At 36.4% G+C, this 72,089-nt stretch overlaps 4 protein-coding genes, 1 long non-coding RNA gene and 3 other non-coding genes across 9 annotated transcripts; 5 read left to right on the forward strand and 3 right to left on the reverse strand.

The window, feature by feature from the left end:
* Positions 1-2,543: 2,543 nt before the first annotated feature.
* On the forward strand, positions 2,544-12,041 carry LOC107843195 (polyadenylation and cleavage factor homolog 4). 2 transcript variants are annotated; one of them, XM_016687414.2, is made up of 8 exons: positions 2,544-3,293; positions 6,368-6,469; positions 6,848-7,102; positions 7,339-7,443; positions 7,547-7,930; positions 8,603-10,468; positions 11,146-11,189; positions 11,366-12,041. In XM_016687414.2, exons 1-6 carry the CDS (start codon positions 2,976-2,978, stop codon positions 10,466-10,468), a joined length of 3,030 nt encoding a protein of 1,009 aa, XP_016542900.2. In that variant the 5' UTR covers positions 2,544-2,975; the 3' UTR covers positions 11,146-11,189; positions 11,366-12,041. The 2 variants fall into 2 exon arrangements, with proteins under 2 accessions (XP_016542900.2, XP_016542899.2); XM_016687413.2 differs by having other exon boundaries at positions 11,146-12,041.
* A 2,686-nt stretch (positions 12,042-14,727) lies between these two features.
* LOC124886979 lies at positions 14,728-15,720 on the reverse strand. The gene is made up of 2 exons (XR_007044374.1): positions 15,512-15,720; positions 14,728-14,972 (listed from the first exon to the last, which is right to left on the reverse strand). It is a non-coding gene; the product is annotated as an uncharacterized LOC124886979 (long non-coding RNA).
* Positions 15,721-16,166: 446 nt separating this feature from the next.
* LOC107843196 (putative phytosulfokines 6) lies at positions 16,167-17,763 on the reverse strand. Its single transcript, XM_016687416.2, has 3 exons — positions 17,517-17,763; positions 16,947-17,014; positions 16,167-16,544 (listed from the first exon to the last, which is right to left on the reverse strand). The coding sequence occupies exons 1-3, from the start codon at positions 17,611-17,613 to the stop codon at positions 16,434-16,436; spliced, it is 276 nt and encodes a 91-aa protein (XP_016542902.1). The 5' UTR covers positions 17,614-17,763; the 3' UTR covers positions 16,167-16,433.
* A 14,826-nt stretch (positions 17,764-32,589) lies between these two features.
* TRNAL-AAG lies at positions 32,590-32,670 on the forward strand. Its single transcript has one exon. It is a non-coding gene; the product is annotated as a tRNA-Leu (tRNA).
* Positions 32,671-35,461: 2,791 nt separating this feature from the next.
* LOC107841732 (gamma-tubulin complex component 3) lies at positions 35,462-39,034 on the forward strand. Its single transcript, XM_016685572.2, has 2 exons — positions 35,462-38,160; positions 38,259-39,034. Exons 1-2 carry the CDS (start codon positions 35,540-35,542, stop codon positions 38,542-38,544), a joined length of 2,907 nt encoding a protein of 968 aa, XP_016541058.2. The 5' UTR covers positions 35,462-35,539; the 3' UTR covers positions 38,545-39,034.
* A 260-nt stretch (positions 39,035-39,294) lies between these two features.
* TRNAL-AAG lies at positions 39,295-39,375 on the forward strand. The gene has a single exon. It is a non-coding gene; the product is annotated as a tRNA-Leu (tRNA).
* Positions 39,376-45,376: 6,001 nt separating this feature from the next.
* TRNAL-UAA lies at positions 45,377-45,459 on the forward strand. The gene has a single exon. It is a non-coding gene; the product is annotated as a tRNA-Leu (tRNA).
* Positions 45,460-47,826: 2,367 nt separating this feature from the next.
* LOC107843197 (enolase) lies at positions 47,827-52,833 on the reverse strand. The gene is made up of 17 exons (XM_016687417.2): positions 52,670-52,833; positions 51,368-51,431; positions 50,943-51,007; positions 50,798-50,845; positions 50,588-50,674; positions 50,413-50,493; positions 50,001-50,102; positions 49,844-49,924; positions 49,577-49,651; positions 49,428-49,490; positions 49,252-49,329; positions 48,912-49,106; positions 48,719-48,769; positions 48,543-48,631; positions 48,383-48,434; positions 48,243-48,299; positions 47,827-48,151 (listed from the first exon to the last, which is right to left on the reverse strand). The coding sequence occupies exons 1-17, from the start codon at positions 52,733-52,735 to the stop codon at positions 48,071-48,073; spliced, it is 1,335 nt and encodes a 444-aa protein (XP_016542903.1). The 5' UTR covers positions 52,736-52,833; the 3' UTR covers positions 47,827-48,070.
* Between the last annotated feature and the right edge of the window lie 19,256 nt (positions 52,834-72,089).

Genomic DNA, 72,089 nt, shown 5'->3' on the forward strand with positions numbered 1-72,089 from the left:
AAAGTATAAAAATAGTATAATTTTCTGTCGAAAAAAATTCGGATAAACCCCTGAAACTAAAGTGGCTCTGCCACTGTATATATACATCAGATTCTCCAGACCCTTAATAGGAAGATGTGAAGAATCTGAATTAAGATAAAGAGCTAGTGGGTAGGAGTTCGATCGTGATGGTAAGGATGAGTGCTTGATTTGTATCTGCGCCTGAAGTTTCTTCATCATGGTGTATCGGTGATGTTTATTATTTTGAATAGATAGTTTATAGTATTACCTTGTGGGGTGTCTTATTTCCTTTATTATCTAACAGTGTGTTATAACTTATTATGTGCATTTATATTTTTTACTTGTTATATTATTACTTGTCATAAGCTCGGGAGCTATAAAAAATTATCTCTCTAATTCATATGAGGTAGTGGTATAAATTGTATACACTTGACCCTCTCTAGTCCTGCTCTGTGGAAATACACTGAATATATTATTGTTGTTGTTATTCTCTAGATTTCTCGTGTGAGCTAGCATTGAATTTATTACTGTTCATCAAAGGATCATTTGCTATGCAGACTAAATTATTCTGAAATATTTTGATTAATTTATTCCACCTAAGAGATGAATAAAACAATCTCAAATCGGATGGAACAAAATGAGACATCCTATGAAATAAAATTTATACAATATTTAATTAATGATATGAATTTATTTTCATCGATTAAATATAATATAAATCTTATATTAGGCTTAATTCTGAAATATTTTACTTTTCTATACATATCAAACGACCCCTAACTTTGATGCACGTGCACTTGGTTACATTAGCTGCAAATTATGGCTTTATATTATTGGTAGAACCAAAGATTCTTTCTTATTTTTTTCTAGTCCATTCTAGAAAAATACAACTTGTTGCATTTTCTTTTTTACACATAAATGTTACTAGCAATTTTTATCACTTTTGATTTATATTGAAAGTGAAAAAATACTGTCAAATAATATCATTCTACACATAAAATATTCGATTTGCAATTTAAATTTTAAGATTCTTCATGTTCCGACGTCTATTTAGACTGTATCTTCTTCTTGCTGTGAAGATAGAAATGTTCGATATTTGACTTCTACAAGGTTACACTTCATACTTAGATGTGAATTTTCAACTTCAATGCCCTACATTTGAAGTTAGTTCCAATTTTTTTATATTGCAAGTAAAAAAACACTATCAAATAGTATCATTCTACAGATAAAATGTTTGATTTGCAATCCAAATTTTAAGATCCTTTATGTTCATTCTTTATATTCTAACGTCTACTTAGGCTATACTATCACTGCAAATATAAAAATATTTGATGTATGACCTCCACAAGGTTACACTTCATACTCAGACATGAATTTTCAAACTTCAATAGCATATATTTGAAGTTAATTTCAAATTTTAACTTCAATGACTTACATCTGAAAACAGATGAACTTAACATACACAAGTTAAATAATGATTGCAAAAAGGGGTACTCGTTCACTTCGAGCTTCACAAACAACCCAAAAAAAAAAAAAAAAAACACTCAACTCTTGACTCCAACAAAATAGCCCATTTTAGGCCCATGTATCTCACTCCATCTTCATCCACCAATCTCTCTATCCTACCTTTAAGTCTTTAACCAACTTACCAAACACCCCCTACCCCCTGCCCCTCACCCCCACCCACCTCTTACCCTCTCTCACCCACTACTACCCCTCACCTCTACCCCACCCACCCCCTACCGCTCACCCTCACCCACCCACCCCTTCGCTGCCCAACCCATATATATACCTTTAAAATGTCACTCTTCAAAAATACGAATTTTCAACTTCAGGCGTGTACATCTAAAGTAATTTCCAAAGAAAAGAAACTCAAATATTTTTTTAAAATACGTATCCATTTTATTTAGTTCACTTATACTGGACCTCAAAAACAAGTATTTATTCACATCGGCCTTAACAAACAACTAAGAAAAAGCCCAACTAAAACTCTTGGACTCCACCAAAAAAGCCCATCTAAGGCCCACATATCTTACTTATTGCCCAACTCAACTCTTGGGCTCCAACAAAGAAGGCCCATCTAAGGCCCATCTATACTACACTCCCTCTTCATCCACTAATCTTCTCTATCCTCCCTTTAACCAATTTACCAAACACCCCCTACCCCTCACTCCCACCCTCGCTGCCCCGACCCATATATATACCTTTAAAATGTCACGCTTCAAGAATACGAATTTTCAACTTCAGGCGTGTACATCTAAAGTAGTTTCCAAAGAGAAGAAACTCATAAAATTCTTTTAAAACACGTATCTATTTTATCTAGTTCACTTATACTAGACCTCAAAAACGAATATTCATTCACTTCGGTCTTCACAAACAACTAAGAAAAAGCCCAACTAAAACTCTTGGACTCCACCAAAAAAGCCCATCTAAGGCCCACATATCTTACTTATAGCCCAAATCAACTCTTGGGCTCCAACAAAGAAAGCCCATCTAAGGCCCATATATACTACACTCCCTCTTCAACCACTAATCTTCACTATCCTCTCCCTTCAACCAATTTACCAAACACCCCCTACCCCTACGCCTACCCCCCCCCCCACGCCCTCACTGCCCCGACCCATATATACATACCATCTACACTTCTCCCCAAAATAAATCAAAAACCCTATCTCCCCCTCTCAATTACACCTCCAAAATCCCCCAAAATAAAAAATCCAGCTCAATTTTTGTGTGTATGTGTGTATATATTTTTTACTTCATACATGTAAAAGATCAGATTTGTTTCTATTATTCGCACATTTATTCTTGAAATCTACATGAAATTAGCAATAACTAGTGATTTTTATTTTTATTTTTTTACTTTTTTTTTTTAAAGCAATTTTGAATGTAACCCATGTAAAATAGTTCAAATTTAGGGTTAGGGTTAGGGTTACGGTTCTAGTTTGTTTTATCGAAGATTTTTGATCAAAGTGATGGAAATGGAAGGTTCTAGAAGACCATTTGATAGATCAAGATTGGAACCGGGACCTAAAAAACCACGATTAATCGAAACCCCCCAAATTGGAAATGAACGCGAGCGCGGTTCTAATGGGCGTAATAGTTTTATTCCTCAACGAACAGTAGCAACAGCAGCTCAACAACACGAGGAGTTAGTGAATCAGTATAAGACGGCGTTAACTGAATTGACATTTAATTCGAAGCCAATAATAACGAATTTGACTATTATTGCTGGTGAGAATTTGCAAGCTGCTAAGGCAATTGCTGCTACTATCTGCAACAATATTATTGAGGTGATGATTCCGGTTTTAAATGTTGAATTTTTTTCCGTTTAATTTAGTGTTTTGTTACTAATTGATTGTATGTATAGAAGAGAAATGTGATAAAGAAAGGTAAAGTTTTTAGAGAAATGGTGTCGATGTTGTTTATTTTTATTTAATTTAGTGTTTATTGTTACTTGGTTGTACAAAAGAGAAATGTGATAAAGAAGTATTTAGATTTATGATTCATTAGACTAGTGTAGCTGTATATATAGCTGAATTAGTGTAAAGATTTTGTAATGATTACATGGTTTGTGAGAAATTTGGTCTCTTTATGGATATGTAGTTGCTTTGCAGTGGTAATGTTATTGAGATATGGTGTCGATGTTGTTGATTTTTGTTTAATTTAGTGTTTATTATTAATTGATTGTATAAAAGAGAAATGTGATAAAGAAAGGTAAAGTTTCTAGATTTTATGATTCATTAGATTAGTGCAACTGCTGTGTTGTTATAGCTGAAAATAGTGTAAAGATTTTGCAAACGATGTCTTGTTTAGTGAGAAATTTGGAAGAAATTGCTACGGTAACATTATTGAGCTATTGCGTCGATGTTGTTGATTTTTGTATAATTTAGTGTTCTATTAATTGATTGTATGTATAGAAGAGAAATGCGACAAAGAAAGGTAAAGTCTTTCGATTTTATGATTCATTAGATTAGTGTAGCTGTGTTGTTATAGCTGAAAATAGAGTAAAGATTTTTTAAATGAATTCTTGGTTAGTGAGAAATTTCGAAGAAATTGCTATGGGAACATTATTGAGCTATGGTGTCGATGTTGTTAATTTTTGTTTGATTTAGAGTTTATTGTTACTTGGTTGTACAGAAGAGAAATGTGATAAAGAAGGTAAAGTTTTTAGATTTATGATTCGTTAGATTAGTGTAGCTGTGTTGTTATAGCTGAAAACAGTATAAAGGTTTTGTAATGATTACATGGTTTGTGAGAAATTTGATGGATTCGGAAGAAATGTGGTCTCTTTATTAAATTCTGTAGATGTCATGATTATAACTTTGCTTCCAATTCTATATGCTACGTTGTCAATGACTCAATGTTGTTGATTTTGTTTAATTTAGTGTTTATTATTACTTGGTTGTATAGAAGAAAAATGTGATAAAGAAGGTAAAGTTAGATTTATGATTCATCAGATTAGTGTAGCTGTGTTGTTATAGCTGAAAATAGTGTAAAGGTTTTGTAAAAGATTTCTTATTAGGTGAGAAATTTCTCTTGGTATGAAATTATGTTGTTGCTTTCTTATGGTGATGGAGATGTCATGATTATAACTTTGCTTCCGGTTTTAAATGCTACGTTCTCAATGTTATGGATTTTTCGTTTAGTTTAATGTTTTATTACTGCTTGGTTGTACTGAAGTGAAATTTGATAAAGAAGGTAAAGTTTTTAGATTTATGATTCATTAGATTAGTGCAGCTGCGTTATAGCTGAAATAGTGCAAAAGATTTCTTGGTTAGTGCGAAATTTTCTCTTTATTAAATTTTGTAGTTGCTTTGCTATGGCGATGGAGATGTCATGATTATATCTTTAGCTGTTAGAATTTTCCATTCAAAGTTCTTCGAATAGTATTATGAAGCAATTCCAAAGTGCAGTCACAGTTTCTCCACAGCGTTGATGAGAATGATTTTGTGAGTGATTGGGGAAAAAAGTACTTGTTTATCCAATTTCGAGATTTCTTCTTGATGTATCTCAAAAGCATCATATTTGTTCAATTAAAAAAATGATTCGAACAGTTGCATTCAGTGGCTGGTTAATGTCAGGCCAATGCAGACTCATTTCACTTTTCCTTTTTGGTTTCCAAAAGGCTAACTCCTATTTTGCTATAGTTTGAATGGTGAAGAGAAGATCTAATTCCTTTATTGCTAGGCAGTTTATTTTTAACACGCACCTTAATTTGTGGCGATTGACTTTGTCGGGCTTACGTCTACGGCATAATTCGGATACTCAGCATTGTAGAGGTTCACTATTTCCATTTGTTGTCATATAAAGGATGCGTCCTCTTATCTTATTGTATTCTCTGCAAATTCTAGTATTCAAGACATGTCAAGTTCAAGACATACTGTTACACTGAATCTTGTTACGCGTAGTTACGCAATTTTTGATAGTTATGATATACTGATCTTGAGCATTTGCTTTTGGAATAATCAGACATCAAAGGTCTGGCAACCACTTGATTCAAACAACTTATCCATATTCTGCTTCTTTAAATAGTGGATACCTGTTGATTCACTTAAAACAAATTGCAATTAATTCCACACTGATAGTGAAATAATCATCCAGACACCACTTGTGGGATTACACTGGTTATATTGTTGTTGTTGATAGAGAAAGAATCACTTTCACACTGTGTTGTCTGAATTGTGAATCTCATATCGGAGACCTTTTACATCATTTAAATCCAAATTAAAATCTGAATGAAGTTGCAGATGCTTTTTTTTAAATGGACAAAGGAAAGACCTCTCTTCACTTCTCGTTGAAAGTTTTCCGTCCTTTAAACTGAGTGGTTTTGCTATCTGTACGATATATAATTTTGCTGTGCTAAAAGGAAGGACGTCCGTGGTTATACTTGTTTTTTGATATCAGTTGATGCGATATAGGTGTAACTGATTTTCTGTCTAGATTTTGTCAAAGAAATTTTACTTGTATAAAGAGGTGGTGAAATGAATGAGTGCAGTGCAGGCAGATTCGATCTTCCCATGTTAATAGCTCCCTTCCTTTTACTGGTTTATTCTATTTTGAAATTGTTCACTAGCTTTGCAAAGATGATTTCTATGTTGATACTTCCACAGCCCAGTTTATTATTCAGTTTGTCTGCTGAATATTTAAGTAAGTACAGCAGAGCAGTATTGCTTGTGTTATGATGGTTTGCAAAGATGTCAGACATAATGGTGCTTATAGTCTTTGCTTTGCTGCTTTGAGTAATGTTTCTGTCTCTATTTCTTTTCCCACTTGGAACTTTGGTTTTTTCGCTTTGTTCCCTTGGATCAATCAGTGTCAATGGATTTTACATGCTCATTTTAATATAGGTGGAAATCATTTGCAGGTTCCTATCGAGCAAAAACTGCCATCTCTATATCTTTTGGACAGCATTGTGAAGAACATTGGGCGGGATTATATTAAGTATTTTGCCACCAGGCTACCTGAGGTCAGATTTGCATCTATATGTAGTTTCTTGTGATCATGATTCTTACAACCTTCACATTTTCTCATGTGTTTACTTTTTCTAGAGGAAAAAGAAACTCCGTAACATACTTTGCAGCTGTTGTTACCCTTGACATTCATGTTGATAATCTTCTCATTTTACTTGAAAAAGGAGATTCTGTCACAAACTCTTCTCAGTTTTTTTAATCCTGTGGATGTGACATCCTTCTGAGTGGATGATGATGTCGAACACTGAGAAATCATATGTTACCTTGAGTAATCTATTGTAGTTGGGTTGATGTTTCTAGTTTAGGAAGATGCCTGCATCATTACTAGCTTCTACGTTCTTGACCATTTTTAGTTTTTTTTCCACGTGTTGTAGGTTTTCTGCAAAGCATATAGACAGGTTGAACCTTCAGTACATCCAGGGATGCGGCATCTTTTTGGAACCTGGAAAGGAGTATTTCCCCCTCAACAACTCCAATTAATTGAGAAGGAGCTCGGATTTGCGACTGGTGTCAATGGCTCTTCATCAGGGACATCTAGGCCTGATCCACAGGCTCAACGACCTGCACATAGCATTCATGTAAATCCGAAATATCTGGAGGCGCGGCAACGCCTACAGCAGTCAACCAGGGTAAGTGAGAGTAGCCATTATGGTGCTTTATTTTGAATCTATTTTCTTGAGCACCTCATGTGATGCTGCTACTAAGTCACATTTCCTGAACTTTTCATCATCACCTGTATTTGATTATGTGAATCACCTCATCTAAAACTTGAACTGTTAGGAAGGAACACTATTTTATTCATTGTAAATCATATTTTTCCTGCAAACAGTCTGATCTTTTTTCAATGTTCTTTGTTATGATGAAGCCAAAAGGAGCAGTCAGTGACATCAATGTAAATGAGGATGTAGAGAGACCAGAGAGAACAACCAGTGTTAGTTCTGGAAGATCATGGATTGATCCTTCTATTAAGGTAGTGATATGGAATATGTTTTAACAATTAAACATCTGCAGATATGCATGCTTGAACTTTTATCAATAATGAATCTGACCTATTTAATATTGAAATATGGCAGCGTGCTCAGAAAGATAAGTTGAATGAGCATGTTCCTGAGAAAGCTATCACTGCAGCGTATGGAGATTCAGATTATGTTTCTGATCTGCCGAGACGTTCTGCCTTTGGAGTAGGAAGAGGAGGTGAAAGATTTAAAGAACAGGGGTTTGATAAACCTTGGTATGATTCTGGAACTGGTAAAATATTGAGCCAAAGAAGTGGCTTGGACATTAAGCATGGTTTCCAAAGTATAGCCCAAAAATCTTCAACCTCTGATGCACATCCACAACTGATGCAGTCCTTACCAAATAGGAGCTGGAAGAATTCTGAGGAAGAGGAGTACATGTGGGATGATGTAAATAGTGCAGCTAAAGACCGGTGGGCATCTGAGGATTCAGATAAATCTGTAAGAGAATGCTTAACCAATATTTATTCCAAGTATTAGTGCTGGATTCTTTTCTAGCAGCCACTGTAGCTCTAGTTCTGAACAGGAAAAATCTCCTTAAAGTTAATAGGGTCTAGCCCATTATCTTTTCGTCCAATCTTTTTTTCTTTATTTATTTTTTCTTCCATTTGAATTTTTTTGTTTATAACACTTGTAAAAGTTCTCATAAAACCAGCAGGCTTACTGCTCATCAAGGTCATTTTTTGCTCTTGATAGAAATCACTATTTGTGCACCAACTTCTGGCCCTTCTACATGGATTAACATATTCTCCTGTTCCTAGCTGCTACTCTCTCAAAAACCTATTTCTTGACATCTGAATAGCCCCTTTGGCAACTTTGTTTACTGTACCAATCTATTCTATGTATCATTGTAACTACTACTAGCTTGCTTTATTGATATCTCAAGTACTGCAAAAGTAATTACTTAGAAAGAATAGGTTTCTTCTAATATGCTTAATCTAGTTGAAGGTGGTTCTTTTGATAAAATGATGAGTTCCAAATACTTTTGGGTCTTGTTAATTGCGCTATTTCCGTATTTTCTTCTAGAAGCTACTTTTCAGTTGTTTTTGTAAATGTAAAATGTTCCTATGCTGTTTTTGATAGAATAACGTTGTTATTTTCCTGATTCGACAGGACTTAGAGAATCAACTAAGGAGACCACAAAGCACAAGGGAGGTTGGGTTAAGGGCTGATAGTGAAGCCTCAGCTGATTCTCTCTCTGCTGAAGAGAGAGGGCCAGCTTCTTTTGTGAATCAAATGTCAGCAATGTGGTCCAGAGAATCACCTTCTTTAGATGGAGCTAGGCATTCTGCTTCTGTTCAAGGTGCTCCAGTTCATCCAGAAGGCTATCAAACTTCTTTCGGTGGGTTGCCAAAAGCTACAAATTCAATAGGTAGGGCATCTTACAAGTTACAGACAGGTTCAGTCCATGTTGGTGCGCCAAATTTTGTGCCGGTGAATGCTACTCTGGAATCCAGGGATTCCATAGTGCAACAGGGAGAGACACTCAGAGCTGCCTCTCCCTCTGCTCAGTCACCAATGCATCAGCGTCCTCCATCCCCGTCACTCATTACAAGCAACACTAATCAAATAGTTAACAGTCTTGGTGAGCAGTACCAGACGCAAATCAGTTCTCGTTCTGATCCAAGACTATCCCAATTCTCAAGGAGGTCAAATTTAGATCCCCGTAATCAGTTTGTCCAGGAATCTCTGGCAATGCCATCTCGGAATACGGTGTCAGTTAATTCACAAAGACAACAGCCTCCAGGTTTGCAGAATTCGTCTGCCTTGGCTTCTTCTCATCAGTTGAGACATAGTGTAAAGCAGGAAAGCCTGGAATCTGAATATTCTGGTCAAACCCAGACAACAGTTCCTCAGATTTCAGGTTTTCCTGATTCCTCTAGCACTAGCAGTTTGTTGGCTGCTGTTTTAAAGAGCGGAGTCATTGGTAGTAAATCAAGTTCTGGTACTACACTGAGTTCTCTTGATAAGGGTGCTCTGTCATCCCTAGCCAGTGCACAGCCTCTTCTCACCCAGTTCTCCCCATCTGGACCCAGGATCCCACCAGCCTCTAATTCTAGTCTATCGTTGGACAGAAATGCCTCAAAGCCTCCAAATTATTCCCAGAGAAATGTAGAACATCCACCATTGCCACCTGGGCCACCTCCAACTCTTGGAGGGAGTGCATTGTTGCTTCCTTCAAATGCGCCAAATACTGCTTCCAGCCCTCTATCAAGTATTTTGAGTACATTGGTGGCGAAGGGATTGATATCTGCATCAAAGGAGGAGCCACCTACTTATGCTCCTTCAGATACACCTCCTCAAATTCAGAACCTTATTCCACCTGCAAGATCCATTTCAACTCCTGCTTCATCTGCTCCAATATCCTCATCTGCTCCTTCCTCAGCTTCCAAGGATGAGCTTTCTCTCTCAAAACCACTCGCTGAAGCTCCTAAGGCCTTACTTCAGTCCGCGAAGGAAGAGATAAAAAGTCTCATTGGGCTTGCATTTAAGCCAGATGTGATTCGGAAGTCCCATCCTGCTATGATCAGTGAACTGCTTGATGACATTCCACATCAGTGTGGCATATGCGGTTTTGGACTTAAACTCCAAGAGAAACTTGATAGACACTTGGAGTGGCATTCATCAAGAAATCCAGACGTCAAACTGTTGAATAATTCAAGGAAGTGGTATTTGAATTCTGGGGAGTGGATTGCTGGATTTGGTGGCGTCCCTTGTGGTGATAAGTGCAAAGGACCAGATGGAGATTCTAGTGAAGCATCAGAATGTACTGAGGCAATGGTTCTTGCAGATGAAAGTCAATGTGTGTGTGTTTTGTGTGGTGAGTTTTTTGAAGACTTTTACAGCGAAGAAAGTGATGAATGGATGTTCAAAGATGCTGTTTACATGAGTATTCCAAGTGAGAGTGATTGTCAGGGTCCGATAGTCCACAAGAACTGTATTTCAGAAACTTCCTGTCAAGAGTTGGGGCTTGCCTAGGTAAGTTATATGGTGTTAAACTTTATTTTAGATGTTTTAAATGCTACACTAGATACTAATGATCAAAGAAACTTTTTCATGTGGGCATGCTGGTGCTACTGTTGAATGGGTGGCATCTGTTTTTCATATATAAGAATCTGACATCGATTCTTAATGAAAAACAAATATGTGATGTTTACCGTTTTAAATTATTCCCCCAACTATATTCTTACCCGTCCTTGATCTGTGGATGTGTCTGGAAACTGACCACAAGTTACTTGTTGGCGCCTCAAGTAAAATATGGATTTATTTGTCCGACAGCCCGTTTCAAGAGTGCATTGCACTTGAGAATTAAATTCTTTCCGTAAGAGCACTTTCTAAAGTTTTTAAATATTTGAAGTGCTTTTAGTTCAAATTGATTTGGGCTGGCAATAAAATGGTTAGACAAGTTATGCTGCCCGTGAAAGTTGAAACTTTTGGACTGGCGATAAATAGAGGAAGCTGAAGTTCTGAAATGCGATCTAGAGATGCATTATTCTTTTTGATTTTCCTTGGGAGCCTACATGCTCGAATATTTCAACTTGCCATCCTTGATCATTTGTATGTTGGTACTTATACATTCCTTTCAGTTCCTTTATTTTATTAGTAGCCATTGCTGACTTGTTTTGTACGGTGTTGTCCATGGTTTTATTTCTCAGGTGTTGGATGCTTGATGTTTGTTCTGTTAATCGAAGATAACCAGGTTCATTTTGAATTACTTGTAATGCTTATACATCATCTTGTTAAAGCCTCTCTCCCATACTTTTGTTTGTAATGACGATGAAATGGAAATTGTAGATGCTAGAACAGTTTGCGCGTCACATGTTCCACACTTTGATATTTTCTGTCCACTTACATTATCCTCAGCGACGTTTTCAGTTTCAGTTACTGATGCTGTTGAACAAAAATCATCCAGCAAGCTATACTGAGTGTGCATCAGTTTGTTATCTTGAGGCTCTTTTAGGTTTGGTTAAAGTACATTAAAGGATAGAACTTTTACCAATTATCTAGCGTCAGCAGTGTTGTCCCTTTTCAGCTCTCGGACAGTAGGGCTAATCTTAGATGATAGGTATTTCCAGATTTTGATGGAAGTTCTTGGTTTATCGGGATGTGTAATTCATAGCCTGTATGTTTTCATAAGTCCTTAGTTTTTACTTTCTAGTATAAAGTAGGTGTTTCTTGAAGCTGTCGACTGAGCACATTTGCGCTTGTTGCTGCTCAAGCTGATGAGGATCTTTACAGACAACCAACTTCTGTGGAATTTGTCATTGTGAAATTTTATGCTCAACACTATAATCCTCAGTTTACTTTCTCTTGCTGCATATTAAATGGCCGCGAATTTGGAATCGTGGCATTAGGAAGAGAAAAAGGGGATCAAACTTGTATTGATCGTGCATCGCTCCGCCTCATTGTCATCCCTCTTCTTATGAGCAAACTTCTTGTGTCAACAAGATTTGTTTCAAAGCGATTGTAAAGGGTTGACACTATAAACCTTTAGTTTGAACTTTGAATTTTGTTCTTAGTGAATTTTAATGTTGTCTTAAGTTGGGGGCTCTATCGGAAACTGTCTCCTCTCTACTTTATCTGAGGTAGTGGTATGGATTGCATTGCGTACACTTTACCTTCTCTAGACCTACTTTGTGGGAATACACTGGGTATGTTGTTGAAAATTGACATTCGATACAGGGTAAATCAGTTACACTGTGTTTGAGGCGCTCTACCATGCGCTATGTCGGGTAAACCAGCTCAATATTCGAGGCACTATCAGCCATGGGGTAAACTATTGCTGCTCAAGTATCGCGTTTGATTCTACCATAGAAGTCGACGATCCTATAGTTGTCGTCTTTGTTCGAAAAGTGCAGGTGGAAAGGGATGCTAGTTGGCTTGACAAAGTTGTAGCCCGAAAAAAGATCAGATTGAGACTCCCTCCAATACATAACTAATACATTGAATTAAGTTAATACATAAATTTTCTCAAAACTAATCTGTACATTACTAATTCATGCGTAACTCTAATCATCTGTCAAACGGCCACTCAGTTATTAAGTGTTTATATATCATTAAGTACGATTAACTTAGTGTCTTGATGGTCTGTTCAATCAGTTGATTATGTCAAAGCAAAGAATAGAAGACTTGTTTTTGTTTCAGTTTCTGATTCAAGAATGTTCCTATCATTTTTGAACGTTAACGTTTAAGCGAGCCACACCTCCAGAATATCTAGAATCGGTTGGGATTGGTTCACTAAATTTTCGGAGAAAGGCAAAAATCATCTATTCTTTTTCATGATATTCCTTGCTTTACTACCAGGTAGTCGAAAATAAATTCATTCGGAATTCCACTGTCCTTTCAAGAATGGCATGAAGCTTTGGTTTGGCTGTGCCTGCTACCCAGCCGTACTTTATCCACGATGTTTTCTCAAGCTAGGTTACATGAAAAAGATGTATTTTCCTAAGAAGAGAATCAAGCGACTTCTGGACTTTCTGTGGCTAGCCCCTCTATCGATTGTGAGTTCCCAACATGGGGAGTTCTCTTTCTCCAGTTTGAGATCCAGCTGGCTAGTTTGAGAGTGTTTATTTTACAGAGGGTAATCTAGTAGCTGTATCGGTCTCGATGGTGATCTCTTATTTTGGGGTCCAGGCCGGTACTTTTGCCATCCCTTCCAAAGAACAAGGCTTTTTTCGAATAAGCCAATTCATTTGTGACCCTGCAGATCCACTCTTTTTCCTATTCAAATATTAGCCCCCTGGCTCTGTGTTTTCACATCGAGAATTATTTGTAGATGAAGAGATGTCAAAGGGGCTTTTTACTTCCCAAACAAATCCTTCTAAACGCTACCTTGCCTGAAGACATGGGATTGCCGTAGAAGTTTCATGCCAAGCAAGTTCTTGCCTCCTCTTTCTCTGCCTATCTCGGGTAAGCTACAGAGGCCAACAAGGCAAGACCCTGAAAAATGAGCAAAAAAAGATGTGCTCTGTCCGATCAAGGGACTTCTCTAAGCGCAAAGTTCCTATCTTCTCCCTCAGAGAGCGTATCGATTGATTTCGTTCCCCAAATCTCATTTCTGGCTGTCACCCCTACCGCGTTAACAAGTTAACAAACCTATTATTTCAATTATACAAACTCTTAATTTATCCTAACAACATTTAGTTCAAACTTAAAGATTTTTGTTAATTAAAACACATTATGTAGGATTTTTGGTTGCAATTAAAATTCAATTTTTTCGTATTAATTACTACTATTTCTATTTTATGAGTATTTTCTTATCGGTTAAATAAAAAATTGAGCAGTTAAGGATTAAAAACCGACAAATCGAAAATCAATAAAAATATCTTATTAGTTTGGTTATTGATTTAGCATATTTAAAAACGAAAATCGATAAACCGAATGATAATATGTAAAATCGAACTGAATCGATCGATGCATACCCCTACTCTCTCCGTCTCAAATTACTTGGCATGTTCGTTTTTTGTATAACTTTTAAGGAGAAATTAATAAGGAGTGACAAATTGACTAATGTGATCTTATTTAATCTTGACTAGATGAATCTTTTTCAGTTAAGGCCCGTTTGGCTATGAAAATAATATTTTTTTGGAGTTGGAGTTGGTGTCTTGGTGTTATGTTTGATCATGAATATAAATTGAAGGTGTTTCTGAAATTTTGTGAGAGAAATAGGTCAAAAATAATTTTCAGTAAAGTGAAATAATTTTTATGGTCAAACATCATTATTATTACTTTTCTTATTAAAGTGAAATAATTTTTTAAAAAAAGGTGAAAAAAATTTCATGGCTAAATGCCTACTAATATGAATATAATTGATAAAAGTGATTAATTATCTCTTGACTTTTTAAACATAATTATTTCGAGATAATTTTTTTACAATAAATATGGAGAAAATGCACTATTTTCATCCTGAACTATAAACAAAATTGTTGAAATACACTCCAACTTAAAAGGGGTCCTATTACCCCTGGACTGATTAAAATCGTATTTTTGACAATCTTAAGGTCTACGTAGTGTATACGTGCCACACTGCGTGAATCAATATACTGAAGGTCCACGTAGGCACTGGTATGTGTCACGTAGGTACTTAAAATTGTCAAAAATATAATTTTAATTAGTTTAGAGAAAACAAGATATCCTTTAAGTTGGGGTGTGTTTCAGTAATTTCGTTTATAGTTCGGATAAAAATAATATATTTACTCATAAATATCTGAAGTAATTTGAGACGGAAAAAGTATTAATAAGCATGGTTCAATCATACAGCTGTGTTAAAAGACAAGACACTAACATCAATGCTAACTTTGTTTGATTCATTTTTAGTCTTTAAAGTAAAGTAAAGAGAAGTGAAAAAAGGTGAAATTATTGAAGGAATCTACTAAAGGTCAACTGTGGGTCTACCAATTTTCTCTTAATTTTGGAATTTGAAAATTGACCCCTTTTCTCATGCTCCTGTCCCCTTGTCAACAATTCTCTTCTTTCTTTTCACCTAAAAAATTAGAAAAAAAAAATTAAAAAAAATTAATTAATCCACACTAAATAAGGACATTGGGAATTGAGCCTTTGTGGTTACTTAAAATACTTTCTTCATTCCATTCTATTCGTCCCAAATTTTTTAATTTAATATTTTATTTTACTTGTCCTTTTTTATTTATCAAGACAAGATAATTTTTTTTTATTATACCCTTAGTGTAATTGATTACTCCTTGTTACTCCCTCCGTCCCAAATTAGAATGGCACAGCTATTAAGAAAAATAATAAATAATATGACTAGTTTACCATAATACCCCAATTAAATAATGTTTACATTTTAATTTTTTAAAAAGGTAATTAATGCAAAGGGTAAATATGAAAGAAAAAAAAAACTTTTCTTATCTTAATAAGTAAAAAAAGGACAAGTAAACTGAGACACCAGATTAGGAAATTTGGGACGGGTAAAATAAGACGGAAGGAGTATTAGTCATCCATCAATGTTGGAACTAATACCAAGACACAATTAAGAGGGGCAAAATGATAAAGTTACATCACCAATCATTGTTTTCTTAATAACTGTGTCATCCCAATGCAGGACCCATTTTGAGGGTGTCGCTCCCAACAAGATTTTCTCCATACCTAGGGCTCGAACGAGAGATCTTTGTTTAAGGATGAATAGTTTCACTGTTAAGCCACAACCCATGTTGGCAGTTAAAGTGTTTTTAATCCACAACAAAGGTCAATCTCTATCTTAATTTTTTTTACTTTTTAATTAAGTAGCGATGATCTTAACAATTTTTAAAAATAATTTAAAAGTTGTGATCTTAAACATGATATGAAATTGCACGTCATTAAGCAAACAACAACAATATTCCGATGTAATTTCATAAGTGCAATCTGAGAAGAGTAGAATGTACGAAAATTTTATTGCCACCTAATAGAAATATAGAGGTTGTTTCCGATAGATGTTGTGTTACACATCATTAAGAATAAAATTAAGAAAATCAAGTTAAATTATTTTTAACTATTAAAAAATGCCTTTTATAATATGAAACATAGAAGGTAGAATTTTTCTATTTGGACTTGAGATTATAAGGTCAAAGTAAATAGTGTAATATATTTAGTTTAGTGACAATAAGTCATAAGATGAACCATTGTATAATTAAATAAAATAACTAATTAAGACAAAGTATCCTTAAAAAAACAAGTGTGCAAATACAAAGTATTGCTCCTAGGGAGCATATATTAATTAATTAATTAAACTTTGACTAGCTTTATATAGTTCACATAAACAAAGTACTACTCTACAATCTTGTGAAACTTTTTTTATTATTTTGTGGTCTGATCAATTTGTTCACACTCCGACTAATTTCATAACATTATGATACATGGAAGAAGAAAAAAAAGGAGTACTAGCTTTTTAATTTAATTTTTCTTTTTGTGAAGTTACAAATTAAATAAATTAATTTAAATTTCTTCATGGCTTTGGCTTGTGTTGTGTATAAATATAATCCAAATGAGCCTCAGCAACCATTCTTCTCTTTAAACATTTTTCATCATTTTCTTTACATTCTTCTGCTCCCATAAGCTGTTAAAAAAAAAAAAAGAGAGAGAGAATTAATACAAATATAATAATTCATGAGAACTTAAAGCTAAATTCATAAACAAATATAACTAAGCATCAATTCTGAATAAGTTGAGGTCAGGTATATAAACAATTCAATAATTTATATAAATAAATAAATAATGTTTATTCTTTTGTAATTTAATCAAGGATATTCAAATAACTTATATATAAACAAATAAAATTTGTTTTTTTACCATACTTATATAATATAGTTATTAAACTAAAGAAATTCAGTTGAACCTCATTATTAAACTTTGAACTTTATTACAAATAAATCTTCAATAATCATATCGCTCTATTTAAGCACAAATATATTTATATAGTAGAGAAAAATAAGAAATAAATAAAGAAAAATGAACTTACTTCATTGAAGTCTTCATCTTGTGATGAGGAAATTGGATTGCTAGCCCCAGTAAAAAATTTCTTATTCACTGAAAAATAAATAAATAAATAAATTACTACTAAAAATTAGTAAAAAATTTATTGATGAGAAATCATGTTTGGCCATAAAGCTTCGGAAATATTTATTTGTGAAAATCTACATGCCTTGAGTAAACTTTAAGTGACCGTTTAATCATGAATATTTTTTATTTTTTTTTCGAAAAATTGAATTTCAAAAAGCATGTTTGATCATAAAACTTCGGAAAAAAAAATATCCAATACCTTGAAATATTTTATTTGTAAAAATATCCATGCCTGGGGTAAACTTTAAGTGACCGTTTGGTCATGAATATTTTTTACTTTTTTTCGAAAAATTGAATTTTAGAAAAAAGAATATTCCGGAACTTAAATACTTATTTGTGAAAATCTACATGCCTTGAGTAAACTTTAAGGGACCGTTTGATCATGAATATTTTTTTACGTTTTCTTAAAAAATTGAATTTTAGAAATCATATTTGATCATAAAATGTCGAAAAAAAAAATATTTCTTACCTTGTAAAGTTGTTGTAGAAAGAAGACGAGCTGAGGTTGTGTGGGAAATAAGTAAAACCATAAGAGTAAGAAGAAATAAAATATTTTTTTGTTCCATTTTTGCCCTTGTGTGTATTTTTTGTATATAAGTTTGAGAGAATTAAGAGAGAGAGAGGAGAGAGAGACCTTTGAGGGATAGAAGAAAATAGCAAGTTGGGAGTTCTATAAATAGCAAGAATTTTGAGAGAATGCCAATAATATTATTTTTTGTCTGATATCAAATGAGCGGATTGAATTAAATTTTGACGATCTAAAAAATAAATTTAGTAAACAAACGAGCGGAATTCACGTGGTATATCAACTCAAATAATTGTATGGTTTCCTTTTAAATAGATCGGAAATTGAATTTATATCTATTGTGAAAATACTATAATATGAAAATGTAAATTTATGTTTAAAAAAAATTAAAGATCAACTCAAATAATTGTACGATTTTCCTTTTAAATAGATCGAAAATCAAATTTATATCTAATATGAAAATACAAATTTATATTCGAAAAAAATTAAAGATCAACATAAAATAGGAGGAAAAGTGCATAGCAACTATCACCACTATTTAGTTTGCACCAATTTCTTAAAATTATTTAACTTGTACCCAAAAAAATTATAATAATTATTTTATTAGAATTTATTTAATTATTTAATAATTTTTTTTCTTTATTATAATTATTCATAACATATTAAATAAAAAAATATTTGATAATATTTGGGTAAACGTAGGCTATATATTTAACTTAAATCAACTAACTTTTTAATAAATCAAACTGAACAAATCAAATAAACTAAGTTAAAATAAAATCACAAAAACTTCAAACTTAAGCGAATTAAATCATATTTTCGTTAAATAACTTTATCATCCATACATGATTTTCTTTTTTATCTTTCTTAAGAACTCCCACCTCTTTAGCTCGCGACTCAAATTCATAATTTTCAAATTTAAAATAAAAAATATTTATTATTCGAGTAACTTCTTCTTGTCCATACGTAAACAAAAGTCAAAAGGTCACGTGAAGTAAAACAAAAAAAGTGAAAAGAACTTATAACCACTCATGTTCTCAAATTAGTTATTAGTTGCTATCTAATATGATACATGAATTTTAGAATAAAGACACATTTATTTATATGTAATAAATTTAAATACACCTATAAGAATTTGACACGTGTACATATGTAGTGGCCTAATCTCATGTATAGAATGACAATAGTTAAAATATTAAAAACAAACATTTTAAGGAAAATAAACGATTCATATATAATTATTATTGTACTAATTATAAAAAATAGTTTGCGAGGTGAGAATTGTCCAAATCATATATAATCAACTTTGTAGAATTCAAATCTTTCAAACATATAGTTTTGCAATTGGAGCGTGAATAATATAATTTTTTGAGATATTGCATCATATTAGGGAAACGACATTAGTAAGGAATGAGTTCGACTCGAGCTCTAAAATCATATTTGGTCAAAAATTATGAAGTTTCAGATTCAAAATTTAAATTGAATTTCATTTATGAATATGCCTCTCAACAGATCTTTTTAAATGTAAAATCTTATTATAACGGGGGATGCATTCTGTTACCTCTAGAAATAAAGTGAGTACTGATGAGAGATTTTTTTTTTTCTAAATGTCCGAGTTTTGATTAATGGACAGAATTATTCGATATATGCGCTGATAGTAGATAGTAGATACTTCATAAAATTAGACAAGATGTGTGTAAATTAGTCTAGACAACATAATTATAACATACTCGTCAATCTCACAAAATTGAATCTAGGAAGATAAAGTGTATACGGAACTGATTCCGATAGATCGACTCAAGAAAAAAATAAAGCAGTAATAAAAGTACAGAAAACAACAAATAATAATAGAAATTAAGAACAAGAAACTATAGGAACAATACCACGATGACTACAAATATGAATGGACAACGAGATAATGCACCATTACCTATTACCTTTCTACTCGAATCTATGTCCTACACACCCTCCTATCTAAAGTCCATATATCGATAAGTTGCAACTACATCATGCAGGGGTAGACCTATGGTCATTACTTTGATGCTCCGACACCCGTTAAATTCGAGGCGGATTAGGTATACTAATACAAAAATATATATAAAAAATGATATAAGACTTAGTAAAGTACTCAATAAATCAAGAAGATAACTGAGTACTTTAATTTCTAATACGTGTTCGAATCTCTCGAATACTTACAACTCTTAAATCCTGAATCAGACACTAACATTATTATTATCTAATCACATTTCTCAAAAACATAACAAACTTGTATTTTTTTTTGTTTCTCCTTCGGTATTGGTGCCCGTATTAGAGACCCGATTAATTCGAATCGCACGTTGCAGGGCCCATTAAGGTGGCAGCGCTCATAACATAGTTTTCTCCATACCTAGGGTCGAACCCTCGACCTCTGGTTAAGGCTGGAATAACCCCATCCACTGCACCGCAACCCGTGTTGGTAACAAACTTATATTTTAGTTTCCACCCATATGTGATACTTTTAACATATTTATAATAATAAAATATACCAAAAAAATATATATTGTATTCCAAAATTCATTAAAACAGATTTGCAAAATTCAAAAAGGGCCAAACAATTGTTGTTTGATCGTATAAGAAAAATCATGTGAACACTGCAGGGGCCATATAGTAAACAGTAATTTCCAGATTGTCATTATCAATTGGTCCATATTATATAGTATTTTCTTTTTCATATTTCATAAACAAACAAAGTTTACTGTGGGTCTTTCTGCTAGAGAATTTTTTTTTTTTTATAATTAGAAAAAAGAACTAATAAAGTCAAATATTTACTGTGGTAATTAATTACATAAAAGGGAGTCAACTAGTCAAAGCTTTGGACTTACGCAGAAACAGCTGTTTTCAACTATCTATATTCCCCAAAATACAATTTTTTTCTTCAAAACAAAAGTTTGAAATATGCCTAAATTTTAAAGAAATTTATTGTAACACGCTTCAATTTTGTGGGGGTCCTATGTCTCTTTCGATTATTTATCATCATACTTTTATGGCATGTTTTGTCCAGCTAAATCACTATGTAAATACACGCGCACTGAGCGCGTAACGTTCTGAAGTGATTTAGCTGGACAAAAATACAGTAATAAATAGTCGAGGGGGTCATAGGACTTCAGCAAAGTTGAGATGTGTTACAACAAATTTTGTCAAAATTTAAGTATATTTCTGACTATTTTTCCTTTTTTGCTTTTTTGATTCGTGTTTGGTGTTCAATATTCATATTGAGAGAACGATAATTTTAAATTTGTGCTACGTTCAGTGGTAGATGTAGAGTAGAAGGTGTGGGTTTTCGAGAACCCACACCCGCTACCGTAAGTTTTAAAATTACATAGAAAAATCGTCAAAAGTTATAAATATTAATAGGTGGTAACCCATAATTAAACCAAGTGATAACTTAGTGGTAGGAAAAGAGCCCTTGAAAACTCATAAATTTGAAATTCTGGACCCGCCTCTGGCTATGTTAAGCCCATGTAAAGGAAAATGTTGTCCATTCTCCAGTATTGTTAAAGTGTATGATCGTCTTATCTAAAAGTTTAAATAGTTAAAAAATATATTTTTTTGTCATTTAATTATATTTTCAGTATGTCCCTTCATGTTGATTCTTTTTTCATAGGCTAAGCATGAATTTTTTTATTTTATTTTTATTATGGGTGGCTTTGCGATTCGATCTTAAGGTCTTTGTCTCCTCTGATTATCATGTTGAAGTGAGCGACAATTTAATCTAATATTATTTGACGTGTGTGACCATCTTATCTTTAATAGCTTTTAGGTGATATAATCTAACATTTCAACATGATATCAGATCCAGATTCTTTTCCGTTTGAGTTCTTGGTTCACGTTTCAATCATAACTATACATGATCGGGAGGGAGAATGTTCGAGAGTGGGTTAAAGTACACATTAAAAAATAACTGATAATTTGCTTATATGAACTAAATTTTGAAATTGAGTTGAACTCATGTGTAATATTTTTACAAATATAAAGTTCATCTCATTTGAAAAAACATAAAAATTAATTAAGAATAAAAGAACCTTCATAAAGATTCTCTAGTTCAACATTTCTTTTTTCCTATTAACTATACATAAAAAATTATAATATATATCTCTATGCATGTGTGGGATATGCCAAAAAAAAAATAAAAAAAATAAAAGACCTTTAATTTTGACTTACACATTATTAAGCATAAAGGTAGACGTATAATTATTTTAATTCCACTATAAAGTTATATACTTTTAATATTTATATCATGTTTTATATGATTTTGTCTTTTTGTTTTGTTATTTTACTATTTAACTCTATCTAGAGAAGTATATACTATTCGAATCATATAAAAAGATTTGGGAGATATATGCTTGATGACTTTCTAACTACCAACATGATAGAATATTAAATGTCTAAATAATAAAATGTGAATGCTATTAATTAAGTTCATGAATCAAATAGTGCAAAAAATAATATAAAAAGGTTAGGTTCTATGTATTAACAATATTTAAAATATTTACATAATTAAATCATTTAATTATAAGCATATTTTTATGATATAACTAGTAAGAACTAATAAAAATATATTCACAATCTAGCCTATGCAAAAATACTAGTAATTGATTTTTGTCATTTGTTCAAGCTTTATAATAGAGTTACCCGACACATGTGTTAGTGAGAGATAACATGTATTTCGTGAAATTAATTAAAATACGTGTAGACTGAACCAATCACTATAATTATGAATAAGTGGTGATTAGGATGAAAATTTAGGCTTCTTGTAATATTGACGAAATTAATTAAAATACGTGTAGACTGGCCCAATCACTACACTACAAATAAGTGTTGCGGATGAGGGTTTAGGCTTCCTATGATAGTGATAAAATTAATTAAAATACGTGTAGACTGACCCAATCACTATTATTGCAAATACGTCGTGAGGATGAGAGTTTAGGCTCTTTTTGATATTGACGAAAAAATACATATAGACTGATTCAATCACTATAATTACAAATAAGTGGTGAGAAGGAGGGTTTAGCCTTCTTGTGATATTGACAAAATTATTTAAAATACGTGTAAACTAACTCAATCACTATAATTATAAAAAAGTGGTGAGGATGAAGGTTAGGCGTCTTGTGATATTGATGAAATTAGTTAAAATACGTGTAGACTGATCCAATCACTACAATTATGAATAAGTGGTGAGGATGAAAGTTGAGACTTCTTGTGATATTGACGAAATTAATTAAAAAACATGTAGACTAACCCAATCACTACAACTACAAAAAAAGTGGCAAGGATGAAGGTTTAGGTCTTGTGATATTGACGAAATTAATTAAAATACGTGTAAACTGACTTAATCACTACAATTATAAATAAGCGGTGAGGATAAGGATTTAGTCTTCCTATAATATTGATGAAATTAGTTAAAATACGTGCCCTTTGCACGAGTCAGAAAACAGTCTACTTATGACATCGGAACCACTAATACCGCATGTCTCGGTGAGAAGGAATCAAGGAAAGAAGAGAAACTTCTTCCTTCTTTGATCTTCTGCCCCGGAAATTGGAAACGTAAAAGTAGGTTGTGGGACTGATTCTTTTCCTTCTTTCAGGCAAAATAAGCGTCTGCCAGCGGTCAGAGTGTTAATTTATACTTTGACTAAATCACCACAATTACAAATAAGTGATGAGGATGAAGGTTTCACTGATGAAATTAATTAAAATACGTGTAAATTTAGTCAATCACTACAATTATAAATAAGTAGTGAGGATGAGGGTTTATGCTTCTTGTGATATTGATTGTGAACTCACTTTATTTTGGAAAACCTTTTCATCTAATCTTAACAAAATATATTTTTAAAGGTGAAAAATATTCTTGATGGGGGGGGGGGGGTTGCCAAACTTAAAAGTTGTTAAGATACAATGAAGTAGCAAGTTTTATTTGTGAGATCAACTTTCAAAAAAATAGTGAAGGGAGAACAAACAATTCTAATACCAACTTGATATTTCTAGTACTTCTCCATTATTGAAGTTAGGGGTGAGTATGGTATAGTGTATGATATTTGAAATTTTATTATGGTAATTTTAGTATTTGATTTTTAAAATATTATATCATTTTATTATATCGAGTTAATTTGGTATGGTTCGATTGGTATTTTGAAGTTCTGTTTTGAACAGGGGCAGCTTAAGCATATTTGTGGTCTAAGGTGAAAATCAAACACAGGCCTTAAAATTTTAAGAAAATAATTTTCTTTTAATGAACTCTATTTTCAATATTATATAATCGATTTAATCTAATTATTTTTTTTTAAGTAATAATATAATCAATACATTTAATATTTTTGAGACATAATACTCTAGATATACAAACTTCTTCTAATAATTCTTTCTTTATATATAATTTTTTTTATATATATAAATAGTATTTTTTTTTTTAAATCTATATATATTATTGAAAAAAATGAGGCTCCTCAAATTTGGGGGCCTAAGCCGACCGCCTATTTTCTTACAATGTAGAGCCGCCCCTAGGTTTGAATACATCGGTATGGTAATCGGTAATCATAATTTAATTTGTTCAACTTTCACAATATATATTTGTATGATAGAGTATTATGACTTCGATGTTTTTAAAGAAACGTCTCATTTGTATCTTACTAACACATTATACATGTAGAAGTATATATTTAAAAGGAAGTACAAATGATTTATTTTGATAATCAATTACATAAAAAAACTATTTCAATAAAATAGAGTAGTCAAAGTTCAAACGTCTAAATATTTAGTTTTATACTGGGTTATATATTTGTTAGTATATAATAATATACACTCCATAAATTATTCCGTAACTATATACTTTGACATGATATTTAATATTTGACACATTATTTATAAATACCGTATAACATATATCATAATATCAAACTTACTATATTAAATTTTTAACTCAATATAATAATTCGATATATACCATATCATACAATACACTCCCAATTTTTAAATTGTGTAATAGCTTTGACTTTCTTGAGAAGTGCTACCCATGCATATTAATTACTGTTTGAAAACATAATTTTAGTAATATCGAGAAACATATTTTAATTTTATTTTTTTAAAGTTAAATCAAACAAGACCTTGATATTTGTAAATATAAAGTATATAGTATATCGATAAGATCAAACTATAGTATATGTATATATCATCAGACAAATTAAAAGAACAACAACTTTTTTAAAATTATTTGCCAAAAGTCTAACATAGGACCATATGAATAATTTATTAGAAGAGTCGTACGAACTCTTTCTTCTAAACTTTATTTTTTTTATTTAATATAGTTTCACACGTATGGACGTTACTATTTTCATCTTGAATTATACACGAAATTATTGAGATACTCGAACTTTATGAGGGTCGTCCTATTACCCTTTGGATAAATTAAAATCATATTTTTTGCAATCTTAATGCCTACATGGCACATACGTGTGCCTACGTAGATCTTCAGTGTGTTGATTCACTGATGTGCCACGTATGTGCCACGTACGTGTACTAAGGTTGCCAAAAATACGATTTTAATTAGTTTAGGGAGTAATAGGACCCTCGTAAAGCGCGAGTGTGTCTCAGCAATTTCGTGCATAGTTCAGGGTAGAAACAAATCATTTTTCCTTTATATTATGTTATATTATATGTTTTTTATAATAACATTTAGATATAGTAGCAGGAGGTCACGGGTCCAACCCTTGGAAACAGCCTCTGGCAGAAATGCAAGATATGACTGCGTACAATACACCCTTGTGGTGGGGTCCTTCCTCGGACACCGTGCATAGCAATAGCTTTAATGTATCGAACTGCCTTTTTTAAAAAAAAATTAGATATAGCACCAAAAAGTTATCTTGATAAATTACGACACAATTATATAAAAAGGTTTGATAGTATAATCCTTGTGTAATTTAAATGTTTAATTCATTTCAATCTTTTTCATTAATCAACAAAGAAAACATGATCTTCAAGCCTTCGTTTTCATGCAATATAAATCAATCTTTTTTTGTGACTCAGCATAAAATTTTATATAATTTTACGTTATCAGATTAAGTTGACTTACAAAAATATGTAACCTTTTTATAACAAGTCTGATACGATAACCTAGAAAATGAAGTGTGAGCATGATTATATATTGCTATCTTTTTTTTTTTTTTTTAGGAAATATATATATGAAAGGAAATTAATTTTTACTCAACAAGATTTGACTGTAAACATTCTTGTTTAGTGGGTTTGGTTGTTAAATAATGTAATTATTTGTTTGGAATTGTTTCATTTGTCAAAGAAAAGAATTTACAAAAAGGTATCAACATGACTAGGCGTGGAAATTAGGAACAATAATTTAATTAGTACCTTTATTATAATACAGTATATATAACTATAGCATAAAAAAATAAAAAATAAACTTATAGCATGATGGGACATAATTTATTATTAACGTAAAATTTGTTAATTCATGATAATTTTTCTTTCATAATAGAGATATTATCAAAACGTATTCACTTAGTACTACGTGAATATTGTACTTAAATGGAATGACAACAATTTTTATAGTAGATTCCAACTTGTTAAAAGGTGAAGTATAATTATCAATGTGTTATTATACAGACGATAATTACTTAGCTTCATCTAGAGTAGGACACCGATAATCTCTATGTAAGTTCGAAATCTGCTTTCAAGCAGCTTCATTTTCTATACGAAAGTAAACTGAAAAAAAGAAAAAGCATCATTAATCATATATTAAAAATATAAATATTTTTTACGCCATCAACTTAATTTAACTACTACTAACTTTTTTTTTATATCAAGTTGGCAATGAAACTTTACGTATTATTTTTGTATATAAAGATAAGCATTCAGTACCTTCGAACTATGATCAAAGTTATTACGGCACATTTCAACTTCACAAGAGTTCTATTACACCAATGAACTCAATTTTAGTATATTTTTGTCATCCTTTTGTGCTAACATTGCAGCTTTATTATATAAAATGAAGTTCACGTTAAAGGTGCCACATCAACTAAATAAATTGATAAAAAATGCCACGTCAACTAAAAAAATTAATAAAAATACATTAAAATTTAATTCAAAAAAAGTAATAAAACTCTCGTAAAGATAAAGTGTATGGTAGTAAATTTAGTAACACTGCAGATGTTATAAATGAAATTCTATAGATGCAAATAACTGAGGTTCTCTCTCTCTATATATTTTTTTTAAATTTCTAGTACTACTATCTAGGTTCTATGAATTGTGTGTCATCAAATCATTTATCACCTCATCAACTTTAGAAGTATTTTCAAAAGTCAAAAGTAAGATCCCTTTTATTCATGCATAAAATTACAAAGTAATACATTATTGATAGGGTCTTCCTCTTAAATTTTCTATGTTGAAAATGTGAACATTTGGTCTTTTCTAAAAGCTTTATTTATCATATGGAATAGACATACATATCATTCTAATGTGATAAAGACAATAAAAAAACTATTATAAAGTTTGAAAATAAGAAATGCTTTTGAAAATTAAAAAGATAAGACATAGGGTCATGTCTCATTCTTTTCACACCACAAATACCTTATCAAATCTACATTTTATTCCCTTTTTAATACATAGTGAATTAAGAAATATGGAACACTAAATTTAGATCCTCCAAAAAATAAATATTAGTTTTGTTTCACATCAAAATTAATAGGGAATCATCTGAATTTAATAGCTTTGTCAAAAATTTTATATTGTATTAAGAAATTCACATGTAATAATTTTTTCAGAATTCTAGAATTAAAATTCATAAATTCAAAATTCTGAATTTTTATGAATTTGACTTTGATTAGGTTTGACTTTTTCGTATGATCTTTTCAATAATTTATATAGGAGATATAGTTGAATAATTTATTCTTATTTGTAGTTGTAATGAGAGTAGTGATAACGAGTATGTTGAGATAGATATATGAGAATACTAGGAGAGATAGCTAAAACTAAGAATGAAGTTCTCCGGTTAAGGTGGGTCGCGGAGGCGAAGCCAGGATTTCGATTAAGAGGTTCAATAATTGAAAAAAAAGAAAAATTAGCCGAAGGGAGTTCAGTACCTACTATAGATACATAAAAAAATAATTTTAATCATGTATAAATGGTATATTTTTCCGTCGAAGGAGGTTCGGATGAATCCCTAGCCAAAGGCTGGCTTCGCCCTTGAGTGAGAATAACCTTCTTGGTAAAATAGATATATGCGGGAGGTAAAGCTGAGATGATTCAGACATGTGAGGCGAAAATGAACCAATGCTTCAATATAAGGAAGAGGTGTGCGAGAAATTATAGTGACTATGAGGAGAGGTAGAGGTAGGTCGTAGGAGTTGATCGAGGAGAGGTGATTATACAGAATATGCCTCATCTGTAGTTTATCAAGGACATGGTTCTAGATAGAAAGTACGGAGGTCAAAAATAAGGGTAGAAGGTTAGCGTCTAGATTCCTCGTATTATTTGTGTTGCCTATTGTTCTCTTCGCTTTTGTATTTGCTTTACATATTTATTATTTGATATACTTTCTTGAGTCAAAAATTTATCGAAAATATTCTCTCTATCTCACGTGATAGAGGTAAGACCGCATATAATACTCCACACTTCTGGTTATTGTTATACTCACGAATGAGTAGTATTATTAGATTAATTTTTAATGTTTTTTTTTTAAATTTTATATAATGATAATATTTTAATATTGCCACCTACCAAAGAAATACAATCTCTCACCACTCATGCCTTATCAAGTGATATGTACATTTATTTCCCTTCTATATTAAAAAAAAAATAAAAAAATATGAAACACTAAATTATAATCTTAGAAGAAAAAAAAAAGTAATAGAATATTTCTAAGTGGCTTTAGTCAAAATGCAGTACAATTTCAAAGGATCATAATAATGTGTCATTAGAAGCTTCTTATTTAGCTTTGAAAATCCAAGAAAAAGAAAAATTTAGTCTTTCTAAAATTATTTAAATTTTTTGTCCATAAATATTTGAAAATTCACAGCCTCCCTACTTCATGTTATTATTTTTAAATATTTGAAAATTCATGACAAATCTAGGTGATACAAATATTATACTCGTAGATTATAAACATAGTAGTTCATGGTAAAAGGTAAAATCAAAATTTGAAATTTGTGTGGATTCTATATTCTAAGATAATAAAATCAAGTCTTAGTAATTGCGTTATAAATTTGATTTTACATGCATTTAATGAATTTTTTAATACAAATTCAGAGTTTCAATTGAAATTATTTAATTCAACTAAATTAAAATTTGAAGTAACTGGTAAGGTCGTTGTAATATGACTAGGAGCAGAGGCAGAGCCAAGATTATCAACTCAGGGGTTCAATATTTGAAAAAAACCTAGCCGAAGGGGTTCAACATGTACGATAAATACATAAAAAATAATTTTAATCATATATAAATAATATATTTTTTCGTCCAAGGGGTTCGAATGAATCCCCTGCCAAAGGGCTAGCTTCACCCCTGACTAAGAGGTCACGGGGTACCAAACTGTGGAAACAATCCCTTACAAAAATATATAGCGAAGTTGCATATAATAGCGAAAGCTTTAACACATCGAACTATTTTATTTTTATTTTTTAACACATCATAATCTTTTGTCCTAATCACTAACAATATGATTCTTAACACGTCATAATCTTTTATCATGAATCACAATTTAAAATATTGGATTTTTTTTTTTTAAATTTCTAAAATTAATTGTACTCAATTTTGCACCATGAAAAATTATCAATTAATATTCCATTCTCTCAAAATGCCTATATATAGACAATACAAGAGTGATCCTTAATGTTATAGCCACAACTAGGAAAGAATATAGAAGAGGGCAAGGGTAATTGAAGTATTTGAAAATGATGTTACATAAAATAAAATATTTTCTTTATAAAAAAAATTAATTATAAGATCTTTTCATAGTGTTGTTGTCTGATTTATTTGACCATATAATTAATATGTGAAACACATTGTGAGTGACATGTGTATTGTAATGTCCCACACATTCATGAAATTAATTGAAGAAATTAAATTACTTGCATGCCATGGGAAGAAATTGTTTATGAATTTATGATTATTATATAAATATATATCAAGCTGATAAACTTGAGAAAATTTGTGGTTTTAATTACTAGGATAGTTCGATTCACAAAATGTTTTGTGTTAAATGTTCAAAAGTGTGATAATCTGAACTAAAAGTTTAAATTTAGAAATAATATATTTTTATTTACTTAATATATTATATTCTTAATAGTCTCTCTTACGTTCGGACTTGATTCGTGATTCTTTTTTGGGGGAAATTAAGCTAGTGATTCTTTTTCTTCACAATAGTCGATACCAAAACTCGAACTTAGGACCTCGCATCTTCTGATACGATATTGAAAAATTACTATCTCGCCTAAAGACTCGAGGTTCTATTAGAAACAACTTCTCTACCTTGTGGTAGAATATGCAACTATGCGTACATACTATCGTCCTAAAACCTAAAAGTGTGATAATCTAAATTGAGAGGTTAATTTTAGAGATAACATATTTTTATTTACTTGATTGTATTCCATATAGTGTTCCTCACATTCGAACTTGATTCGTGATTCTTTTTTCGAGGCAATTAAGTAAGTGGTTCTTTTTCTTCACAATAGTCGATACCCAAACTCGAACTTGGGACCTCTGCATCTTCTGATACGATATTGAAGAATAACTATCTCACCTAAAGACTCGAGAGTCTATTAGAAACAATCTCTCTATCTTGTGGTGTAGAATATGCCTAGGATTACCCTGAAATATGTTATTGTTGATGAAAAATACTTGACCAAAGTAAAACACACACATATTTAATATTTATGTCGAATCAATAAATATATTCCACTTATTTTTTTTTAGATTCTTCATTATTTATTATCCTTGAAAATTTCCTTGAAAGACCAATGATGCAATATTTTCTAACAATGAGATCATATATATGTCACACAAGCTCAAGATTATTTTGTTATATTTCAAAAAAGTTTGTAAAGTTCAACATATTTTATTTTTTGTAATGAATTTCATTTTGTTTTCTAGTTATACTTCTCATGTTGACTACATCATTGCATATAGGACTAGGACTTTGATCATAATTCAAATATCCAGATGGTAAACATGCAAAAATATCTTGAATTGTTTATACAGATAATATATATAAATTATAATTATTTCTTTTTTATTGGTCTGATAGAAAAAATAGTGCTAATTAGCCTAACTGATAGTTGAGCTTTATAGAAAATTATAAAATGATGATGAACCCAAAATGGAGATTTGGTTTTATTCATGATTTCCATATTTAGTGGAGTGGTCAATAATGGTATAAATATAATTAGGATGTAATCCAAGATTTTTTTATTTTTTTTTATGTATTACTAGTGCTACAAAGACGGAAGTCTTGGAGTAACTGGTAGAGTTGCTGCCATGTGATTAGTTCAAGCCTTGAAACCAGCCTCGAGCATAAATGCAAGGTAAGACTGCGCACAGTATACGCTTGTAGTGGGGCCCTTTCCGTAACCCTACGCATAGTTAGGAGCTTTAGAGCACCGAACTATCCTTTTTTTTATTAGTTCAACACAAGTTGAAGAAAGCCTTGTAACGACGGTAAAATTATATTTACATGGCATATAGGTCACGAGTTCGAATATCTGTCAATAATACTTATGCCATGATGAGCTGCCGACATCATATTTCCTTAGAGTCAAGTTCGACTCTTTTCAGATTTCTACATGAACGCGGGATGCTCAGTATATCAATTTGTCTTTTACTTATATTTCATAAATTGGAGAAGTTCATACCATAAAAAAAATGGAAAAAAAAAAAAATCCTCCTACCCGCTTTGCCGCTTTGATGAATGACATATAGATCACAAGTTTGAGTGGTGAAATCATTCACTAATATTTATGTCAGGATAAGTTGTCGATATTATATCTTGTTAGAGCATGATTATGACTCTTTTCAGAATCCTATATGAATACGAAATGCTTTAGTAAATCAAATTGTATTTTATTTTATATTACATAAATTGGAGAAGTTCACACCACAAAAAGAATTTAAAAAATTCCTCCTACTCACTTTGATGAAATGTCATTTTTCTTATTTTTGGTGTTTTTGGATAAGCTTAAAATAGTCCTTCCACCTGTTAGTAAATCTATTCATTGTTGATGCTGAAATTTAAATAGTAATTCTTTTGACTTGTGATACTTCACCTAAAAAGGAATTAAATACAATTATCGTTAATCTATCACTAAATAGTTCGAAATTAATATATATTTTTTCGAGTCATTGTGATTGTAATTTGAATTGACGGATGAACCGTAATAATTCGAGCCTTTTTCTAACATAATAACATATCCATTACATTTCCATTTTCTATATAGTGGGGGTTTGAGGAGGGTAAAGTGTGTGTAGTCTATACCACTATCTCTGAAGAAGTACAAAGCCTGTTTTCGATAGACCCCTGACTTAGGACAAAAAAGACATTAAACAAAGCCGTAATAAACACAAAATAAGATGAAATAACAGAAATAAGACACCCACAGAGTAGTACTATACACCATCTAATCGAAATCACCCACCTCATATCAAACCCTCCGAACAAGAAACTCCAAACTACGTGTGCAACCCTACAACTACTAGCATGGCTACACCAAAGCAAGAGCCTCTTTCCTAACTAAAACATTAAAAAAATTACCAACAAAAGTTGTGGCAGAGTAGTAATTAAGTATCTTTATTCTTAATCAGAAGTTTCGAGTTCTAGGTCTCGTATGACTTAACCATTTGTTCGATAATGCTTTACCCCTCAATATGAACTTTTCAGAGAGAATCGGTATTTAGTCAAGGATCAATGAGGGCATCAGACATTGGACAGGAAACTAAATTTCAGTTTAAAATACTAGTAAATTATATTAGGACAATTTGTTAATATGTTGAGATGGCCGAGTTGGTCTAAGGCGCCAGATTAAGGTTCTGGTCCGAAAGGGCGTGGGTTCAAATCCCACTCTCAACAATATGTTTTGTTATCCTTTTTTGGGCCAGCCCAATATACAAAGTAGATAGGCTTTTTACCTTACTTGAACCAGCCCAATCTGCAAATTGATGGGCTTAAACTTTGGGCCCAAAGCATTCTATCATGTAGCCCATTACTACTTGAGTGGAAGCCCATTGGCCAACTTGCTCTCAATGTCAACTATTAAACCATTTTGCACTCAAATTTTACAATCTACAAATTTCTGTAGTTTAACATATTTTGAGTGTGTTTGAATTTTTTTATTAAAAGATGTTTGTTTGTTATGGGCAATCAACCTTAAATGGACAACCAATCTGTAAAAATTTGGTATACATAGGTATATGTATAATTACTTCAAGAATTTACTTAGTGTAACACTTGTTTTACAAAGTGTTGCACTTCTACCATCAATTGTGGAGCAAATTTAATTAAATTTGCACTTCTACCATCAATTGTGGAGCAAATTTAATGAAATTCTAGATAAGTTTATATTGTTTCATCCTTGTTATGAACACATATCTTTGATTAGATTATGATATTATTTGCTAGATCAAAGTGAAAAAAAGAAAATCTATATTGAATTTAATAAGCAATATAGATAGAATTTAAAATCTATATATATTTGAAATGCTAAGTTTTTCCTTATAATCGACTTTTGATTTATAATATTTATTTCCTATGACTCTTTCTCAAAACTCCATGACTTGGGTTTTGTCCTTTGTACTATTGGGAGAACAAATGCATCAATCTGAAGACTTAAGGGGAAGACAAAGTAGGAGTATGCTATCTGATAAGATTGAAAAATGGATGCAACATCGAATCTTGTTAAAACAACAACAACAAAAAATCTAGTGTATTCCTACAAAGTGGGGTCTGGGGAGGGTAAGATGTACGCAGATCATACCGCTACCTCCGAAGAAGTAAAGAGGTTGTTTCCGATAGACCCCGGCAACATCGAATCTTGTTAGAATACTTGAAATAGAATCTTAGCTCAAATTTAGAATTGAGTTTCGAAAACTTAAAAACATACAACAACAACAATAGATCGCATGGAATTTTAGTATATGCATTGACCTAGTATATCACTTGCGCAAGTAGAGATTTCTCGATTGCGGAATGTATTGAAACCTTGGGTGTTATGCCAATAGCAGCATCGAACAACTAAATAATTTTTTTTCGAGTATATAGGTTAAATGTAGATATTTATGGTTATATACATTTTGTTGCACACCCTTTACAAGCTAGAGAAGCATAGTCCAGTGATCAAGAGTGTGAATTTTCTTTGTTTTTTTAAACAATTCTTTGCCCAAGGAAAAATATGAACACTTTTAACCAAAAGTCTGGCTCCGCCACTGACTAAATTGGCGTAGAAGAACTACTGCACCACGAGAAATCCTTCTTTATATAAGTTTTCGAATGAGGTTTTTGAACGAAACTTCGATAAGCGAGAGGTGCAAGTAGGTGTGAGGCGATCTCGTACTAAAACGAAACGACAGTGCTACTGCAGGTACGCGCGAAGAAATGATCAGAAGAGTCACAACGTTGTATTTGCTACAGAAATGGTCATTTGAATCGTAATGCATAACTACTTAGCAAGGGATTGATTATCGCAAATACTAATAGGTAGTAGGAGTAGAACGCAAAAAAAAGGAAAAATAACATAATATACACCCTAACTTGCCATATTTACACAAATCTTCACCCTTACAAAGTATTTATAAAAAATTCAACTAATTATGTATCTTTATTGGATGTATCGGGAGCTAATTACGTATCTTAATAGACCCAAAATAAAAAAAAATCAAAAACTAATTATTTATCTTTACAAAGCAAAAAAATGTATCTTCATTGGATGTATCGAAAGCTAAATATGTATCTCGACAGACTCAAAATTGAATTTTTCATTAATTATGCAAAATATCAAAATTTTCTGTAACCAAGTTTCAAACTGTCAAAATTTAAGAGATGTTTTTATGTCAGCAACAAAAGCTCAAGCTTATGGAATTATTGATCTTGTAGCGGTTCAATGAAAATAACATGGATTTCGCGCAAATCTGTGAGATGCAGCAGAACCATGGCAATTAGGATCTCAAAACGCAATAACACCTATAATGCAAGGAATAACAGACTCACATCACAATGTCTTTTTCTTCGTTATTTCGATTTTGGTTTTCGTATCATGGATCTTGGGTTGCGCTTTATGGCATTTCCACTATAACAGAGATTGAGCTTTAAGGGAAGGGATTTAATTTGTACCGCCCGAAGGTCATACAGATCGAAATCCAGAGCGATAAAAACGAAAGGGTTGGTTTGGCCACAGCTACTTCTCCCCCCCCCCCCCCCCCCCCCCCCCCTAAAAAAAATTAATTAACTTTGACAATTCAAACTACTCCAACGGCCCACCTCTGGCCGATCCACAGCCCGACTGGGAGCTTCAGATCGATTTTCGACCCAAAACACGCCCCGATCCTTGGCGCATCCAGAAAATCATGGGCTATAACATACTAATTTGGCCTGAAAACGTTCCGTTCACGTCGTTTCGCTTGTTTGACCACTCAAATGGTCCCGCCCACACCAACAACCCACACTAGGCCGGCTCCCAGCCTCCCTGACACGTCACCGTCGATTTTTGGCCCGCAGCATACCCGGACCCCCTGAAAAAATTTTCTGTAACTAAGTTTCAAACTGTCGAAATTTATGTTGTTTACCAAAAATAAAATAAAATAAAATAAAATAAATTAATAAATCTCATTTCCCCGCCCATATTAAATCAAAATTAAATTAAACAAAATATACCAAATACAGTTCCTTTTACCCCCCAAACTCCTACTACACTTCACTTCCACCCATCTCCGCCGCAACAACCACCATGAACGACGGCGACGACCACCGCACTTTAGATCTCGTCAAAGAACTCGTCCACCGCTTAACCACCCCCCCACCCACCCACCTTACCCCCACCCATCCCACCCCTACCCCCCACTACCCCCAATCCCTCCATTACGCAATTCGCATTCTCTCTAGCCGAATGACCCCTTCAATTTCCCCTAACGAAGCCGCAATGGTCGAATCAATCAAACGTAACTTAGCTACACAAGGTAAATCCTCCGATGCCTTAACTTTCGCCGATTTATACACGAAATTTTCATCGAAAATCGGGCCGGGTAGTGTAAAAAACAAATGGGCAGTACTTTATTTGCTTAAAACTGTCTCCGAAGATCGGATAAACCAAAAAAATATGCCTAGTAATGCTCCAGCTAACGCGTTTTTAAGCTCGTTGTCCCGTGGTGGTTTGCCCGAATTAGGGCTTAGAAATGATAGTAATTTAGAGGGTTATAAGGATAATTGTAAGGATTTGAGGGGCTCGGTTGGTAATTTGGGGAAAATGGAGAAGGGTTATAGTGATAATAGTAACGATTTTAGGGGGTTGGTTGGTACATTGGGGAAAATGGAGAAGGGTTATACTGATAATAGCAAGGATTTGAGAGGGTTGATGGGTAAATTGGGGAAAAGGGAGAAGGGATGTAGTGATGGTAATGTGAGTGATGATTTTCGGAGTTCGAGTAATTTGAAGGATTATAGGGGGAAGGGTTATAGTGATGGTAATGTGAGTGATGATTTGAGGAATTTGAGCTGTGGAGGCGATGTTTCTAGGGTTTTGAAGGGGAAGGGTGAAGTAGGGAAAGGATGGAGTGGAGGGGTTTTGATGGTTTCTAAAGATTCAGAGAATTTGAGGTATATGGCGTATAAGGAGTTTGTGGACTTGTGGAAAGAAGAGAATGAGGTATCAGAGGATGTTTTAGTGAGGGATGTGTTGTATTCTTGTCAAGGGATTGATGGGAAGTATGTGAAGTATGATAAGAATGAGGATGGTTATGTGTTGCCTGATTGGATGAAAGTTCCGAGGGCTACGAGGAATGTTGTTAGGAAGCTTTGTGAGCTTGGTTGGTTGTTTAGGAAAGTTAAAGGGTATATATCGGAGAGTATGAATCAGTTTCCTGCTCAAGATGTAGGAACGGTTGGACAAGCGTTTTGTGCTGCATTGCAGGATGAGCTATCGGAGTATTATAAGTTGTTGGCGGTGCTTGAAGGGCAGGCGATGAATCCAATACCGTTGGGTTCAGAGGGTGAATGTTCAGGGAATTATATGTCTTTCAGAAGACTGTCGGTTTGGTTTGCTGAGCCGATTGTGAAGATGAGGTTGATGGCGGTTTTAGTTGATAACTGTAAGAGCTTGAAGGGTGGAGCAATGGCTGGTGCAATTCACATGCATGCTCAACATGGTGATCCACTAGTTAATGATTTCATGAAAAGGTTATTGCGTCGGGTGTGTTCCCCTCTTTTTGAGATGGTGAGGAGATGGGTGCTTGAAGGAGAGCTTGAAGATATATTTTCTGAGTTTTTCATTGTGAGTCAACCTGTAAAAGACGAGTCCCTTTGGAGAGAAGGTTATCGGCTTCATGCTGCCATGCTTCCTGCTTTTATTTCTCAGTCTCTTGCCAAACAGATTTTGAGGACCGGTAAATCAATCAACTTTCTCAGAGTCTGTTGTGATGATCGTGGTTGGGCTGATGCTGCAACAGAAGCAGCAGCAGCTGTTGGAACTACAACCACGAGAGGAAGTCTTGGGTATGGCGAAACTGATGCACTTGAATCTTTGGTTACAGAAGCAGCAAAAAGAATCGATAAGCATTTACTTGAACTTATGCACAAAAGATACAAGTTCAAAGAACATTGTCTTGCCATTAAGCGCTACTTGCTTCTTGGTCAAGGAGATTTTGTGCAATATCTAATGGATATTGTTGGTCCTGAGCTATCTGAGCCGGCTAATACTATCAGCTCATTTAAGCTGGCAACCTTGTTAGAGAGTGCCATCACATCATCTAATGCACAGTATGATGATTGTGATATACGCGCTAGATTAAGGGTTAAGATGATGCCACATAAAACTGGAGATAGAGGGTGGGATGTCTTTTCGTTGGAATATGATGCAGGTGTTCCTTTGAATACAGTTTTCACAGAGTCCGTAATGACAAGATATATAAGAGTCTTCAATTTTTTGTGGAAGCTCAGAAGGGTAGAACACGCGCTAACGGGTACCTGGAAGACAATGAAACCAAATTGTATCACTTCCCATTTCTTCTCCAAGTTGCCACAAGCTGTTAAGTTGCAGTTGATTTTGACATCACGAAAGTGTCAAGTTCTTTGGGATGAAATGAATCACTTTGTTTCTAATTTGCAGTACTACATCATGTTTGAAGTTTTGGAGGTCTCGTGGTCTAATCTTGTGAAAGAAATGGAATTATCTAAAGACCTTGACGATCTTCTTGCAGCACATGAAAACTATTTGTCGTCAATTTTAGAGAAATCGTTGCTTGGAGAACGTTCTCAGGAGCTTAACAAGACACTCTTTGTTTTATTTGACCTGATATTGCGCTTCCGAAGTCTGGCGGATCGACTATATGAAGGCATTAATGAGCTGCAATCAAGGTATTGATCATTTCCCTCCATCTCTATAACAAATTTGGATTTTTAGCTTCTAGTTTTCTTAATGGTTCTAACTGCTTGTATTTCCTCGTAAATTACAGGACTGCAGAAGTCAAATCACGGGGAAAATCAAATGATAAATCTTCAGAACCAGGGTCGTGGCTTGGTGAAGGCAGAAAGGCTTTAACTCAACGTGCTGGAGAATTCTTCAAAAATATGGGAAATGATATAGACGTGATTGGAAAGGATTATACAACCATCTTTGAAGGGTTCATTTCTAAGTTGCCCGTGCAGCAGCACATTGATTTGAAGTTTCTCATGTTTAGGCTCAACTTCACCGAGTTCTATAGTCAGCTACAGCCAATTACTAGAGGGAAGCTTTTCTAGTGTCGTGTCTATTACACTTACTGATTTGCAGTTTCAAATGCTCGGGGCTCTTTCATCACGCACATGCAGTTATATATATGAAGGTCTAGGGGACCTGCATCTATTGAAGATGTTTCATCACCTTGCACACGATGACAGACCGCTTGTTGGCCACCGTAGCCCAGGTCTTAGCAGTTTGGATGTCATTGTTTGGCTTTAAGCAATTGTCTGTCTTCTCACATCAAATCCTCTCCAATGTCAGTTTATTCATTCATCGACACTTCTCTTCCTCTCCGGAAGAGCTTCCAGGACGGTACTGGTTGGTGCTTTCTTGATATAGGCGATGGGTATATTGATGTTACTAACCATCATGCTACATTATAGTTCTGTTTGGGGTTCTATTTGTTTGTTTATTTTTCTTCTTTTTTGCTGCCCTATCAAGCAGCTCGTGGCGTGTATATCTGTAAAATATAGTGTCTGTTCTTCAATTGGTAAATTTTGATTTACTGAATGATGACTAACCAATCAGCTTTTTCTTTTCAATTGATTGTACTGTTTTAGTGATTAGATGATAATGTGTTTGCTTCATTTGCCATTGCTTTTGTTGAAATGGACAATTTGAATTGATGAAACAATTAAAATACCAACAAGTTCTGTGTTACACACACACACACACATATATATGTATACATATGTACACACACATACAGACATATGTGTACTTATGTACTTGTGTGTATATATATGATTTGGCCATTTGGATTGCAACAAGTTGAGATGGCCGAGTTGGTCTAAGGCGCCAGATTAAGGTTCTGGTCCGAAAGGGCGTGGGTTCAAATCCCACTCTCAACATATGTATTTTTTTCCTATCCTCCATATAATAATATAGTAATTCCAGGATGCTTCATACACCGAGTGAGATTATTTTATCCATCTTTCATATGAGATAGTAATTCCACCCTTTTTATACAAATAATGAAATAAAATAGTCCTCGTACCAAACATGGTATATAATTAATCCCAAACTTTATCTCAGATTATTTGCCGTATTCAATGTACCAAACGACTCATAAGGGGATAGGCTCAGTTTTTGGGCCTACAGATTGGACGGCCCATTTTGAGATGTAAGGCCTAAGGCCAAAATAAGCCCATTGACCACTTAATCCAAATAGTTAAAGAACGTTTCGGTGCACTTATGTTATGTGCGGAGTTCGGAGAAAGGCGCGGAAATACACGAATCTATTATACGCAGTTTTATCCTGAAATTTTTGTAAGACATTGTTTTCATGGTTTTAGTCCATGACTTCTTAGGAAGGTCTGGAGGACGCGAATTACGGCAGAGGAGTAGGGCCAGTTTGGGTCGCTAGTGTAGGGAATTACTTGGTGGGGGTTGTATTCTTGTTATGATTCCGTGTTCCGTGTTCCATGTTTTATTACGAATCTGTGTGCTTTCCTCTGCTTTCCTCTGTTTTATATTACTTATGGGTGCCGTATTTATGTTATGTAATCTGCTTCTGTGCTTTACTATGTGTTTGTGTGGTATCTCGTGCCTTGAGCCGGGGGTCTATCGGAAACAGCCTTTCTACTTCATCAGAGGTAGAGGTATGGACTGCGTACATCTTACCCCCCAGACCCCATTAGGTGGGAATACACTGGGTTTGTTGTTGTTGTAGTCCATGACTTCTTATCACATAAAATCAATTTTACCAACCACGCCAAGTTAGGCAATAAGAAGTGTGTGTTGCTTTTTATAAGACATTTTCTTTAGTTTGTTCACATTCCGAAATAATAATGATAACAAAATATGTAAAATATATTCAATATATTCCGAAAAACAATATTTAATAACCATCCAAACAAGCTTTGTTACAAGTAATAATTTGGACAAATACTAAAAAAATTGAAGAAATTATTTTCTATTTTTTTTTTCTTATGTCATATTTATTACATCTTCTATTTTTTCCCCACATTGGGTGAAGTTGAATTTTGCTAAATTGAAGAACGTATTCAAATTTATAGACTGTGCAGTTGTTTATAGAAAATTCCAAGTTCTTCATGTCTTGAATCTCGCTGAATTGAAGAACGTATTCAAATTTATAGATTGTGCAGTTGTTTATAGAAAATTCCAAGTTCTTCATGTCTTGAATCTCAATATCTTCTTGAAAATCATCGATAAATCTCTTGAAAAAAGTAGAAGATAAATAAATTTTTGGAACCTCGTATTTCAACTTCTTTTCACCTAAGTATACAACAAAAAGTGCATTCTTGCATTCCTTTTGTAATTTCTTGGCACTAAATTTCTTCTTCTTCTTCTTCTTATTTTTATTCATCATCATCTCTTGAACCTTTCTACAAAAACCTAAACCTAAAACTTCCATGAAAACTTTTACAATATAATAAGAATGAGAAATGCTTTTGTGTCTAAAATTTTGGAGAACACACACATATATAATAGTTTGTTTTAAAATTCTAATCATAAACAAAATAGGATTCGTAATCCTGATTAAAGTGGAATTAATTATTAGGAAACCCAACTTTCCATATTGTTTTTGTTGATTAGGGTTTTATCCTTTGGATGGTTTAATTTGTTAATAACTTTTTGGTTAACGTGAGTAACAAGCTTTATTTTGCACAATTAATTTCATTATGGAATCAAGTATTCCAAAAAAAAAGAAAAAAGAACCCTAACCATAATTAAAATAATTATGTCGAATAGGATTTAACTAGGTTATGTACATTGATATTTGATAGTAACATATTTGATTTATATAATTTTGTAAATTAACCATGTTATATTAGATTAGTTTATACGATTATTATCTAGTTACCAGTTAATGCAAATACATCTTGTAAAGAAAAATATCTTTTTTTTTAATAGTAGTAATTTTTTGCGTCCAACATCTCACGTGGAATATTTAATACCATGCAAAAATCTTGATTTGAGTCTCACGATCATGCATGAATCAAAAAATGTAAGCGTGTTTGGCTCGTGAAAAATAAAAATTAGGTTTGCATGTGAAGGGTGTTTAAATAGAAAAAATAATCAAATAAAAACGTATTTTTTCTAATCGTTTATTTAGATGAGAAGCTCACACATTTCCCCATTTTGTGTCACTTATTCCATTTTGTGAAGCACGTACAACCCCACTAGTGCATAAAGGGTAAGGACAGTTCAATATACTAAAGCTTTCGCTATACACGGGTCTAGGGAATAGCAGAATCATACAGATTTATTGTACATAATTTTACCTTATCTTCACGGCTTGAACCCGTGACCTCCAGGTCATACCAATTACTCCAAGACTCCCTTCTACTAGTATCAACTATCAATAAGAAAAATGGGATAGATTCTTTTTGCTACTTAGTTTCCTCCTTATTAATCTATTTTCACATTGATCTTTTTTGTTACTTATTTTTCCTCCAACTTATTACTCTACTTTCACATATTGGAAATATATATTATGGTCTATCCTTTCCAATATTTTATTTGTTTTCATGCTATATAGTGGTGTCACTTTGAGCTTTGGCAATACCACACACACAACTTAACCCAATGACAAAATCAAATTCCATTGAAACATAAGGCTACGTACAGTAGGTTTTTGTGATCGGGTCCTTTTCTGAAACCTGCATGCGCATATCGAAAGTTTTGATGCACCAATCGTCCTTTATTTGTTTTGGTGCTATATAGTAGAGTAAATTTGACCTTTGGCAATACCCCACACACAAATTAAACGAGTGACCAAATTATATTCCCTTAAAACATTTTATTTCCAGTGCATAGTAACAACATGGAGAATCACATTTTCTTATTATTAATTCATCTTTTTCTAATTCAATATTACTCTATTTCTACATCATTTGCTTCCTCAAATGAAACAAATAAAGAAGCTCTACTAGCTTTGGAAAATCTTATTACTAAGTCCTAGTAATTTTTTGGCCAATAATTGGACCAATAATACTTCGTTTTGCTCTTGATTTGGTGTCACTTGCAATCCAAAAAAGGTGAAGGGTTGTGGTAGAGGCGGATCCAGGATCCAAATCTCTGGGTGCCAAGTAAACTTATCGACAGGAGCGGAGTCATCTTCGATGAAGGGTGGTCAGATGTACACCCTTCGTCGGAAAATTATGTGGTGAATAGAGGTTAAATATTAATCATAATGAGTGTATATTTAATTTTGCACACTCTTAACGTAGCTGAGAATAAAATTTAAACATCCTTTGCTGAATTTCTGGCCCTGCCACTGCTTATCGATTAAATTAATTAAATTATTCATTTTTTGATCTATAGGACAATTAATCAATCAATTAATTTTAAAAAATAATAATAATAAAATGACAAAACTTGATCTTTCAATAATATTACTAATATCATAATATAATATTCGTAATTCATTTAAATGGTAGAATGTACGCTTGTTGCCCTGTTTTAGTCAACAATGCTTCACCGAAAATAATTTTAAAAAACAAAACAATGCTTCACAGTAAATAATTTTAAAAAACAAATGCTGCAAATCGGGATCGAACACACAACCTATGGGCAACAAAAGTGTCGGCTTTGGTATTATGGGTGACAGATTTAATATTTGACTATGTTAGTATTAAAAAGGTAAATACTGCAAACTGAGACCGAACACACAACCTATGGGCAACAAAAGTGACGCTTTGCCACTTGTAGTAGATAGTACTATGGTATTATGAGTGGCAGATTTAATATTTGACTATATTAGTATTTATATATACCTATATACATAGAATTTCCGTCGAAGTTTGCGGGTGGCGTGCCACCCCACCACCATAAATAGATCTGCCCTTGGGTTGTGGCCTTGGCTCTTTCTAATTATAAGATGATCTATCCGACTGCATGAAGCGCGATTAAGTTAACTAGCAACAACCTAGGGTTGTGTTAGAGTGGTAAGTACTCTTTCATCCTTAATCAGAAGTCTCGAGTTCGAGTCCTCCTGAGTAAGGAGTTATCTTTATTAGGGAGCGCTTTACTCCTAATGTGCGACTTGTCATTTCGAATTCAAATTAGTCGGACTCCAATATAGCTATCGGACACATGATTTTATAAGACATTTTCCTTAGTTTGTTCACATTCGAAATAATAATTAACAAAATATGTTAAAATATATTCAACATATTTCAAAACAATATGTAATAACCATCCAAACAAGCTTTGTTACAAGTAATAATTTGGACAAGTAATAATGAAATATAATACTAAGAAATTATTTTCTATTTTTTCTCGTGATATAATCATAATTACATCTTCTACCTTTTTTTCTCACACTGGAACAAGAAGTTGCTGCATCTGAGCTCTCACATTGGAACAACAAGTTGCTGCATCTGAGCTGAAGCTGCAGCTAGAGCTGAGGAACAGAGCAAGAAATCACATTAACAGAAACCATGCAAGAGACAATACAATATCTTCTTAAAACGTGTATTTAAATTTATAGACCGTGCAGTTGTTTATAGAAAATCATAAGTTCTTCACGTCTTGAATCTCAATATCTTTTTAAAAGTCATCGATGGATCGCTTGAAAAAAAGTAGAAGACAAATACTTTTTTGTAACCCCGTATTTTCATCTACTATCTTCTTAGCATCAATTAGGAACACCTATAATTTTTGTTAATTAGGGTTTTGGCTGGATGGTTTAATTTTTAAATTTCTTTTTTGTTAAGCGTGAGTAACAAGCTTCATTTTGCACAATTAATTTCACTATGGAACGAAGTATCCCAACAAATAAAAACCCCAACCATAATTAAAATAATCAGTTGACATAGTAACATAATTATTTATAAAAGTAAGGACTAATTCTAGCTAACAAAGATATTAGCAATTTGTATGCATTAAATTAACTTGGATGTTGTTGTAATTTTTTTTCATTAATATGAAATTTTGAATTGTTTAATTTAAAGTTCTAAAAGATTTCTGATAAAAATACTGTAGATAGTTTTTTGTTCTTTTTATTTTTAAATATGAAGTAGCTTGACTTGTGAAAAAAAAAAATCAGTTGTGAAAAAAAAAATCATTTGTCCTCTAACAATTTATTTAGATGAGATGTTCACACATTTATAAAAAAGTAAATATATCTAGTGTTGTGTTCGTATTTTATTTCTTCGAGAAAAAACTTTAGACAAGGTTGTATACTTCTCGAATGAAACGAGTTCCCGTATGATGTGGTCATGTCTCGTTTTATATATTTATTTGTTTATAAGATGATCTGTTCGACCGCATGAAGCGTAGCAAGTTAACTTGCAACCAACAAGAGTTGTGGTGGAGTGGTAAGTACTCCTTCATCCTTAACCAGAGGTCTCGGGCTCTCGGGATTGAGTTCTCCTGAATACGAAGTCCCCTATTATGAGTATGAAGTTGCCTATTATTTATTTATAAGATGATCTATCCGACTGCATGAAGCGCGAAGAAGTTAACTTACCAACAAGGGTTGTGTTGAATTGGTAAATACTCTTTCATCCTTAACCATAGGTCTTGATTTCGAGTCCTGTTGCGTACGGAGTCGCCTATTTATTTATTTATAAGATGATCTATCCAACTGCATGAAGCGCGAGCAAGCTAATTAGCAACCAACAAGAGTTGTGTTGGAGTGGTAAGTACTCTTTCATCCTTAACCATAGGTCTCGAGTTCGATCAAGTCCTCCTAAGCATAGAGTCGCCTTTATTAGAGAACGCTTTATCCCTAATATGCGACTTGCCATTGAATCCAAATTAGTCGAGATCCAATGTGGGTTGAGGACAACTGGTGGAGAACCCAAAGAACAAGTTGAACTAGCAAATATATTTAGAGGTCATATATAAATAACAATTGTGTTGATTGTAATGAACATATAAGCTGGTTTGCCCGAGAGGTTAAGGGGGAAGACTTAAGATCTTCTGCACATAAGTGCGCATGGGTTCGAACCCCATAGCCAGCATTTCTTTTTAAATTACTTTTTTAATTTCCTCTTCAAAGCCAGCAATTCTTTTTAATTATTCTTATTTATTTATTTATTTTTAATTACTTTTTTGATTTCCTCTTCAAACTTTTTAACATTTTAACATGATCATTCATTATTTTATTTTTTTTTCATTTTGACTTATAATTTCGTCCACGTAATGCCGATTAAAGAGAAAATGTAATAATTCCAAAGTCACTAACATAAATTACTTGAATATAGGTAATATTAACAGAACGAAGAACTTAGAAAGCGGATGAGGAAATATATATCTCTAACCCGAAGACCTATTTAACTGATTGATAATTAGGTTTGGATCCCAAATAAAATTCTTCAACATTTTTGCATTTTCATAACTCAAACGCAAAAACTTTTGTATGACAACAGACAAATCTTATCTTATTCATCTCACGATAACTCCTCAATAATTTCGAAAGCAATTGATTGATAGGAATAACATCTTAAAATAGGTCGAAAGAGATGTGATGCTAGCTGCAAATTTGTTTTTTTATTTTACTTATCAGTTGTGGTTGATATATTGATGACAAAACTGTATAGAAAGTTCTACATTATCCCCTCTGTTTAGTTTAATGGTACCATCATATTTGTATAGAAAGGACACAGATGGCGTATGGTTATCCTCTGCAAGGTTATCCTCAGTTCATGTCGATGCAGACACAGATGGTGGTGCGTGGTTATCTGCTGCACGGTGTTAGGCTTTTTGCCCTGATTTTCTTACCAAAATTAAGTTTTACTTTTTCTTGTAAGGAAAATAAAAGTAACCATAAATACTTTTACTTTTCCTGAAAGAAAAATATAAAACTTTTTCATATTTGGCTAACCTCTTTGTTGGAGTAAAGGTTTTGGACATTTATAAATAGAAGACCCCTTCTCATACCATAATACAATAACATCCACAATGTAATCTTTAAAGAGTCTCGTCTATGGGGAGATTTTCTCACAATAGTTTTTTTTTTTTTATATTTCTTTAATATTAGTTTCTTGTGTAGGCCATTTGGTCAAATTATATTCAATAGTATATTTTTTATTTGTCATCTGAATTATCACCGTCTTGATTTGCAACTAATAGGTTCCGCCTAGCGCCCTCTCGATTTCGAACCCTACACACGGTTATTCTCAATTCACGTCGTAAGGTATTGGGTTAAGTGTCATTTCTTGAAATTTCTATGACTGATGGTGCATGGTTATGCTCAGGACGGTTACCCTCGGTTCATGTCGATGTAGACACAGATGGTGCATGGTTATCTGTTGCACGGTTATCTTCAGTTCATGTCGTAAGGTATTGGGTTAAGTGTCATTTCTTGAAATTTCTATGACAGATGGTGCATGGTTATCCTCAGTTCATGTCAATGCAGACACAGATGGTGCATGGTTATCCTCTGCATGGTTATCCTCAGTTCATGTCGATGCAGACACAGATTGTGCATGGTTATCTGTTGCACGGTCATCCTCAGTTCACGTCGTAAGGTATTGGGTTAAGTGTCATTTCTTGAAATTTCTATGACAAATGGTGCATGGTTATCCTCAAGATGGTTATCCTCAGTTCATTTCAATGCAGACACACATGGTGTATAGTTATCCTCTGCATGGTTATCCTCAGTTCATGTCATGGTTATCCTCTACACAGTCATCCTCAGTTCATGTCATAAGGTATTGGGTTAAGTGTCATTTCTTGAAATTTCTATGACAGATGGTGCATGGCTATCCTCAATGCGGTTATCCTCAATACATGTCGATACAAACACAGAATGGTGCATGGTTATCTACTACACGGACTACACGGTTATCCTCCATAAGATATTGGGTTAAGTGTCAGTTCTTGAAATTTCTATGGCACAGATGGTGCATGATTATCATCAGTTCATATCAACGCAAACACAGATGGTGCAGAATTATCCTCAGTTCATGTCAACGCAGACAGATGGTGCATGGTTATCCTCTACACGATTATCCCTCGGTTCACGTCATAAGGTATTGAAGTGTCATTTTTTTAAATTTCTATGTTGCTCGAACTCTTTAAAAATATCAAGTACGTACCCAATCCCAATCCTCCAAAAGTATCACATTTTGGAGGATCCAACACAAGCACGATAATATTTTGAAAGTTTCAACCATCACATTTGTTGAAAGGGTGAGAAAAAAGATCAAATTCCTGCTGTTTTTCTACTCTAATTAAAAGATTCAAGCCCAAAAAAAACAAAGTTCAATCTGACAAGTAGTATTGAGACAATTTAAACACAGGGTAATATGTCCACCTAACAGAACATATCAAAACCATAGTAATATGAAAACCAATAATAAGCATAACAAAGAGAAGACTGAGGATTTGGGAAAACCAAAACCATCAAAATATTTAATACCAAAATACTACAAAATGCATATCAAAATGCTAACAAGCCTTAAAAGAGAACTCTTTTTCTCAGTTCAGAAAGACTAATGAAGCCTCACAAAACAAAAACTGTTTTTTGAGTCTGCTTGTTATTTCACAAAGGTCATACGCTATTTCCTAGATTGATTTATTTGGCAGAACAAGGACTCCACAATCTCAGCATTTAACACAGTTGTTAGTTTAGTAGGGCTCAACGGGCTTGCGGAAGGTTGCTCCTGCATACACAGCCTCTGATCCGAGTTCCTCTTCGATCCTCAAAAGCTGTTGCATAGGATGAACAAAAAATCAGAAGGGTGACATTCTTTCGTCGCAAAGATAGAGTTTACAGTTGTATTTTGGAAGGATAAGTTACCTGGTTGTACTTGGCGAGACGCTCTGACCTGCAAGGAGCTCCAGTCTTGATCTGTCCCTGTAGATTTCCACAAGAACACGCATTAGTTAACAGCTGAAAAGTAACATGAATAGAATCTGTGCGCTTAGTAAGAAAACTACCGTTGACAATCCGACAGCAAGATCAGCAATGAAGGTATCTTCTGTTTCTCCACTGTACCAATTAGTCAAAAAATCATTAGCAAATAATTTCATGGCTACCTGGGATATTAGTTTTTTTTCTTATGCAAAGTGGTATCGAGGAGGATCAGTATATCATTACCTTCGGTGACTGGTCATTACACCCCAACCTGCCTTCTTAGACATCTTCACGGCTTCAATGCTCTCGGTCACACTGCCAATTTGGTTAACCTGACACATCGAGTAAGAAATGATTAACACAGTTCTCAATATCACAGCAGCCAGAATATATGATCTATAAGCTGGATTGGGTGGTACCTTGAGAAGAAGAGCATTGCAAGTCTTCTCTGCAATGGCCTTAGCAACCCTCTGCACACGTTTTGTAATAATACAAGGTAAATATAGTTAACAGCTGAAAAGTAACATCAATAGAATCTGTATACTTTTTCTTTTGAATGGCGACAGGGACTCTTAAGCAAGTGATAAATGCCGTTAAAAGCTCCAACCTTACCTTAGGGTTGGTGACAAGAAGGTCATCACCGACAATCTGTACTTGCTCCCCAATCTCAGTGGTGAGCTTAGCATAGGTCTCCCAGTCATCTTGGTCGAATGGATCTTCAATTGAAACAATAGGGTACTCGGACACAAATGACTTGTACAAATCCTTGAGCTGGTCACCTGATATCTTTTGTGAGCCGTTGTTGTTCTGCAAAGAAAAATAAATATGAGAAAAATTTGAATAATGTATCCATAGTTTGACCACAAGACTGCCTCGGGAAAAAACACGTGAAAATAAGAAAAACAAGCTCTCCGGTTTCAGATTGCCTATATAGTCAATAGTCAGTACTTGCCTCTTCTTTGAAGTTCAGGTCATAAGATTTGTCCTTTCCGTAGAATTCAGATGCAGCAACATCCATTCCAATGACCACCTAAACAGAAAATCATCTCAGCCGCCATATTATCTAACAGCAGCTATGAAACCAAAGAATGGTGGAGTGTGACTCAAAAAAGTAATTGAGATACTCACCTTTCCTGTGTAACCTGCTTTCTCAATGGCCGTCTTGAGCAATTCAAGACCTTCCTTGTTCTCCTGAATTTTCGAAACCATAATCATGTAAGTGCAACACGGTAAACATTTAACAGGATGGCATACATTATCATAAGAATATACTTCACCTGGATATTAGGAGCAAAACCACCCTCATCACCAACATTGGTGGCATCCTGACCATATTTCTTCTTAATCACAGCCTGCAATGACAGTATAATCATTACCGGGGAAAAAGCAAAATAAAGAGAGGGCGGAGAACAATAGGAACAAATTTAAACTAAACTGCGAGCCTAAATGGAACCAAGGAAACAGTCATTCCTCTCATTTCAAAAGCATGTACACTTGCTTGCCAGTGTAAAACAAGTTAAGAGGTAATAGAAGTTGTGCCAAACCTTCAAATGGTGATAGACTTCACAGCCCATCTTCATGGCCTCCTTGAAAGTAGCAGCTCCAACAGGAAGGATCATGAATTCCTGCACGATAACTACTAATGAGAATCTTTCATCAAAACAGCACTCATACACATAAAGGAGCAGACAAATAACAGACCTGCATTGCGAGTTTGTTTCCGGCATGAGATCCACCATTAATCACATTGAAGGCAGGAACCGGCAACACCAACTTCTTGTTACCAGCAAGGTCAGCAATGTGCTGCAAAGAGAAGCGGCAATTAAAATAAGTAAACATGTGGTCACAAATTAATCCAATTGCAAGTAGAACCTAATTTGTCCTAGCAGCTTTGCAAGTAAAGAAGAGAATTAAATGCTTGAGTTTTATATCAAATTTATGACTACCAATTAAACTAAAATTCAAATAATTAATGGTTACTCAATCATGGAGAAGAATAAAGGTTCATGCAGACTCGATCTTGGTGGGCAATGACGCAACCATGTACTAAGGCTTACGAGGTAGATAAATCTTAGTGTGCGCATTAGACTCGAAAGACAATTCTACAGTATACCTTGTAAAGTGGAACGTTCCTGACTGCAGCACCAGCTTTACACACAGCAAGTGACACAGCAAGGATGGCATTTGCACCAAGCTGAAGAAAAGCAAATACAGTTAAATTCATAAGAGGTGAACGTCTCATAATAGAAGAGTTAACTTGATACGTAGCATATGAACAATAATAATACCTTTTGTTTGCACCAACCCCACTCATTTTGAGTTCCATCTAACTGATGGACCATGAAGTTGTCGAGACCAGTTTGGTCGGTTGGATCCTGCAAAATAATTTCAGTATAGGATAATCTATCAAATACAATGGAAAAATAAACAGTAAAATCAGCTTAACTGGGAAATAATCTATTAAGAAAAAACTACATTAACGGGAAAAAACAACAAACCTTGCCCACAAGAGCAGGGCCAATAATTGAGTTGACATTGTTAACAGCCTACAAGAGATGAACACCCTTGAATACTGATTAAGAGTAATTAATCAAACACTGATCAGAATAATCGTCAACTAAAGCTTGGCAGAAAAATGCCAACCTTTGAAACACCCTTTCCAAGGTAGTCGGATCCTCCATCCCTCAATTCAAGGGCTTCATAGATTCCTATTATCAAACAAGTTAAGAGGATGAATAATATCTTTCAATTTAAGGGTAATTAAAAAAAGAAGAAATAGCTGCCCAGAATGCTAGGCAAGATTCACATTTATACCCAAATATATACATACAAAGCTTCTACAACAAGAAAGAGTAGTTTCCACTCTCCAGAAGTCCCACCGAAAGTTCTGACACTAAAAGTTTCTTTTTTTTTAGAATGGTAACATGCTGATACTAAACAGTTACATTTTTCACCAATTACACCGAGTAGCATGATGAACCGGCTACGATACGTATTTTCAACACACTCTCATCAATCTATGTTTAAAAGTCACTATCTACAAGAAAACAAGTCCGGTAGATCTTTACCGGTGGATGCACCACTAGGGACAGCAGCTCTGGCAAATACACCATTTGAGACATGTACATCAACCTGCACATATAAACAACAACCAGGTTAGTACATCTAAAAGACAACCATATCTACTCTACAAACAGAGAGTAGCACCAGTCTGCATCAACAACCAATCCAGCATAACCAGATGCTCTTAAAAAGAACCTCCTTTCAACAATCCAATCATTACCCACAAAAACTACAGCAGTAACAAACAGATGTAACATCAACAGGCAATTCAACATAGCCATTCATCCTAAAATACAACATCCTTTCAAAAAGTAAAATAAAACCGACAAAAACTAAAGTAGCAGCTAACAATGTAGCACCACTTGGTCTGCATCAACTCAAAAATCTACATAGCAGCAACAAACAGATACAACCACACTAGTCTACATAAAAAAACAATCCAACATAACCAGTCAATTCTTAAGAACAACCTCCATTCAAATATCCAAGCTAAACCCACGAAAACAAATATACTAACATATAATTTAATCAATATCAGCACATGGGTAAAAATATATCTCAAGAAAGCACAAATCTTGTAACGATATGACACAACTTATCTGCATCAACAACCAATCTAACATAACCAATCTTAAAACAACCTTCGTTCAAAATTCCAAACAAAACCCACAAAAACCCAAAATACTAACATACAATTTAAGCAATACCACCACATACGTAAACATAAAAAATCTCAAAAAGCATGAATCCTGAAACAGATATAACATAGCTCATCAGCATCAACAACCAACCCAACATAACCAAACAATCCTAAAGCAACCTCCATTCAAAAATCTAAACAAGACCCATAGTAGCAACAAACAATTTAAGCAAAATCAGCTCAAAAAGCATGAATCATGAAACAGATATAACACACTTAACATAACCAAACAATCTTCAAATTACCTCCATTCAAAAATCCATCAATACCCATTATAGCAACAAACAATCTAAGCAAACAAAACACAAGGGTAAACACAAAAAAGGTCACAAACATAAATCTTGAAACAGATATATAATACATGAATCTTGAAACAGATACAACACAACTTAGCTGCATCAACAACCAATCTTACATAAACAAACAACCTCTATTCAAAAATCCAAACAAACCCCATAAAAACTACAGCAGTAACATAAAACTTAAGCAAAACACCACATGTATAAACACAAAAAATCTCAAAAATCACAAATCTTGAAAACAGATCCAAAAAACATGAAAAAAACATCAAGAAAATCAGAAAAAAAAACTAGAGATCTGTACAAACCTCAACAGTGGGATTACCACGACTGTCAAAGATCTGACGAGCTTTAATTGCTGTGATAGTTGCCATTTGGATCTGTTTTTTGTATGAAATAGTAGAAAAGAGTGAAGAGAAAAAGTTGGGTTTTTTTTGGTAAATGGGATGTGAAGTGGTAGCACGTATATGTAGAAAAAGTTGGGTTAATTACAACCGTTGATTTTGTGTTAATGATGTTGATTAGTGTTTTGATGAATTATTTTTTTTAAAAAAAAAAGTAAGAAAATTAAAAAAGGAATAATTGCAATTTTGATCCCCCAATTTATTGATAAAGTTTATTTTTACAATCGTCGAGTTTTTTCTAAATATAGTTTCCGGTGATTATTGCAGGCATAATACATGCACAGAGACTCAAATTTGGCTTCAAGGTCAAAATAACACGTCGACTTTAAGATTGTACATTTAGACACCTCGACTTGGTCTTCATTGACAAATAAACATTCTAACTCGTGTTCACGATGTCTTGTGGAGACCTGATGCTGAGCTAATACATAAATTTTGAAAATAGCTGGATGATTACTTTATAGGTTGAAGTTTTTAACCGATACAATGAATACAAGTTGAAATGTCTAGACGTATATATTCAGAGATGGAGTGATTACTTGTCAATTGAAGCCAAGTTTAAATATCTATGCATTATGCCTACATTATATGCTCTATAAAATCATTATTTTGTTATAACAAAAATTATAAATAATAAAATTGCATAAATAATTGATTGTATTTAACTTTTACTTAATTAAAATGTGTCTTTTGGTCCTTTCATGACTTCATGAAGGAAAATGTTAAATTCAATTAGTAGATATGAAGAATTATATAATTTTAACATAACACGTGATAATTAAGTGATGTATGGTAAAATATATGAATATTGATAAGCAAATGGACTAAAACTGTACTATACAACTAATTAAAGGTTAAATGTGTTTAATTTTGATGCATAAGTACTATAAAAATTATTAATAATTGAGGGATTAAAGCGTTATATCAACTTTTTATTTTAAATTAAGTAAACAAATTATAATTATTCCCAATCTATGTGCTTTAGAAAGTACCCCTCGAGTGTGTCGAAATGTTTACATCTAGATCTAGGGGTGGGTGGGTTCCAATGAAAATAAAGTTGTAATACTAGTAATTTTTGTCTTTTCCAAATATAGAAATAATAATAATAATTTAAACTTTAATAGTTAAATAATTTAGTAGGAGTACTTCCTTTTAATAATTAAGTAAATAACTTGTTATTTAGGAAAGACACAATAGTACAATGTTAGTATTAGTTTTGGAGAATTTGTAGTATATAATTAAAACTTGATTAACAAGCTAGATGTAATAAATACTTGTGTTATTATTTTTTGCGTAAATCTAATAATGTTATGTTGTGGGATCAAAGTTATTAAATAAGAAAATTTTATTTCTTGAGTGACAATGTATCAAAAAAGGGAATATGAAAGTTCAAAATCATGAGAATATTCCTTTAAATTGTGCTACTTGGTGAGTTACTTGCAAAAATGTAAAATGTGTGTCGAGTCAATACGAACAAAGTAAAATAAAATGAAGAAAGTATTTTTGAGTGAAGCCAATAAACATTTATAATGTTATTTAATTTGGATCAAAATTATTAGGTTTGACCAAATATAAGTTACTCTCTTCATCTATCTTTACTTATTCGGTATTTATTTAGCACACTCCTTAAAAAATAGTATTAGATAAAATTATAATTTTATCATATCAATCTTTGAATATAAAAAATTTAATACTTGGAGAAATTACTATAACTAATACTAATAAAGGTAAGTTATTTCTCTTTTTTTTTTCCCTTTTTAAAGTGTGAACAAATAAAAGTGAATATCTTTTTTATTTTAAAAAAAGAATAATCTGGTGTATTAAAACTTTCGCTATGCGTAGGGTTCGAAGAAGGGCTCCACTACAAGGATATAATGTATGCTGTCTTATCTTGTATTTTCGCCATAAACTGTTTTCAAGGCTTGAACCTGTGACCTCTTGATCACATGATAACAACTTTATCAGTTGCTTTAAATAAAAATAAATATTTATTTTTATTTTTAATATAATGAACAGATAAAAATAGAGAAAAGAGTGTTTTTTGTGCAAGGTAGTCAAAAAGAAGGTAAATTGTTTTCTTGGGCAACAAGAATGAGGAAAACAAAAGTTGAGAATATTCCTTTGAATACCATTTTATACCAATTCTATGTGTAAGGGGCGGCATGGCATGAACACGAGATATTACACTTGCATTTGACCAAAATTAAGGTGATATAATTTAGCTTTAAAATTTAGTTAAATTAATTCACGAAAAATAATTTAATTAGGTGAAAATATATTGGGTTTGTTGTTGTTGTAATTCACGAAAAATAAATAAAGCAAATAAAAAAGAATAGAGGAAGTAAAAAATAGAGAATAATCATTTCTTATGTCATATATAAACTCTTTTTTCCATAATTATGAAATTCGGTTTAATTGTACATAGTTCAACTAATTTTACGATATATATTTAGAAAAAATAACATAAACATACACCTTAACTTATTATATTTATACAAATTTTCACTCTTACAAAGTAATAATAAAAATTTCAACTAATTATGTATCTTTGTTGGATGTATCGGGAGCAAATTATGTATCTCGACAGACCCAAAATAAAAAAAGATGTATCGAAAGCTAATTATGTATCTTTACAAGGGAAAAATGTATCTTCGTTGGATGTATCGGGAGCTAATTATGTATATCGACAGATCTAAAATTGAATTTTTCAATAATTATGTAAAATATCAAAATTTTCTGTAATTAAGTTCCAAATTGTCGGGATTTATGTTATTTGCCCTATATATTTAGTACCTCCAATTCAAATAAATATTGAATCAATTTGCACGCACCTTACTAATTTTAATATGTAACCTCCTTTCAACAATATGTATTAGGTTAGGTAACTGTGTTCACCAAAGCTAAGATCGATAGACACCTAACTTTTTGTTAATTAAAGATGAAATTCAAACGTAGAAAGGAAGCAGTCTACTCATTAACGCGAGAAATACATGGTGAAAACTTACTCATAATGAATGTTTACATAAAATTGCATCAACTTATCATGATTAAGCGATTTAATAAGATGAGAATATAGGTTAATCAAACATGGTTCAGTGAGAGATATTTCATAGTTGTGTACATATACATATATTGGTCATGTATATGTTGATTTAACATAAATACCTGGTGCGAATAAATTTTAGTAAAAATATGCCTATTTAATCATATAGTTGTATATTTTAAATTAGTAATTTATAACTCAAAAAGATTTCTAAGTATGTATGCAGGTAGAATTTGTTATTTAGGTAAATGTTGTAAAAGTAATGTAGTACTAAAACATGTGTGGATTTGATTTTTACTTTTCATTGTTTTTCCTCCCACATAATAATAGAAAATATTTCCCAAAAAGAAAAAGGTGTAGAGGGAAAACTGAATTTTTGACTTTATTTGATTAGATAAACAATTTTTGAAGTGAACAAGTAGACTTTCCATTAGAAAATAAATAAATTCTTGTTAAGTTTAAAAAAAAATCAAAAAGAGAATACAACAATAGTTGAAAAAACAATTATTTAAAGGCAAATAATTGCAGAAAGTAGCCTGCAATGGATATAAACAATAAATATATTTTTTAGGCATGGTTTGGTTCGTCACACTTTATAGCCAAGTTTATAATATAGCAACGTATATTGTGATGGAATGGTTGGAATTTCTCTTATTATTAATCAGAGATTTTTAGTCCAAACTTTTGAAAATAAATTTGTTGAAAGCTCCACTGTTAGATGGATCCTGTAATACATGACTCAAATTTACTTAAATAAATCCTGTAATACGTGATTTAAATTTAATCAACCGCAATATAGAAATTGAAAAAAGAAAACACCATAAACTTGTGAAGGCCATTTTTGCACATTTTTTCTTCCACCTAACTCTATGACGTTTTCTTACTTTATTTTTCTTTCTGGAATTCTATTGTTCTTAATTTCTATGGTTTTCCTTTTAATTTTTGGGACAATGTGTATTGACTTGCTTTATATATAGGAAAGAGTGGTGTGATTATTTAAGTTCAATGGATATGAACTTGATAAAAAATTATCATTGAGGTAATCTGTTCATTGAGGGGCCCATTATTGGCGACTTTTGGTAGGTGTTAGCCCACGGTTCGATGGGCGGGCCCGGGGCTTGGTGTTGTATTTGAGCGAAAATTGAACGATGGCCCTCCGACGGGCTGTGGAGCGGATCTGGCAGACAAATGAACGAAATGATGTGAACGTGCCATTTTTGGCGACTTTCGATGGGTGTTTGCCCACGGCTCGGTGGGTGGGCACGAGGCTCGGTGCCAAATCTAGGAAAAAATTGACCGGCGGCCCCTCAGCAGGCTGTGGAGCATATCTGGTTAGTCTGTCGGGGGCCGCTGGGGCCATTTTTGTGGTCAAACAGAAGAATGACATGAATGGACCATTTTTGGCAACTTTCGATTGATGTTAGCCCAGTGTTTGGAGGGTGTTATCATTAATAATTTTTAGCGATGTATCATGAAAGTCTGTTCCATATAAATAAAAATTAAGAAAGGTAAAACAGTCAACCAAAAATAGAAAGTGAAAGAAACCAGAAGAAATAGTTGTAAACTAGTGAATCTTTAAACCTTCATAACTTCGCGCTCAAACGTCCGTTTGAGGTGATATTTTTTTGAATTTACGTATTTTTTCGAGATCTATAGGTCAAACAGACATAAGGCTGTTTAATTGAGTCAATTTTTTAAAATACGGCTTTTGGGTGGTCAAACGGGCAAAACAGCACGAACAGGCTCTTTTCGAGCCAAATTGGTGTGCTATAGCCCACGATTTCGTGGGTGGGCCCGAGGTTCGGGCGTGTTTTGAACCAAAAATCGATCGGGGGCTCCCATTCAGGCTGAGGACCGAGGGAGTGTGGAACTTTGGGGTCGGCAGGGTAGTTTAGGTAGTCAAACGGGTGAAACGATGCGAACGGGTCATTTTTGGGCCAATCCGTGTGCTATAACCCACAATTTCGTGGGTGGAACCAGGGTCTGAGCGTGTTTTAGGCCAAAAATTGACTTTTTATGGGCCAAACCAATAGGCCACACTAGGCCGCTCTCCAGCCTCCGTGGCACTCCTAGGTCAATTTTGGGCCCTAGGCACCCCGGACCCTGGAGCCACCGCGGAACCGTGGGCTATAGCACACCGATTTGGCCCAAAAATGTCCGTTCACTCCGTTTTGCCTGTTTGACCACCTAAATGACCCTGCCCCACCCCAATGGACCACACAAGGTCGCTCCCTAGCCTTCCTAGCATGCCTCGATAGATTTTGGGCCCTCGGCACCCCCGAACCTCAGGCCTATTCCCAAAACCGTGAGCTATAACCTATCGATTTGGGCTGAAAATGCCCCGTTCGTGTCGTTTCGCCCGTTTGACCACCCAAATGACCCTACCCACCCTAATTGGACACACTAGGCCGCTACCTAGCCTCCCTAGCATGCTCTGATCGATTTTGGGCCCTTGGCACCCCCGAACCGTGGGTCCACCCCTGGAATCGTGGGCTATAGCACATCGATTTGGCTAAAAAATGCCTCATCACGCCATTTCGCCCGTTTTACCACCCAAATGGCCCCGCCTACTTTAATGTGCCACACCAGACCGCTCCCCAACCTCCTTAGCACGCTTCGATCGATTTTGGGCCCTCGGCACCCCCGAACCCACCCCCAAAACTGTGGGCTATAGCACACCGATTTGGCCTGAAAATGCCTCAATCGCGATGTTTCGCCCGTTTGACCACCCAAATGGCACCGCTAACCCGAATGAACCACACTATGCCGCTCCGTAACCTCACTGGCACGCCCTGGTCGATTTTGGTCCTCGGCACCCCCGGGCCCACACCCGAAACTGTGGCCTATAGCATACTGATTTGGCCTGAAAATGTGTTGTTCGTGCCATTTTGACCCTTTGACCATCCAAATGGCCCACACTAGGTCGCTCTCGAGCCTCCCTGCATGCCCCAGTCGATTTTGGGCCCTCGACACTGGCAGAACCTGGGTCCACTCTCGAAACCGTGGGCTATAACACATCAATTTGGCCTGAAAATGCCCCGTTCATGCCGTTTCGCTCGTTTGACTACCCAAATGGCCCCACCCACCCCAATGGGCCACACTAGGCCGCTCCTCTGCCTCCCTGGCACTCCCTGGTTGATTTTGGGCCCTCTACACCCTCGGACCCCGGGCCCACCCCTGAAATCGTGGGCTATAGCACATCGATTTGGCCCGAAAATGACTGGTTCGCGTCGTTTTACCTGTTTGACCACCAAAATGGCCTTGCCCACCCTAATGGGCTACACTAGGCCTTACCCCAACCTCCATGGCACACCCCGATCGATTTTTGGCCCTCGACACCCCCGAACCTAGGGCCCAGTCTCGCAATCGTGGAATATAGCACACCGATTTGGCCCAAAAATGTTCCGTTCGCACCGTTTAGCCCATTTGACTACCCAAATGGCCCTGCCCACCCCAATGGGCCACACTAGGCCACTCTCAAGCCTCCCTGGCACGCCCCAGTCGATTTTAGGCTCTCGGGTACACCCCCATAATCGTGGGTTATAGCATACCAATTTAGCTAAAAAATGTCTCGTCCTCGCTGTTTCGCCCGTTTGACTACCCAAATGGCCTTGCCAACCCTAATAGGCTACATTAGGCTTTTCCCCAGCCTCTCTGGCATGGCCCGATGATTTTAAGCCCTCGACATCCTGAAACCGTGGTCTATAGCACATTGATTTTGGCCGAAAATGCCCCGTTCACGCCGTTTCACTAATTTGACCACCCAAATTATACCGCCCACCCTAATGGGCCATACTAGGCCTCTCCCGAGCCTCTCTAGCATGCCCTGATCAATTTTGGGCCATCGACACCCCCAAGAACCTGGGCTCACCCCTAGAATTGAGGGTTATAACACATCGATTTGGCCCAAAAATACCCCGTTCATGCCGTTTTGCCTGTTTGACCACCCAAATAGTCCCATCTACTTCAATGGGCCACATTAGGTCGCTTCCTAGCCTCCCTGCATACCTCAGTTGATTTTGGGACCTCGACACCCCCGAACCCCGGGCCTGCCCTTGGAACCATGGGTTATAGCACACTAATTTGGCCCAAAAATATACCGTCTTGCCCGTTTAATCACCCAAATGGCCTCTCCCACTGTAATAGTCCATACTAGGCCCCTCCCCGGCCTTCCTGGCATGCCCCGATTGATTTTGGGCCCTCGACACCCCCAGACCCCAAGATCACCCCTAGAACCGTGGGCTATAGCACACCGAATTAGCCCGAAAACACCTCGTTCACGTCGTTTTGCCCATTTGACCACTCAAATGGCCCCACCCTCCCCAGTAGGCTACACTAGATTGCGCCTCAAACTCCCTGATATGTCCCGATTGATTTTGGATGCTCTGCACCCCCGAACCTCGGGTCCACCCCTGAAATCGTGGGCTATAGCATATCGATTTGGCCAAAAAATGTCCTGTTATCATTATTTAGCCTGTTTGACCAACCAAATGGCCCCTCCCGCCCTAATGGGGCACACTAGGCTGCTTCTCAGCCTCCCTTAAATGCCCCAATCAATTTTGGGCCCTTGACACCCCAGGACCCCAGGCTCACCCCCGGACCGTGAACTATAGCACATCCATTTAGTACGAAAATACCCTGTTCATGCTGTTTTGCCCGTTTGACCACCCAAATAGCCCCGAAATCCCAATGGGCCACACTAGGCTGCTCCCCAACCTCCCTGGCACTCCCCGAATGATTTTAGCCTCTTGGCATCCCAAAATCGGTGTGCTATAAACCGTGGGCTATAGCACACCGATTTTGCCCGTTTATCCACCTAAATGGCCCCACCCACCTGAATGGGTCACACTAGGATGCTCCTCAACCCCCTTTGCATGCCCTGATCAATTTTTGGCCCTCGACACTCACGAACCCCAGGCCCACCCCCAAAACCGTGGGCTATAACACATCTATTTGGCTCAAAACTACCCCGTTCATGCTGTTTAGCTAATTTGACCACCCAAATGGCTCTACCTACTCCAATGGACCATACTAGGCCACTCCCCAGCCTCCATAGCATACCCCAGTCGATTTTAGGCCCTCGTCACCCAAAAACTCATGGGCTATAGCGCACCAATTTAGCCCGTAAATGCCCCGTTCGTGCCGTTTCTCCTGTTTGACCACTTAAATGGCCCCACCCACCCTAATGGGCCAATCTAGGCTGCTTCCCAACCTTCTGGTAATGACCCCATTGATTTTGGGCCCTCGGTATCCCAGGACCTCGGGCCCACCCCAGGAACCGTGGGCTATAGCTTACCAATTTGACCTTAAAATGCCCCATTCATGCCTTTTCACCTGTTTGACAACTGAAATAGCCTTGCCAACCCCAATGGGCCATAGTAGGCTTCTCTCCATCCTCTTTGGCATTCCCCAATCGATTATGGGCCCCTCGACATCCTGAAATCATAGGCTATAGTATACTGATTTCGCCAGAAAATGTCCTGTTCGCGCTGTTTCGCCCATTTACCACCAAAATGGCCCCGCCCACCCCAATGGGTCACACTAGACTGCTCCTCAGCATTCTGGCATACCCTAGACGATTTTAGGCCCTCAGTACCCCTAGGCCCTGCCTTAGAAGCGTGGGCTATAGCACAACGATTTGGCCCGAAAATGCCCCGTGTGCGCCACTACGCCAGTTTGACCACCAAAATTACCTCGCCCACCCTAATGGGCCACACTAGGCTGCTCCCTAGCATGCCCTGGTCAATTTTGGGCTCTCGACACCCTCGAACCCCACGCTCACCCCTTGAATCGTAGGCTATAGCACACCGATTTGGCCCAAAAATTCCCTGTTCACCCCGTTTTGCCTGTTTGACCACCTAAATTGCCTCACCCATCCCAATGGGCTGCACTAGGTCACTCTTTAGCCTTCCTGGCATGCCCCGATCGATTTTGGGCCATCAATACCTGCGGACCCCGGGCCCACACCCGGAACCATGGGCGATGGCACACCAATTTAGCCCAAAAATGGTCCGTTTGCATCGTTTCACCAGTTTGACCACCAAAATGGCGTCGCCCACCCAAATGGGCCACACTAGGCCGCTTTCCAACCTCCCTGGTACGCCCCGATCAATTTTTGGCCCTCAGCCACCCCGGACCCTGGGCCCACCCCTGATTGAGATGTGATTGACTAGTTGATGAGTAATGGTAATATTTCAAGACTAACAAAGCTTTACCTTTTTGCCTTCACCTTTATAGATCTAAGGTTCACTTTATTTTAAAAAGCTATGAAGGTTGTGAAGGACTCCATGAACAACATCAACTATCACCAAGAACAACCAACAACAATCTCCAAGAACACCAACAATTTTCACACGGCCAACTTCCAATTTTCACAATATAATATCTTCAACACTTGGCCAAGACAACTACAGCTTCAACAAGATGGTTCTTAGGCCACCAATGAGCAAAAATACAACGTGGCCAAGCTTAGAATAACAACAAGATGAAGACTACAAGGCCAAAACAGTCCACCACAATAATGTTTCAACAATAATTCGGCCAAGTCTTATGTTACAACAACAACATTAATTTTTAAAGCTCAAATCTAGATGTAGACTCAACGTGTTAGTGAGGAACAAAACTAAAACTTAGATCTAACAAATACAAGTAAAAACCTCGGCTAAGACACAACAAGAACACACTTTTCGGCCAAAAGACAACACGGACAGATTGCTATTTTTTTTGAAATTTTCAGTTTTGAACACTTTTTTTATTTTTCCACTAACAAGCCCAAGATTGATCTTGTAGGAACAGGATCAAGCCATGCTTTGAAACCAAATGATACAAGAGTTACAAGGACAACACGAAACACACTTCAAAATCAGTCCATAAGATCAAAGATCCGAGGATCCTTTTGAAGACCACACTCGAATTCAACAAACAACAACAAGAACATAATGTATTGATGTGTTTATCACCTAAGAACATCTAACAATAAACTATATTAACAACAACAAGACGAAGAACAACAACAATGGAACAAGAACAACAAGTCATGGATTTGAATTACAAGAACACAAACAAATGATTATAACATAAACAAAATGGATAGATAATTAAACCTTCGTTGGTATAATCTTAAGAATTCAAGAATATGGTAATCTTGGACCCTTAACTCTACACAAAACGGTTAAACTAACTCCTACGTTGACACAGGAACTTTACCTCCTCTAAACACCAACATTTTAAGCCAACATTACAACACAAGTGATAATCATACTTGTTGCCCTCATTTCGGTATGGTGGCTATTCGAACTCCTACAACTAAAGGTGTTTCATGTTTCAAGTATTACATCAATGAGCAACTAATGAGAAAAAGACCTAAAATGTTCTATTTATATTCTATTACAAGACAAGGCAAAATGACAACAATGCCCTTAAAGGGTGGGGTTGCCATAAAGTGCACTTGGACCCAATGAAGTGACCAAACTACCCTTAATGAAGATGACCAACTCATGACCCATTAAGTATTGTCCAAAACCGTGAGTCCTCAAGTCTTCGATGCTCCAAGCAATCTTACACACACGGCCTTGATTGTGTTCAAAATGGGTCTTCCTTGCATATTCTTGTGCCCTCGGAGTGACCAAGTCTTGAGACTTTAAATGATGACCTCCAATCATGTCTTCAAAAATTAAGGCAGCCATTTGACTTGTATCAATCCTAGTGTGGTTTGTTTAAATTTTTGTAGCCATTTAAGTTGACAAACGAGCAAAAGGGCACGAACGGGGTATTTTTGGGCCAAATAGGTGTGTTATAGCCCACGATTTTGGGGGTCGGCTCGAGGTCCACGCGTGTTGTGGGCCAGAAATCAACTGAGGTGTTCCAGGGAGGTTGAGGATCATCCAAGTATAGTTCGTTTAAATTTTTATGGCCATTTGAGTGGACAAATGGGCAAACGGCACAAACAAGGCATTTTCGAGCTAAATCAGTGTGCTATAGTCCACGGTTGTAGGGTGGGCCTGGGGTCTGGGTGTGCTTTAGGCCAAAAATTAATCGGGGTATGCCAGGGAGGTTGCGGATCATCCTAGTGTGGTCCGTTTAAATTTTTGTGGCCATTTGGGTGGACAAACGGGCAAAATGGGGCGAACGGGGCATATTCATGCCAAATCGGTGTGCTATAGCCTACAGTTTTAGGGGTGGGCCCAAGGTCCAGGTGTGCTGTAGGACGAAAATCGATCGGTGTGTGCCAGGGAGGTTGGGGATCATCCTAGTGTGGTTTGTTTAAATTTTTGTGGCCATTTGGGTGGACAAACGGGCCAAACGGTGCAAACGCATCATTTTTTGGCCAAATCGATGTGCTATATCCGACGATTTTGAGGGTGAGCCCAGGGTTTGGGCATATTATGGGCCAAAAATTGACTGGGATGTACCTGGGAGGTTGGGGATTGTCCCAGAGTGGTCCGTTTAAATTTTTATGGCCATTTGGGTTGAAAAACGGGCGAAACGGCGTGAACGGTGCATTTTTGAGCCAAATCAGTGCACTATAGCCCACGGTTATGGGGGTGGGCCTGGGGTTCGAGTGTGCTATAGGCTAAAAATCAATCGCGGCGTGCCAGGGAGGTTGTATATCATCCCAATATGGTCTGTTTAAATTTGCGTGGCTATTTGGGTGGACAAACGGGTGAAGCGATGCAAACTGGTTATTTTTTAGCCAAATCGGTGTGCTATAGCCCACGATTTCAGGGGTGAGCCCGGTGTCCGGCGTGCTGTAGGTTGAAAATAGATTGGGGCATGCCAGGAAGGTTGGGGATCATCCCAGTATGGTCTATTTAAATTTTCGTGGCTATTTGGGTGGACATAGCATCAAAACATTGCGAACGAGGCATTTTTGAGCCAAATCAATATGCTATAGCCCACAATTTTAGTGGTGGGCACGGGGTCCGGGCGTATTGTGGGCCAAAAATTGATTGGGGCATGCTAGAGAGGATTAGGATCATCCTAGTATGGTTTCTTTAAACTTTTGTGGCCATTTGGATGGACAAATGGGTAAAATAGTGCAAACGAGGCATTTATGAGCCAAATCGGTGTGCTATAGCCCACAGTTTCAGGGGTGAGCCCGAGGTCCGGGTGTGCTGTAGGTTAAAAATTGATTGAGGCATACCAAGGGAGGTTGGGAATTGTCCCAATATGGTCTGTTTACATTTTTATGGACATTTGGGTGGACAAACGGGCAAAACGACGCAAACAGGGCATTTTCAGGCCAAATCGATGTGTTATAGCCCACGATTTTGGAGGTGCGCTCAAGGTTTGGGCATGCTGTGGGTTGAAAATCAATCAGGATATGTTATGGAGGTTGGGGATCATCCCAGCTTGGTTTGTTTATATTTTTGTGGCTATTTGGGTGGACAAACGGGTGAAACGGTGCGAACGGGGCATTTTTGGGCTAAATCGGTGTGCTATAGTCCACGGTTTTTGGGGGTGGGCCGAGTTCCGGGCGTGCTGTGAGCCAAAAATTGATCAGGGCATGCCAGGGAGTCTAAAGATTGTCTCAGTATGGTTTGTTTAAAATTTTTTGGCTATTTGGGTGAACAAACGGGCGAAACGATGAGAACGGGCATTTTTGGAACAAATCGGTGTGCTATAGCCAACGGTTTTAGGGGTGGGCCTGGGTCTCAGCGTACTGTGGGCCAAAAATCAATCGGGGCAGGCTTGGGAGGTTAGGGACCGTCCCAATGTAGTCCATTTAAATTTTCATGGTCATTTAGGTGGACAAACGGGCAAAACGGCGCGAACGGGGCGCATTCTTGCTAAATTAGTATGCTATAGCCCACAGTTTTGGGGGTGTGCCCAGGGTCCGAGCGTGCTGTAGGCCAAAAATTGATCGGGGTGTGCCAGAGAGGTTAGGGATCATTCCAGTATGGTTTGTTTAAATTTTTGTGGCTATTTGGGTGGACAAACGGGCCAAACAATGCAAACACGATGTTTTTCGGGCTAAATCGGTGTGCTATATCCCACGATTTTGAGAGTGGGACTGGGGTGTTGGCGTACTGTGGGCTAAAAATTGACTGGGGTATGCCTGGGAGGTTGGGGATCATCCCAGAGTGGTCCTTTAAATTTTTGTGGCCATTTGGGTGAAAAAACGGGTGAAATGGCGCAAACGGTGTATTTTCAGGCAAAATCGATGCGCTATAGCCCACGGTTTCGGAGGTGGGCCTGGGGTTCGGGCGTGGTGTGGGCCAAAAATTGATCGCAGTATGTCAGGGAGGTTGGGGATCATTCCAGTTTGGTTCGTTTAAATTTTCGTGGCCATTTGGGTGGACAAACAGGCTAAATAACGCGAACGGGGTATTTTTGGGCCAAATCGGTGTGCTATAGCCCACAATTTTGGGGGTGAGTCTGGGGTCTGGGCGTGCTGTGGGTTGAAAATTGATCGGGGTGTGCTCGAAAGGTTGGGGATCATCCCAGTATGATCCGTTTAAATTTTCATGGTCATTTGGGTGGACAAACGAGCAAAATCGTGTGAACGAGGCATTTTTAGGCCTAATCGGTGTGCTATAGCCCACAGTTTTGAGGGTGGGCACGGTGTATGAGCGTGCTATGGGTTAAAAATCGATTGGGACATGCCATAAAGGTTAGGGATCATCCTAGTATGGCCCGTTTAAATTTTTGTGGCCATTTGATGGAAGAACAGGCGAAATGGCATGAACTAGGCATTTTTGGGCCAAATCGATGTGCTATAGCCTACAATTTTGGGGGTGGACCCGGGGTCCGAACGTGATGTGGGTTAAAAATTGGTCGGGGCAGGCTAAACGACAGAAACAATGCATTTTTAGGTCAAATTGGTGTGCTATAGCCCACAGTTTTGGAGGTTGGCTCGAGGTCTGGGCGTGATGTGGGCCAAAAATCTTTCGGGGCATGCCATGGAGGTTGTGGATCGTCCTTGTGTGGCACTTTAAATTTTTGGGGCTATTTGGGTGGACAAACGGGCGAAACAGCACAAACGGGGCATTTTCGAGCCAAATCGGTGTGCTATAGCCTCGGTTTTGATGGTAGGCCCGGGAACCGAGGGTGCTGTGGGATAAAAATCTACCAGGGCATTCCAAGGAGGTTGGGGATCATCCCAGTGTGGTCCATTTATGTTTTTGTGGCCATTTAGATGGACAAACTGGCGAAACAACGCAAATGGGGCATTTTTGGGCTAAATCGGTGTGCAATAGCCCATACTTTGAGGTAGGCCTAGGGTTCGAGTGTTCTGTGGGCCAAAAATTGACCGAGGCATGGCAGGGAGATTAGGGATCATCCCAATGTGGTCCGTTTAAATTTTAGTAGCCATTTAGGTGGACAAACGGGCAAAACGGCGCGAACGGGACATTTTTGAGCTAAATCAGTATGCTATAGCCCACGGTTTTGGGGGTGGGATCGGGGTCCAAGCGTTTTGTTAGTTGAAAACCAACTGGGGCATTCCAGGTAGTTGAGGATCATCCCAGTATGGTACGTTTAATTTTTCATGGCTATTTGGGTGGACAAATGGGCAAGACAGCGTGAACGAGGCATTTTTGGGACAAATCAATGTGCTATAGCCCACGATTTCAAGGGTAGGCCCGGGGTACGGTCGTTCTATGGGCCAAAAATAGTCTGAGGCGTGCCAGGGAAATTGAGGATCATCCCTGTATGGTGCCTTTAAATTTTAGTGGCTATTTGGGTAGACAAACGGGTAAAACTGTGCAAATGGGGCATTTTTAGGCTAAATCGGTGTGCTATAGCCCACGGTTTTGGGGGTAGGCCCAGGTTCCGGATGTGCTGTAGGCTGAATATTGATCAAGGTATGCCAGAGAGGTGGAGGATCATCCCAGTGTGGTCCCTTTAAATTTTTGTGGCCATTTGGGTAGACAAACGGGCGAAACAGAGTGACGGGGCATTTTTTGGCTAAATCAGTGGGCTATAACCCACAGATTTAGGGGTGGGCTCGAGTTTCAGGCGTGTTATAGGCCGAATATCGACCGGGGCATGTCAGGAAGGTTGGGGATCATCTTAGTGTGGTCCGTTTAAATTTTTGTGGCTATTTGGGTTGTCAAACGGGCGAAGTAGTGTGAACGGGATATTTTCGGGCCAAATCGTTGTGCTATAGCCCACAGTTTTTGGGGTAGGCTTGGGGTCCGGGCATGTTATGGGTCAAAATTTGACCGGGACATGCCAAGGAGGTTGGGGATCATCCCAGATTGGCCTGTTTAAATTTTTAGGGTCATTTGGGTGGACAAACGGGCGAAACGACGTGAACGAGGCATTTTTGAGCTAAATCGGTGTGCTATAGACCACGGTTTTGGGGGTGGGCCCGAATTTCAGGCGTGCTGTGGGCCAAATATCAACCAGGGCATGCCAGGGTTATTGAGGATCGTCCCAGTATGGTCCGTTTAAATTTTTGTTGCCTTTTGGGTGGACAAACAAGCAAAACGAAGCAAACGGGGCATTTTTAGGGCAAATTAGTATGCTATAGCCCTCGGTTTAAGGGGTGGGCCCCGGGATCCGGGTGTGCTGTGGGTCAAAAATTGATCGGGGTAAGCCAGGGAGGTAGGGGATCGTCCCAGTATTGTCCGTTTAAATTTTTGTGGCCATTTGGGTAGACAAACGGGAAAAACAGCACAAACAGGGCATTTTCGGGCTAAATCGGTGCGTTATAGCCCACAGTTTCGGGGGGGGGGGGGGGGGTCCTGGGGTCCGAATGTGCTGTGGGTTAAAAATTTATCTGGATGTGCTAGGGAGGTTGTGGATTGTCCTAGTGTAGTTCGTTTAAATTTTTGTTGCCATTTGGGTGGACAAACGGGCGAAACGACCCGACCGAGGCATTTTTGGACCAAATCAGTGTGCGGTGGCCCACAGTTTTGGGGGTACGCCCATGGTTTGGGTGTGCTGTGGGCTAAAAATCGATCGGGGCGTGCCAGGGAGGTTAGGGATCATCCTAGTGTGGTCCGTTTAAATTTTCGTGGCCATTTGGGTGGACAAACAGGCGAAACGGGGCGAACGGGGCATTTTTGGGCCTAATCGGTGTGCTATAGCCAACGATTTCGGGTGTGAGCCCGGGATCCGAGTGTGCTGTGGGAAAAAAATCGACCAGGGCAAGCCAAGAAGGTTGAGAATCAACCCAGTGTGGTGCATTTAAATTTTCGTTGCCATTTTTGTAGACAAACGGGAGAAACAGTGCGAACGGGGGATTTATGGGCTAAATCGGTGTGCTATAGCCCACGGTTTCGAGGGTGGTGTCGGATTTCAGAAGTTTTGTGGCCCAAAAATCGATCGGGGTATGCCAGGGAGGTTGGGGATTATCCCAGTGTGGTCCGTTTAAATTTTTGTGGCTATTTGGATGGATAAACGGGCGAAACGGTGTGAATGAGGCATTTTTTGGTTAAATCGGTGTGCTATAGACTATGTTTTTGGGGGTGGGCCAGGGGTCCGGGCGTGTTGTGTGCCAAAAATCGACCGAGGCATGCCAAGGAGGTTGGGGATCATCCTAGTATGGTCCGTTTAAATTTTTGTGGCCATTTGGTTGGACAAATGGTGAAAACAGCTCGAATGGGATATTTTCGGGCCAAATCGGTATGCTATAGCCCATGGTTTCAGGGGTAGGCCCGGGGTCTGAGTGTGCTGTGGGTCGAAAATCGATCGGGGCATGCCAGGGAGGTTGGGGATCATCCTTGTGTGGTCCGTTTATATTTTCGTGGCCATTTTGGTAGACAAAAGGGAGAAACGAGGCGAATGCGGCATTTTCGGGTTAGATCAGTATGCTATAGCCCACGGTTTCGGGGGTGGGCAAAGGGTTTGGGCATTTTGTACGCCAAAAATTAATCGGGGCATGCTAGGGAGGTCGCGGATCATTCTAGTATGGTCTGTTTAAATTTTCGTGGCCATTAGGGTGGACAAACGAGCGAAACGGTGCGAACGGGGCATTTTCAAGATAAATTGGTGTGCTATAGCCCATGATTTGGGTGGTGGGCTTGGGGTTCGAGCCTGTTGTGGGCTAAAAATTGACTGGGGTATGCCAGGGAGGTTAAGGATCATCCCAGTATGGTCCGTTTAAATTTTTGTGGCTATTTGGGTGGACAAACGGGAGAAACAGCGGGAACCAGGCATTTTTAGGCAAAATTAATGTGCTATAGCCCTCGGGGTGGGCCCTGGGTCCGGGATTGTTGTGGGCTGAAAATCGATCGGGGTATGCAAAGAAGGTTGGGGATCGTCCTAGTGTGTTCTGTTTAAATTTTTATGGCCATTTGGGTGGACAAACGGGCGAAACGGCGCGAATGAGGCATTTTTAGGCTAAATCGATGTGCTATAGCCCACGGTTTAGAGGCTAGGCGTAGGACCATGGGGTGTCGTAGGCTAAAAATTTACCGACGCATGCCAGGGAGGTTGAGGATCGTCCCAATATGGTTGGTTTATTTATTTGAGGCTATTTGGTTTATCAAACGGGCAAAACGAACAAGGCATTTTCAGGCCAAATTAGTGTGCTATAGCCCAAGGTTTTAGGGGTGGGGCCGGGGTCCGGGGGTGCCGTAGGCCAAAAATTAATCGAGGCATACCACGGAGGTTGGGGATCGTCCCAGTGTGGTCCCTTTAAATTTTTATGGCCATTTGGGTATACAAATGGGCAAACCAGCACGAATGGGGTATTTTCGGGCCAAATTTATTTGCTATAGCCCATGGTTTTGGTGGTGGGCCTGGGATCCGGGCGTGCTGTGGGTTAAAAATTGACCAAGGCATGCCAGAGAGGTTGGGAATCATCCCAGTGTGGTCCGTTTAAATTTTTGTGGCTATTTGGGGGGGACAAACATGCGGAACGACAAAGATGGGGCATTTTTAGGCCAAATCTATATGCTGAAGCCCATGGTTTTGGGGGTGGGCCCGGGGTTCAAGCATACTGTGGGCCGAATTAGGAGGTTGAGGATCATCCCTATATGGCCCGTTTATATTATCGTGGCCATTTGGGTGGACAAATGGGCAAAATGACGCGAATGGAGCACTTTCAGGCCAAATCGGTGTGCTATAGCCCATGATTTTGTGGGTGGGCAAAGGGTCCGAGTATTTTGTGGGCTAAAAATTGACTGTGGCATGCCAGGGAGGTCGGGGATCGTCCCAGTGTGGTCCATTTAAATTTTTGTGGCCATTTGGGTGAACAAATGGGCAAAATGGCGTGAACGGGGTATTTTCGGTCCACATAAGTGAGCTATAGCCCACGGTTACGGGGGTGGGCCAGGGCTCCACGCGTGCTGTTGTCCAAAAATTAATCGGGGCATGCCAGGTAGGTTAGGATTGTCCTAGTGTGGTTCGTTTAAATTTTCATGGGTATTTGGGTGGATAAACGGGAGAAACGGTGCGAACGGTGCATTTTTGAGCCAAATTGGTGTGCTATAACCCACGATTTTGGGGGTGGGCTCGGGGTTCGAGAATGCTGTGGGCTGAAAATCGACCGGGGAATGCCAGAGACTTTGGGGATCATCCAAGTGTGGCCTATTAAAATTTTTGTGGCCAGTTGAGTGACAAACGGGCGAAACGACGCTAACGGAGTATTTTCGGGCCCAATCAGTATAGCCCACATTTTCGGAGTGCGCCCGGGGTTTGGGCGTGCTGTGGGCTAAATATTAATTGGGGCGTGTCAAGGAGGTTGGGGATCGTCCTAGTATGGTTCGTTTAAATTTTTGTGGCCATTTGGTAGGACAAACGAGCAAAACGGGGCGAACTGTGCATTTTTGGGCCAAATCGGTGTGCTATAGCCCACGATTTCTGGGGTGGGCTCGGGGTTAGGTCGTGCTATGTGCTAAAAATTGATTAGGGCATGCCAGGTTGGTTGCGGATTTTCCCAGTATGGTCCGTTTAAATTTCCGTGGCTATTTGTGAGGACTAACGGGTGAAACGACATGAACGGGGTGTTTTTGGGCAAAATTGGTGTGCTATAGCCCACGATTTCGGGGGTGAGCCTGGGGTTCAGACGTGCTGTGGGCTTAAAATAGATCGAGGTGTGCCAAGGAAATTGGGGATTATCCCAGTGTAGTCCGTGTAAATTATTGTGGCCATTTAAGTGGACAAACGGGTGAAACGACACGAATGGGGCATTTTAGGCCAAATTGGTGTGTTATAGCCTATGGTTTCGTGGGTAGGCCAAGGGTTCAGGTGTGCTATAGGTCAAAAATCAACCGGGGCATACCAGGTAGGTTGGGGATCGTCTCAGTGTGGTCCGTTTAAATGTTTGTGGCCATTTAGGCAGACAAACGGGCAAAATAGAGCGAATAAGGCATTTTGGGGCCAAATCAG

This window comes from Capsicum annuum, chromosome 9 (genome assembly GCF_002878395.1).
Source record: "Capsicum annuum cultivar UCD-10X-F1 chromosome 9, UCD10Xv1.1, whole genome shotgun sequence".
NCBI lineage: Eukaryota > Viridiplantae > Streptophyta > Magnoliopsida > Solanales > Solanaceae > Capsicum > Capsicum annuum.

What these genes read in the sequence shown, in the direction of transcription:
- LOC107843195 (XM_016687413.2), top strand. Translation starts at nt 2,976, where the DNA reads ATGGAAATGGAAGGTTCTAGAAGACCATTTGATAGATCAAGATTGGAA. An exon ending in TTGCCACCAGGCTACCTGAG is followed by an intron (nt 6,470 to 6,847) that starts GTCAGATTTGCA and finishes CACGTGTTGTAG; the next exon opens with GTTTTCTGCAAAGCATATAG. An exon ending in CTGAGGATTCAGATAAATCT is followed by an intron (nt 7,931 to 8,602) that starts GTAAGAGAATGC and finishes CTGATTCGACAG; the next exon opens with GACTTAGAGAATCAACTAAG.
- LOC107843196 (XM_016687416.2), bottom strand. Translation starts at nt 17,613, where the DNA reads ATGGAACAAAAAAATATTTTATTTCTTCTTACTCTTATGGTTTTACTT. An exon ending in TTCTACAACAACTTTACAAG is followed by an intron (nt 17,015 to 17,516) that starts GTAAGAAATATT and finishes TTTATTTTTCAG; the next exon opens with TGAATAAGAAATTTTTTACT. An exon ending in AAGATGAAGACTTCAATGAA is followed by an intron (nt 16,545 to 16,946) that starts GTAAGTTCATTT and finishes TTTTTTTAACAG; the next exon opens with CTTATGGGAGCAGAAGAATG.
- LOC107841732 (XM_016685572.2), top strand. Translation starts at nt 35,540, where the DNA reads ATGAACGACGGCGACGACCACCGCACTTTAGATCTCGTCAAAGAACTC. An exon ending in ATTAATGAGCTGCAATCAAG is followed by an intron (nt 38,161 to 38,258) that starts GTATTGATCATT and finishes CGTAAATTACAG; the next exon opens with GACTGCAGAAGTCAAATCAC.
- LOC107843197 (XM_016687417.2), bottom strand. Translation starts at nt 52,735, where the DNA reads ATGGCAACTATCACAGCAATTAAAGCTCGTCAGATCTTTGACAGTCGT. An exon ending in AAGTCTATCACCATTTGAAG is followed by an intron (nt 49,652 to 49,843) that starts GTTTGGCACAAC and finishes CTGTCATTGCAG; the next exon opens with GCTGTGATTAAGAAGAAATA. An exon ending in GTTTTGCTCCTAATATCCAG is followed by an intron (nt 49,491 to 49,576) that starts GTGAAGTATATT and finishes TCGAAAATTCAG; the next exon opens with GAGAACAAGGAAGGTCTTGA.